At 40.5% G+C, this 60,948-nt stretch overlaps 1 protein-coding gene and 2 long non-coding RNA genes across 6 annotated transcripts in view; 1 reads left to right on the top strand and 2 right to left on the bottom strand.

Annotated features, from left to right (window-relative positions):
• Positions 1–207: 207 nt before the first annotated feature.
• LOC118495334 lies at positions 208–4,932 on the top strand. The gene is made up of 3 exons (XR_004897710.1): positions 208–218; positions 4,418–4,420; positions 4,829–4,932. It is a non-coding gene; the product is annotated as an uncharacterized LOC118495334 (long non-coding RNA).
• Positions 4,933–13,936: 9,004 nt separating this feature from the next.
• Positions 13,937–17,058, bottom strand: LOC116034199. Its single transcript, XR_004101030.1, has 3 exons — positions 16,958–17,058; positions 15,133–15,219; positions 13,937–14,533 (listed from the first exon to the last, which is right to left on the bottom strand). It is a non-coding gene; the product is annotated as an uncharacterized LOC116034199 (long non-coding RNA).
• Positions 17,059–45,203: 28,145 nt separating this feature from the next.
• The window catches only part of LOC116034163 (plexin-A1), a 218,965-nt gene continuing 203,220 nt past the window's right edge, over positions 45,204–60,948 (bottom strand). For 2 of the 4 annotated variants that reach the window (XM_031276718.2, XM_031276723.2), the window contains exons 23-32: positions 60,055–60,121; positions 56,734–56,880; positions 56,302–56,461; positions 55,697–55,800; positions 55,399–55,507; positions 53,202–53,392; positions 50,877–51,046; positions 50,340–50,552; positions 50,102–50,252; positions 45,204–49,551 (exon numbers count right to left, since the gene is read on the bottom strand). In XM_031276718.2, the coding sequence (XP_031132578.1) occupies positions 49,456–49,551; positions 50,102–50,252; positions 50,340–50,552; positions 50,877–51,046; positions 53,202–53,392; positions 55,399–55,507; positions 55,697–55,800; positions 56,302–56,461; positions 56,734–56,880; positions 60,055–60,121 (1,408 nt within the window). In that variant the 3' untranslated portion in view covers positions 45,204–49,455. The remainder of the gene's footprint in view (positions 49,552–50,101; positions 50,253–50,339; positions 50,553–50,876; positions 51,047–53,201; positions 53,393–55,398; positions 55,508–55,696; positions 55,801–56,301; positions 56,462–56,733; positions 56,881–60,054; positions 60,122–60,948) is intronic. The other 2 variants (XM_031276724.2, XM_031276733.2) reach the window with 1 other exon arrangement.

Genomic DNA, 60,948 nt, shown 5'->3' with positions numbered 1-60,948 from the left:
AGCTAATTTCAACTAGTGATTTAATTATTTTTTCGGCCATTAAAACTTAGGAAATGTTTGAGCTAGTAAAGTCTTTACTGTAGTAATATGTAACTTGTTTTCTTGGAAGCATCTGTTTAATCAGAATTTAAACGGGAAGCCACTGTAGCATCACAGGCTGAAGCATAACTAACAAAAATTATAATTTTCCCTTAAAAACAATATATTGAAAATGGATTGTACTTAACTGCACATCTTTAGTGAATGGATTTGCAGTATTGTATTACTTTGTCTTATGTATAAAAGCATATACAGAAATATGTGTGTTTTAAGAGTTAGAGTTTGAATTTATGCAGTTAAGCATGAGAGGGAACTATCCAATTAATTGAGCAAAGATTATTTGGTCATTTAGCAGAAACGTTAATGGCATAAGATTCTGCTATATTTGAGGTACGTTATGTTATTTTGTGAAATGTAATTTAAAATCTTCCCAATTTACAATGTTACTAAATAGCATTTTATGAAGTGTGGGGAAGTCTACGTACATCCACAACGTTCCACTTGTGTGTTGTCCAGGATTGCTTCGTTCCAGCCGGAAATTCCACCGGATTTTACTCTTTTCGGCTGCATGTCTGTTACCTTCAGCTTTCTTTGTGTTGGAATTTTATACTCCGGTGGATTTATGAGGAATTGAGCGTTGCGTCAGTTCTGGCAGGCCAGGTAGTCAAGACGCTGCTAAACCGCTATTGGCCAATAACATGGTCATCAGCTGAGCTGCACAGCTGATCTGCATCAGCGCATCAGCTGGTCAACTTGCCTCACTGCTAAATGGCTACATTCAAACAGGGCGCCCTACTTAAAGCTGCTTTAGTTTGCTTCTAACTGCTTGCTGCTCGCATCTATGCTACCCACCTCCTCCCCTGCTTCACCTTGTCGTGTATAACGTGGCATTTGCTTCTATGTCATCGTTGCTGCCTGTTCATATGGGGGAATAGTTTAGCTCTCCCAGTCTTAAACTGAGTGAGCAGCCTCTAATGCTGCTGCTGCTGTCCCCTGACTCTGCTCTTTCATGGTGCTCATGAAAGGTCAAGGGACTCTTCTGAACAGAGCCATACCGCCAAATTAATTCGCAATTTATTCAATAACATTTTCTAAATCATTTTTATTGTCTGTGTTGTTCTTGACTTAATGGACCTGACAGAACTATGGTTAACTGCTCCTCAGAACTCTGCAGGATAAATGGAGACAGCTAGCTAGACTATCTGTCCAGAACTTGGTGGGGAGGATGGCAATTGTAGTGGAAATTCCCAGGGTACATTCTGTAGATTAGTCCTGTCACATTTGTATAGTAATGCAATTAATTTCTGAAATAATCAGTATAAATACATATTTAATATTTTGCTTACTTGCCTTTAATCTCATCTGGAGCAATAATACTACTGATGTTACAATAATATGTAGATCACAAAGAAGAGAGCAATGGCACACAGTTGTAACATTTTTGGAAGTTGTGATTCAATACATTTTTCATCGTTCTAAAGGGGAGCATTTCCTCTTTTCTCTGGTTAGGGCGTAAGGTCAGCCAGGATGTTTGACACCCACAGAACTTAGCATATTTGTGGGAACAGGATAATGAACCTGGCTCCATCAAGTGACGGCCAACCTTTACAGACTACCAGAGGCTCTCCTGCTGCTCCTGGTAGGGTGCTGATATAGCTGATAACCTGCACATAATTCAGTTTCACAAGGTGCATCTCTTTTCCAACAGAGCCCACCTTGTTTTTATGGCTGCTGCCTTTGAGTATATTCATCCATGTATGAAATTGTGCATACTATCAAAGCCTCCTTTGTTATGCATGTTAACAATTTTATCAAAGCATTCTCATAATCAAAGCAAGACCATGATTACATTATTGTATGCATATAACATGGATTTATCATTTTAATCAACATCAGGTGGCTCAGCTATTAGCTTTCTAATAGAAGAAGATATTTTCTGGTTTAATTACCAGCACATGCCTTTCTGTGTGCAAGACCTCTGGCTGAAAAGAGAAGATCGAAAAACTACATGCTGTATATTTGATGAAGGCAAGAACAGACATCTTTCTTTTAAGTTATCCACTGTAGATAGTGAAAAGAAAAGATTTGGGGGCAAAAAACACCAAAGACCGCATGTATACACCTTAACCGCGCTATGATCGGTTTAAGCGTCTGCGCATGCTCCAACTGCCCCTCCCCACTCTGCTGGAGAGGTTTTTGAACCGTAAATAATCCATCAGCACTGTGAGTCGTTGCATACAACAAAACAGCAATGCCCGAATTAGCGGAACATCAGCAGAAAGAGCCTGCGGTCCATCTGTTTACTCCCCGCCAGGGGCGATTCTAGGATCAGACCTTTAGGGGGGCTCAGACCCTAATGAGAATGTGACACAGATACAGTGCTTTGCAAAAGTGTTAACGTCCCCCCGCCCCGCCCCCGCGCTAAATCAGTAATTTCATTAGCCGATAATCTCTGAGCTAGCTACTAAACAACAAGGTCAGCTAACATTTTTGGACACTATGATGGAACTAAACCTGACACTTTAGAAGTCATAGTAATAACGACCAATTTGACACAATGTTCTAATATTCAGCAATTTTAGTGGCGGGAGTCTGGCACAACCACCTCTGATTGGCCAAAACTACGTTTCTGTTAACCCTTTCCTTGACTGGGTTCCAGGTGCATAGCATCGGCGACAGCAACACAGGATATTAAACCTGTTTAAAGCCCTTTGAACCTGTAATTGTTTTTCCTGTCACTAACAGACAAATTCGCAAACAAATTTGAAGCACTAAGGGATCGTTCGGTATTTATGGAATGGACCACCGAAGTAAAATAGGGGAGGGTCATGTCTTTTTATTCTTTGTTGGGGAGGGTCACCCAACATTTTTTAATCTGGAGCGAGGGGGGGGGGGGGGTCTCTGACCTAGGGTCTGACCCAACAAAAATTGCAACATGACAGCAACACAAGTTTGGAGTTGCTTTCTTTGAGAATACAACCCTATAGCTAACTGCGCCACCTGTTGCCAAAGCATCATCACTGACATGAAGATGGAATATAATGAAGCTGACTAGCTCAAATGTAGCCAGTAGGCTACATTCATTTAAAATTAAACATTGCAGTTGTTGCTAAGTGGAACGTGTGAGCACTGATCGCGGTTACGTGTCAGTTAAACTTTTCATTTCCAATCCTATCTGTATTTGTGAGAAGTGGCGCTGTCCTGAGTTGAAAGATTATTATTTTTATTATTGTTATTATTGTTATTATTATTATTATTATCGAGTTAATAGGCGTGTGTGTTCGTGGCAGCCGCTGTCCATTTCCTAAGGTTCTGAAATGCAAACATTTTTTGACTACTTTTTTTTTTAAAGGGCGTGCGCCCGTGAGCACCCACAGAGGAAAACATAAATCGGCGCCTATGATAGAGGAAGACTGACAGATCTAAAATACATGTTATAATTTATTTACAAAACTGTCAAAGGGAGACAGGTATCTTTCTGCCCTGTCAGACGCTCTCCCTCTCCTCTGCCTGCTCCGTGGTCAGTCAGCGAGCTTAACGTTACACCCGCAATCTCTTGTGGAGCATTATAACTTTGAAAAACCACAGGTTCCAGTTAATCTTATAACGGATATGTGTGTTGAGTTATTTAAACAAACGATCGGGGAAATAAACTCCTCTTGTCCGCGAGTCTCCTGAGACAGCTCCAGCCAGTTCACATCGGGTCTGTGAAGGTGGACAGCCAGGCGGCAAGCCAGCGACCCCGGCAGCATACGGCAGCTGTCACGTCAGACTGTGGAGTTTCTGAACTCCAACACAGTTGGACCAAATTTGCAATTAGCCATACATTTTCGTAAAACAGCTCATATTTGAGCTCTATAGCTGATTTCTCGCATAAAAAAGTCTCAGAAGTGATGAAATAGCATACGAACAATGTATAAAGTTTCCAGTTGTTGGCCACAACCGGAATCCATGGTTGTTGTGATTGTTGCAGCGCTTTGCACACCAACACACTTTGAATTTCTGATTGGGCGGGCCAGCTGTCAATGCCTGGACGGGCCACGCCCACAGCTCCCGCCTGGGTCCCAGTGATTTGAAATTGTGCAAACGACAGCCTTTTCAAGGCATTTGAGAAGGAAGGGGTGGTAGCATGCAAGCTCCCAAATTGACGCTCGTCTGAGAAATGGAGTTTTGGATAATGTTCAGCTTTGGCAGCTTTACCTATATGCTAAAATATACAATGACTGAGGAAGCCTAGTGACGAGTCCATAGCAACCAGTTCATGTGTCAATTTGTTATTGCCCGGTGTGCTTTGTTGAACGGTCTCAATGTTTTATTGTTTTATTTCATGTGAATACTGGTTTACTAGATGAGTAGCTTAGTATTTGAAGTAATGCAGTAAGTGTGCATTTAGTTTCCATGCTTATTGTGTTTCCACAACAATGTTAGTAGACTACATCTACTGAAATCGCCATCATAATAGTGGAGTGTGATGTGTAAGATGAGAAAGCAGAGGTTAAGTTGTGTATGCCATGGTTGTAAAAAACAGTGGCTATCTGTACATCTTTGTGTAAACCAGTACAGAAGGCATCAATAAATTGTTGGGGAGTGTCATGCCTTTTTTCCCAATCATTTTGGAGGGTCATAGAAAAATGTATTGCTGGCGAAGTGAGGGTCAAGACCATTTTGACTAAAGATCCCAAAACTCCTCCGGTAGCCCCTTTAATAAAAAACGAACAGTCCCTAAAATAGATTTTTTTTAAAAGAGATGAGATTTAAGGGTCTAAAATTGCCAATGCTTGCCGCCGAGGTACACTGTAAAAACGAAAATGTTGTGAAAACTCAAAATTTCAAGGCAACTTACTGCACTAGATTTGAGTTTTGAGGCCAACTCAAACTCCTACGTTTTGAAAATAGTTCTGCCAACTAATGATGTTTTGTTTAAATAATTAACTTTCATATGTTGTGCCAACTAATGTTTTGTTTAAATAATTTAGCTTTCATACATATAAAAACTTAAAATCTTAAGTTTTACATACTAAATAATTCAAAATAAAGTCATGGCAACTAATTATCTTTTGTTCAGATAATTAACTTGTGTGTAAAAAGTTCTGAGTTCTAAAAAAGTCATGCCAACTAATTTTGAGATAATTTTTCATATTAATACAAACTTAAAATGTTGAGCTCCATACACTAAGAATTAAAAAAAAGAAATTAGTGCCAATTATTTGTAAAGATAAACAAAGACACTTCAATTAACATGTTTATTTTAAACAAACAGTTCTACAAACGTTACTTGTAAGATTATCAACAATTCACAAGAAACATTGGCAAGACAACAGTCTCTTCCAACACAACTGTACTTCTCTTTGAGGGATCACAAAACAGGCCATATCTTAAAACTGCAGACAATCACAGTGCAAATGTAATGTGGGAAATTTAAGATAGGCTTACTTACTCTGCCTCAACAGCAACATGTTACTCCACTTTTAAAACAAGTTATACAGTATATACACAAGAAACATTGGCAAGACAACAGTCTCTTCCAACAACTGTACTTCTCTGAGGGATCACAACTGCCGACAATCACGGTGCAAATGTAATTTGGGCAATTTAAAATTGGCTTACTTACTCTGACTCAACATGTTACTCAACTTCATAACTGTACTTCTCTTTGAGTGATCACAAAACAGGCCTACATCTCAAAAAACGCTGACAATAACAGTGCAAACGTGGGCAATTCTAAAACCAAGTTTCTGAAATGTCTATGGGTGATTAGGCCAGCCATAATGTAAAATCAAAAAGACCAGCTAACAACTTAGAGTAAGAGCTTGGTTTTCAAGCTCCTGACACGCTGTGAGCAACTGGCAGAAAGTTCCATGAAGATGTGCTGAATAGCTTCAAAAGTGTACTTGAGTTCTTTTGGAAACTCCATGTTCAAGGCATAGAGCAGGCCGAAAAGGTAGGCAAATGCAGTGGGGAGGTCTGGAAGATCTGTGAGGACAATGGCCTCCTCCAACACAATGTCGATACTGTTGACTGTGGGCTGCAAGGTAGGTGCATCATCTACGAAAACAGTCAGGATACCCATCTTGACACCTCTGGTCTGCCCATCAACTGCATCAGTGTCCTGTTAAAAGAAGACACGATCAAACAGTATGTGAATTATGTTGTCATCTTGCTTATTACTAATGCAATACAAGTTGGATTAAGGGCCATAAAGGTGTCGCCACAGGTTGCAGATGTATGCTACGTTATAATTTGCCATACCAGTGGTAATGACAAATGTTCACCTAACCCAAACAAATCCATAATTTTATGCAGTGCAACGGTGCATTTGGTCACATGTCAATTAGGGCTGCAACTAACGATTATTTTCATAGTCGATTAATCTGTTGATTATTTTCTCGATTAATCGATTAGTTGTTTGATCTATAAAAATGTCAAAACATGGTGAAAAATATGGATCAGTGTTTCCCAAAGCCTAAGAGGACGTCCTCAAATGTCTTGTTTTGTCCAAAACTCAAAGATATTCAGTTTACTGTCACAGAGGAGAGAAGAAACTAGAAGATATTCACATTTAACAAGCTGGAATCAGAAATCTTATTTTTTTTAATAAAAAAATGACTCAAATGATCAATCGATTATCAAAATAGTTGGCGATTAATTTAATAGTTGACAACTAATCGATTAATCGATTCATCGTTGCACCTCTAATGTCAATAGTTTTATATTTCCATTTAAGTAATCTTCAGTGTTGTGGTTGTATAACAGAAGTTGTTGGTTGGGTAGCATTTGGGTTTTTTCTGATACCGGTGCCTAAACGGTGCCTGAACCGAAATATCCATCCATCCATCCATCCATCCATGAACCGAAATATGTATAATATATTTACAATGTATGTAATATAAAATATAAAAAATGAGCACAAAATGACAGTTTGCGACATTAAAGAATGGCTTGTTTAATGCTAAGGCCATATGGTCAAAATTAAATGATTAATAATGTAATAACAATAACTTGTAACAATGACCTATTCCACCAGTAAATTTCTGGTAAACGACAAAAACAACCACCAGATGGGAAAAGGGTATTTTACAATAACTTAAAATACACCACAAGGCTGGCGAGTTTCAAGTGAACGCACCGTGTGTGTTTTTCCAACAACGGCAGCTGCAATCAGACTGTTACATCCCAGTGTTGGAATCCTCTACAGGGAAATACAGTCACACTTTACACCGCTTAACGTTAGCTGTCAGCATTTTAACCATTGTGTTTAATCTGTGCAGCGATGCTTCTGGAAAAAAAATTAAAAATAAAAATAAAAATAAAGTCAGGAACCGAAATTTTCGTTCTTATCAGTCTCGTTACTACCGTTTACGTCGGAACCAGTGCCCTATTGGCACCGCATTTCGGTACCCAACCCTAGTTTTAAATCACATTTTAATGACCCTTTGAGATCCTGATCATTTTTTAACTATATTATTTATCAAGATGAAGGATTTTAGTCACAAGTCTGGCTCTGGAGTGTAACTGCAAACATTGTAACTAGGGATGTTGTGATCCAATCTGAACTTATTTCTTCATTCAGTGTTTCCCATACATTAATTTATATTTAACAGCCCAGAACAATAAAACTACAAACTGATTATTTTTGGAGCTTGCAGTCTCTTAGACACATAAGGGTGACTTTATTCAGTTTTTTGGCTGGCCATGATGTACTCACCAGGCATTTCTGGAAGAGCTTCTCTGCTGTGTCACGGACAAATATGGGTAGACCTTCAAGGCAGGTTTTCCTTCGATGCAGTGCAATGTCAGATGTCTGAAAATCAGGGGGAAAAAAAGACCAACAGACTTTAGAGCAGTGAATATAGGGCCTATTTACAGAGTTAGACTGCAGTCGTGATTTCACCATGGTATTTGTTGACAAATACAAGAACTTTAGGTTATGTTACAATTTAAGAAACCTAGACAATGTATAACAGGGCTGCACGATATTGAAAAAAACTGACATTGCAATATTTTTTCTCCCTGCGATATACTGTATATTGCAATATGAAAAAATACTGTAATTTTTACGAGATGACAAATAGCTCGAATATTCCCAAATTATAGGGTAACTTTGTAGGGGAGTGCATCTGAATAGAAAACAATTAAAAAGAACAATTTTCTTATTTGACCCACTCTCTTAAACATTAATGCTTTACAAACATAAAAGCAAGAGAGCGCTGCGACTTCTCTTCTGGAGTGATTTTGGAGAGGGAAATGAGGTAGTTAAAAGGACAATTCCGGCGCAAAACGAACCTATGACTGGTTTCCAAGATGGCTCCCCGCAAGTAAACATGAACGCGACTGTCTTTATAATCTATCTTTTTAATAAACTATCTGAACACTTACAATGCTTCGTTTCACATTTAGGGACCCTAATTATGCTAACGTTAAAGTGTGGTGATATTTCGAGCCTTTTTAGTGGTATTAAATAGTGATTTAATTTGAGTGTCCCAATGCCCCAAATACTAGCATTTCAAGCTAACCAGCGGTCTGTGGTAGCCCCGTTAAAGCTCCAAACTCATTCGATTAGCATGAAAACATGTCCCAGAGAGCGACAGAGTGGGTACACATCAATTAATAACACCTAGGTACGTTTCGCGCCGGAATTGTCCTTTAAATACACTGGTTGACTCACATGTAACCATTGTATTCATCCTACTCTATTAATCCAGGCTAAACTCAACGATGGCATGCATGTTGCTTTTCCTAAAATAAGGGGGCTCCCTGATGTGGCTACCATCCTGTTCCTCGCTCATTTTCAGGTTGTGGTCGACAACTAGCGGGCCTGCTTTGTTTGTTTAATTGATCAACATTGATTGGACGTCTGGATGTCACACACACTAGTAACAAACTGTGTATACAAGAACACTTAAATCAGTGTAAATTACATTATTTCAGACTTTTCTTGTAAATTAGTATTACGTTTCCAGCTTCTCGGCTCGGAAACGTAACATTAGTTGGGACAGACCCCTTGTTTCTTAAGGCTAACTATAATTGCTATTGCTTGGCTGGTAGCACATTTCTGGCAACTTTGCGGTGCAAAATGGCCAGGAGACGTGATTACGTTGCTTAGGTGCTTATTTTGTCTTTGCTACAGACACACGGAAGAGTCTCACTTCCTGTAACAAACCCCGTCGAACTAACATTACGTCACATACACACGTTGCCCACATGGCCACCTGCCTTAAAGGGGAAGGGTCAGCTAGTAACAATCACGTTAAATAAGAACCGTGCAAGTTTTCTTTTTCTATCAAGCAGCAATAAAAGTTGTAGCGTTAATATCGCACATCCTGCGATGTGACTATTGCACATGTGCACATTGCGATGTCGACGATGAAACGAAATTCCTAGTAACTAATAATCAGCTGAATTACTGCTCTTGCCAACAGACCACACCAACGTTAAAATAAAAATGTAAAAATGTCCCCCCTTTAATGTTTAACTAGCAGCAAACACAAAATAAATACCCTGGGCCTTGCAGAATTTCTTCCAAAAATAAATTTCACAGATAAGTCTACCTGTTCATCAAGCCTATCCAAGAGATTTTCCATGTCTTGACCACAGGCTCCCCTCCTGGCACGGTACAGCTTAAGCAGTCTAGGACAGTACTCATCTAAGGCTGCTCTAAAGGTCCCCAACAGGTCTTTAGTAGTGACACGGAAGAACTCCTCACAAATCTGTAGAAGTCAAAAGAAGTCCAAAACAGTCACAAAAACATAACAATCGAGTTTGTAGTGATTTTGGATACACTTAAAATAATTGAACTCATAAAGAGTTCACAATCTAATTATGTTTAACAATCTAATCTATACTCTGAATAAGCCAAAGGATGACCCTGTGGCCATCTTTGCTTTGAAAAGCAATCAAACTAAAAATATTTTATTATTTTTAAATCTGTCTTGCCTGTTCTCTCAGAAAGAGAGCAGGCCATCTCTCCTGGATTTCCAAGACCATGGGCTCCACCTCCACGATCTCCTTTCTCCTAAGGGAGAATGTGAGGTCCATCTTCTGTCTGATGAGTTCCATGTCTTTCCCCTTCTTTTTCATCTCACCCACCAGGACACATCTCTGGTCTTCTAGTGTCTCATCATTGTAGTTTTCTGGATGATCAGGAACATGATTGACTTCACCTCGCTTTGGTTTTCAAGGAAAACCTACCCTCATCAACTTCGTCATCCCTCCCTCTTTTCCTGTTTACACTGACCTCATTACATCCAGCCTGGCGCAGTTTAGATCGGTAGTTTCCAAGTTTGTACTTGATGCTTGTTGTCCAACCATCGTATCCTGTGCCGCTACCAGGCTCCTTAAAGTGCCCATATTATGAAAAAAAAATCACTTTTTCTGGGATTTGGGGTGTTATGTTGTGTCTCTGGTGCTTCCACACACATACAAACTTTGAAAAAAAATCCATCCATGCTGTTTAGAGTGAGATACGGTTTCTGAATGTGTCCTGCCTTCAGTCTCTGGGTGAGCTGTTCAAAATCGGCACGGCTTGTGACGTCACAAACCGAAACGAGCAGGCTAACCGCAACCATTAGCTCGTAGCGTTAGCATGCTAACGCTAATGCTAACGCTAGCATACTAACGCTAGCATGCTACCTCGTTCTCAGTAGCAAAGCACTGCTACAACACACACAAGTTCACCATAATCTACAAAAGAACTACTTACATGTGCACCCTCATTTAGAAGTCTCCCAGCTAATCCTGCCTTGTAACTGACCAAAGTGGTAGAAACAGCCTTTCTTTTACTGTCTGTCTATGGAGCTAGCTAGCTGACATGATCTACATCTGAGCTACTGGGCATGTGCAGTGCAATCAAAGATAGTACAGAAGAAGAAGAAAAGAGGTCTCACTCTGTAGCTAAAACAGAGACCAGGTGAAAAGAGGATCTGCAGCAGTGAGAGAGAGCACTGCAGTACAACAAAAATATGGTTTTTTGAAAATTAAACCATGTAAACCTATTCTGGTACAACCTTAAAATACAATTATGAACCTGAAAATGAGCATAATATGGCTGCTTTAAGGCACGGATGTTTGTTGACAAGTTCAGAGGCAACCGATACTATTTGATATTTCTCAGGGTAGGCTTTCAGAGCAAATATTTCTTGTGCCAGCTTGTCCTGAATTTCCATTTTCATGTCTCTCATTACACTTATACCTTGCCCAGTTTTTTCATAAATGTCATTGCCCTTACGGAGCTTTAACTCCACATCATATGAGAAAGAGGGGACCACAAATGGAGAAGGCCACTCTGAAATGTTTCTCATGAAGGTGCGAATAATTGAAGATGAGCTGTGGGAGGAGGCTGGTGAACTGATGCTGGCTGTATCAAGGGAAGAGATGGAGGATGAATGGGATGGCGTCTGCGATTCATCAATATTCCAAATAATGTGCAAGACAGCCTTTTCTGGTGGCAACTCTGCAATGTCCATCAGGTTACACACTGCATTCCCAAAATCTGGGTCTTCATACTGTACAGCGAATTCACCGTCAAGTTCAAGTTTTTCTCATAGTACATTTTTTAGTTCGTCCAAAGATTCAGGGGTCTTCGTCAGCTTTCCGGATAAGTTTCGGATTTATGTGTACTCGCAGTAACAAAGCCTGTGAGGATAAACAGAAAAATAAATTGTGCAGGACCATTAACTGAACTGTAAGAACACATAACTTAAAATAATTTATAAAAGAAACAAGTTGAACTTACAATAAGCAACAGCTGCCAAGATTCCACTCTACAAACCCATAAACCTCTGTCTTTTGTTACAGTTTTGCTTTAGATACCCCTAACAGCATAAACTAGTACAGCACATACCATTTCATTCAATGCAGCAGGCACATCCTGGGGGTCACCATTAACTTTCCAGCAACTGGGTATGCAGCCAAAGGGTGGTAATCATTCAAAGCCTCTGGATCCAGGATTTCAATGTCTGTGCCGCTGTCAGTTACTTGGTAAGACCTGTAATGTTCGATAAACCAAGAGGAGAGCTTTCTACTGACAAAGGACAATTTCTCAAAGTTGACCACAATGTTCAGTATCTTGTAGAAATGTGGCAGTCCACTGCATTGCCCAGCAGAAACTATCATTCCCTTTACATACTGGGTCCCATAGAAATGAACATCTTTGGCAAGGGACACAGAATCTTGATGTGGATATTTCTTTTCAATTACAGTCCTCAGTTTTTCTTCCAATGATGATGTTTTAACCATGTTAACATTGCCAATGTACAGTTTTGGTTTGAACAAATTTTGGCCATCAAGGTAGTACGCCATCATTTGTTGATGTTTACAAGAGAGTGTGAGAAGCACATTCTTGAAATTGAGAACATCATGCACCACTTTTTTGAAAAAGTTATGCTTGGACTCAAATCTCATAATCCACAAGTCCACTAAAAGTCCAAAGCAGCATATGAGATGTACATAATGTTCAATAAAGTGATGTTTTGGCCGCAACTTAAAGTCAGGGAAGTTATCAATAAGCAGATTCCGATGGTCAAATATTTTACTCTGCAAGTAACACAGTATTTCCTCAGATAGCGTTGTAGAGACAATGATCTCAACAATCTCTTTAAGGTCCATCAATATTTCCCATGAGGGCTCCTGTTCCGGAATACTGCTCCCAATCATAAGAGGCAGCAAACGTAAAAGTGTCCAATTTTCATGCCCGTTGCCACTGATTCTTCCGTTTCCAAAGCTGGCCTTTGTAATTTGTTGTGGCTTGTTGACCTTATCAGAATATGTGTATGGGAAATGTTTTATGCGGCTATTCAGTCCATCAAATGTAATGAATCCTTTTCTAATCATTTCTTTCAGACACAAACATAACTCTACTGGAATAACCCCTTCAAAGAAGTCATGTAAAATATCCGGGGGAAATCCAGTAATTGGATGGAAGTAAGACAAATGCTTACTCAGTACACATGCCCTTTAAACACCGTAAACACTTTGTTTATCACTTGACTCAAGCTCCTCCACAAATATGTTGTGCTGTTGTACAGTTCTTAGTTGAAAATCCCTTGCCTCGACAGTTGCAATTTGGTCTCGACTAAGACAACAAAACCTGCAAAATTTTTCAACATTGAAAGATTCATGAAAGCCTGCAAGGCTGTGGGCCCCAAGGTTGTCTGCACAGACACAAAAAACTGTTCCCTTTACAAACGTATCTAGAACCTCAACAAACACACCATCCCTTTCCAGAGACTGTATATCCTTGATCAGTGGATAAAGAAATGCATCATACCCAAACAGTTTAATATCAACACTCTTTCCAAGAGCAGCCAGCTGAATTAATGGCAGGGAAGAGCGAAACTTTGTTGGTAAATTGAGCACAACCCAATAGACTGCAGTAATCTTATGAATTTTTCTGGATGTCCCCAATGGGTTACATACTTCGAAATCATCAATGTACAGTCCTATAGAAATACTTGTCTCTTGCACACCAAAAAGTTTGTTTTCTTTGAAGTACACACCGTCTTGAAAGGACCTGTACTGACCAGGTTTATCTACTTTAATAAACACTAACTTGTCTAAAAAATCTGACCGTCCCAGTAAATTCTCTAGAACCCGAATGATTGAAACATACACAAATGTATTTTTATGCGTTGTGCTATACGTATATTCAGTTGGTTCAATTACAGGAAAGTGCTGTTTAAAATAGAGATTTCTCCTGTGATTAGTGGACAGCGCACCTTTTGCCTCAGTAGTCAAAATAAGTGGATTGGTTTGGAACATAGAATCATTAATTTCTTTCACAACACAATCATCTATTTCAATACTATGTTTAGTAAACACTTTGATTTTTTGAAGGGAATGAACTTTAGAAAAGTGCAGAATATCATTAAATTCTTCAACGATTTTCTGTAAAGCACTTTTGGAGACATGCAATACTGATTGCATACGCAGAAAAAGAGATGCAATTTTATGTTCAAGAGTCTCAGCTTCTACATATTCTTCCCCACCGTTGTTACTTGAACCACTTTCTGATGCCTCTACCTCAACAAAGTCATCTATTGGCTGGTCAACGATAGGAGTGTCAATGGCACAGGTTTCATTTTCAGAATGCACTCTTAGACAAGTTCTAATGTCCTTTGCATTCTTGTGCTTTCTGCTTCTGTGTGAACTGAATGTTTTAAGATTGTTAGTTTTAAACTCACACCGCAGGAAGGGGCAATGCACAGTGTGTTGATTTTTTAAATGATGTCCCAGATGAGTGAAAAAAGTGCGCTCAGTACAAGTTTCTTTAAATTCACATAACTCACAGAAAAAAGACGATGTCACCTGCCTTCTTACAGTCCTGCAATGTGATCTGGTAAGGTGAGATTTTAACGCGCCAGGTGTTTTGAAGGTACACACACAGTCACTGTAGATACAGGGCCAGTGAGATCCTCTTCTGTGTCGTAGTCTATGGTGCCTCAATAGAGCTTCTTGACTTGAGCTCAGAAAACCGCAGAACCCACACTTCATAGGATAACTGCAATGAGAATTAAAAGGCAAATTAGTTTATTTACTTTTAATGGATCTGTAAAACAAGTAATCCAGAACAACAAAGTGTTATAAATAGTACGATTATATTGTTGGTTTATTAAATGTATGCAATAAAAATGTACAATGCTTAATGTGTTTGTACTGCTGCTTAGTTCAAATACCAACAGTCTTTTCCCAATATCACTTACCCGGCCTTTAATAAAGGTTGTAATGCTTGATTTTAGTTTATCTAGTTGAAAGAGCTATTTTTTTTATTTTAAATGGTCATTTTGGAGGCTGTAATTAGTTTGCTGAGAACTAAAGGTGTTCCTAATATTTTGTTCATCCCATTTAATTTTGGGCTGCTTGTAACACTTCAGTTACAGTCTATTAAATTCTTTGTATTGGGGTTAAAATATTTCATACGCCTCTGTACAACACATCACATATTATAGAGTCAAAAATGACCATTACAATAAATTAACACCTCTCTAAATCATATTCAACAAAAACTGAAGCCTGATATCTGCATGTACCTTATAAACAAATTAGTGAATGAGTATATTATAGACATAAATGCACAACTCTGCATGTGAACATACCTACCTCTAGCGAACAAGAGAGGGTTGTGGTTGGAAGAACCTTAGTAAACCTTTCCCGGTGGGACTGACCACAGAGCAGCATGCAGGACAACTGCAGTTAGAAAAAAAGCATTTAGATAAACAAATTAGTTGTTTACATTTTGTGAGGAATATGTTGTAGATGTAAAAATGCACAAATGTATTAAACACTGTGTGGGGACATGTGCAGGTATACAGTAGACTCAGTTGTCAGTTTATTATTAGGTACACCAAGATTAAACTAATTCAGTGTCATACAATAGCTCTGAAATAAATCCATCCTTCATGAGGCTTATGAGTTTCTGAACTGAATCTCTATTATTCTTATTTACTATACACTGAGAAGGGTTACAAATATTTAGTTTATCCTACACACATAAATATACGGTTAACAAAATATTAACACCTCTTAGTATGAGCCAGGCCCAGTACAGTTAACTAGCACCATAAACAGCCTTCAAATACACCAATAAAATAAAAAACCTCTTTCAAACAGATTAAATAAACTGACCACAATACCTATCAAGGAAAGGTTTTAATGCAGAGCCATTGTATTACGTTGCATTAGTTTTGTTTATGTGTACCTAAATGCCTAAATTCTAAAGTGATTGTAACATAACCAGCAAATGCCTTGGCAAAAATGACACGGTGGATGGGGCACACTTAGATACACACTTATACTGTATATAATATGCCAATGTACGTATATGCTTTAGCAATTGCTTTAGTGATTATTCATCCCGTTATGCTCTTTTGCTTGCGAAAGCAGCGGGGATACGGAGCCCGGTGATCGGCACATCTGGGTAACGTTAAAGTAGTTAAATGTGCTTTAGCATTTTGGATGTTTCCATTTGCATACCCTGCAACAGTGAAGCAATAAGGGTTCGCCAGTGTGACTGACTTGCACACGGATCCGCTTGTTGTGGTAACTGTTAACGTTACCTCACTTAACGTTACCTCCGACCAATTTCCCGCAGCCTCGTCCGCATCTCTAGCCAGACCTTCAGACACTTTCTAAGCCGACGAGCTAACGTCAGCTGTTACTAGCACGGTGCGAGACATTTCGTTTTCTAACAACTGACTGATTCGCGCCAGAGTTTGGATTACAGAGCTCGTGAACCGCGCACACTCCACGGTCAAGACCGTAAAGCAAAAGACTGACGTAAACAGTAGATAATGTTACCTGCACTCAGTCATAATGTTAACATCCAAGTACCACTGAAGTTAATTGTTAAGTCACACACACAAAATATTTATTTATGACGTTACGCATTTATTTGTCAATGCAAGAAAAAAATGTAAGACCTTTGAAAACGAAATGTAGCTAACGTTTAATTTGTAATTGAATTTTAATATCGTTTCGCGTGACTTGTCGCCAGGGCCCGGAAATTATCCAAGAGCATTAATAAAGCTCAAGAAATAATAGGGAAATCGTCCAAGCACAGATATAACATTACATTATCTAACGTTACCTCCAGACCCTGGGAGCGAGCGGTGTCTCCCCTCCCCCATGTGCCAAGTAACGTTAGCAACAGCCTCGTCTGTAATGGTAATGACCTGAATATGACCGCTTACCGGGTAACCAGCATGTTCAATATAGACACCGAATTTATCAAACCCACTAACGTTAGCTAAGTTTATGTTTAACATTACCATGCTAATATTAACGTTAGCTGACTTAACATTGACGCTAGTTAGCGGGCAAGGTGCAGTGTAGCATCAAGCACACGATTAAATAAAATTAAAAATACCTGTGATTAATGCAAAACCAATTTTGCAGTACTATATTCAAACACAATAACGTTACTCACCTTTTTGACTTAATGGTTCTTTTAATACATCCACGAATGGTAGAGGTTCTCGTCTCGATGTAATCCAACATGTCGGAAAATGTGGATGAAAACCCCTGCAGAACTGACCAGGAAACCCTGTTTTAGCGTTGAGCATGCGCAGAGTAATTCACCTGGCCTCAATTGGAGTCTAACTACAATTTCAAAGTGGCGCTACCATACATTTTGAATTGAGACCAACTTATCACAATAAACTTAATACAGTGAATTGAAGTAACTACTTTAACAAAGTTTACAATGCCATTATGTATTTTTTGTTCTGTTTAATTGAAAATCAAAGTAAGATGAGCAATTTCAAGTTCTCGTTTTTACAGCGAGCAGCGGACATCGGGAGATGGCTAACGTCAACAGATTGTCCATCTCTGGGGCTGTCAACACTGTGTCTATGGTTTTACCTCTCCCTTCCATCTCGGTTCTTATACAACCTTTCCTCTATCCCCCATTCAGTCTGTCATGACTTGGTGGTTTTTGTGTCTTAACTCACATCTATCTGTTAAAAATTAAACTCTTATATTATATTAACACTGACAAGTAATGGGAAGCTGCAGAACAGTGCACACTCTACTGTGGAGGGTGAATAATGACATCACTTACCTACTTTGAACAACCTCCTTTCTCTTTTGCTCTTTCACGCACGCACCCACACATTCAGTAAATGGAGCTTGCAAACTGCTGCAGATGATGTGTTTGACATTTTAAAGTAGAAGTATAGTACTTTTCAATTCTCCAATCATGTCTACTGTGTTTCTTTCAACAAATCACAGACAACTGCATTTACAAATGGCGTTCACATCTTAAAGGACAATTCTGGCGCAAAACAAACCTAGGGGTTATTAACAGATGTGTACCCACTCTGTCGCTCTCTGGGACATGTTTTCAGGCTAATCGAATGTGTTTGTAGCTTGAAAGAAGCTAGCGCGGACCGCTGATTAGCTTACAACGCTAGTATTTGGGGCACAGGGAAAGTAAAAACAAATCGCTATTTATACCACTAAAAAGGCTCAAAATATCACCAAACTTCTACGGTAGCATAATGAGGGTCCCTAAATGTTAACCGAAGCATTGAGAACTTTGTAAGTGTACAGACAGTTTATTGAACGAAGAGCTGCGGGAGCTCCGTGAAAGGGCGACGAGAGAGAGAGAGCTAACGGTAGTCAATCCCGTAACACAGCCTCGTACTTCGGGAAACTGGTGGTGTACCTGCAGACATTGTGAAGCTATGGCCACCGAACAGGAGTGTCTGTGTTGCACAGAGCGGGACCTGTTGTATCGCGACACCCAAGAGACGCAGTGTTTTGTACAGTCTGAAGATTTTCCCTCTCTGATAAACAGGGCTGTACTTGAAACGACCCAGACCAGAGGGACCAGATGGACAGTTATCCACTGAGTAAGTACACTAGACAAGTTATGCAGAATGCGATTATTTCAGATATATTGAGCAAATTGCTTTTGATTTTAGTTTGCATCGGCGGTCGGCGGTCCGCGCTAGTGTCTCTCAAGCTACAAACACATTCGATTAGCATGAAAACATGTCCCAGAGAGCAACGGAGTGGGTACACATCTGTTAATAACCCCTAGGTTTGTTTTGCGCCGGAATTGTCCTTTAACCAGGATAAAGATGCATTCATAACCATTTTACTTTACATTTCTGGCAGTAGCCTCTACTCTCAGTGGCCCCAAATAGCTGAATGCACACACTCTTGTACACTGTCAAGTATTTTTCCAGCTTTTGAGATAGATTTTTTTCGGTTTCCCACAAGTAATGGAATATCAAATCTCTAACTCAGAGTAGCAGAATGTTTCTTATCTCAGTGCAGCAACCTATCTGTTAAGGGAATTACAAAAACATGTAACTTTTGTACATTTAAAGACTCAACAAGCCTAATTTGCAATTCTGTAGTCCCAAGTGGCAGTGAGAGATAACAGTTTGAATTTCTCAAAAATGTGAATTGCTTCATTATTCAAGTATTATGTAATATGGTGTTATTAAACTCTCAGAACTAAATTCCTTCTTTTTTAGTGTCTGATAAGGATGGCTATGCAAGAAATACTCATGGCAGCATTCTTAGCCACAGACATGCCGGAAAACAGATGTTAACTTTTCCTGCTACAGCTTTCCGATACAGTGCACAAAACTGCAAACTGCTGTAAATTCACTTGAAATCTTGGCTAATAAACTAAAACTCTCCTCCGCTCAGACCAATCGCTCTGCATTGACCGTCACCGCCACACATTCCCCACACACTGCCACACACAAGCGCATATTCATGTTTAGACAAAACAACTGACAGTTGTAGTACTTTTTCTGTAAATATGAAATTCGTGGGAATAATATAGCAGGATAAACAGTATGATCGATATGATTGATATGTGACATACAGTGTTGGGAGTAACGCGCTACAAAGTAACGCGTTACTGTACTTTAAGCGGTAACGAGCATGTAACTAAATATTTTTTTAATCAAGGAACGCAATTGCAATTACAATTACTGAAATTTAAATGAGTTCATTACTCGCGTTACTCTCTTTTGTGAAAAATGAACACTTGCAGACAAGAAGACAGATAGGCCTACTTTAGCTGCTTCTGATCTAACGTCGCAGGACCTTATGGTGGCGCAATGATACACCAATCGAACAATGAGCATTAAACCACAGCATGGCCGATAGTGCGGATAGAATGAGCTTTCTTTCCTGGAAGTATGGACATTGTAAAATGATAACGAAGGAGGCAGTTTAACATTTAGTGTTCTTTACTCTGAACTCCCGATGCAAGTAACAAGTGAGCAGTGACACACGTTTTGGGTGCTACCGTATATATCACAGTTTATGCGCAGGCACATTTTAACTACCGTATATATCACAGTATATGCGCAGGTGCATTCTAACTACCGTATATGACAGACATTACTTTTCGCTCTTCGAAATTAAAGACAAAAATGTAGTGGTGAATTGTCAATTATATGCAGGTGTAAAGAACCTATCCACATCTAAGAGTAGCAATTAAAAAAAACACTGTTAAATGACTGAGACAGTTGTTATTTCATTTCAAGTATTAAAATTAAAAATATGTATTATACACGGATTTGTTTTCAATAAGGAGTCGGTGCGGTGGGTAGGGTGGGCGAGGCGGGATGAGGGAGCGCTCTAGCGAGTGTGAATGTACATGTGCTGTATTGTCTTTGTCTTATGTCTCGAGGACCCCCTCGAAAATGAGATGCTTCATCTCAAGGGGTTATCCTCTTAACAATAAATTTCAAATTTCAAAAGGGACTTTTGTCCTACTGCTTGATTTGAAGGCCTGTTGCCCTGTTGATTACAATAAATAGGTCTAACAATTATGTTTATTGTGTTTGACTGTTCAGTACTGTTCATATTTATATTTAAAAAGCAGACATAAAAGTAACTTAAAAGTTACTTTCCCTATAACGCATTACTTTTGATATACAGTAATTGGTAAAGTAATTCAATTACTTTTAAAAGAAGTAACTAGTAACTGTAACTAATTACTAATTTTCAGTAACTTGCCCAACACTGGTGACATATGATGCATTATGTTTCAGATACTGAAGATGCCCAACCCGTCTGTCCTCAGAATCAGCAGTTGACAATACTTTCTCTGCGGTGAGCACTTGTTTTAGCTTACTTCCACAAATCCATGGAGGGTTAGTTTCTGGTCTGTGCACATAGAGAGACCGTTTCAACAAAATAAGAAAACACTGGATTAACAGGGGAAAAACGGACCAAACCATTGTAAATTCTGCACAATAATGTGCCTGTGGATGTACAGATAACATCCAGCCTCATTCTCACTACTGGACACTGTGTGCCTTTTTCCATATAGACTATTTTTTGTTGGGCTATTTAAAGTGGAGAAATGTGCACCATGTGCCAATTATTTTTCAGAGATTATTTATAAAGGTAAAATTATATTTCCTCAATGTGTCTCAATGTGCCAAAAGGCGGGGCTGCAGCCCCCTCAGCACCCCCCTTCCCACGCTAATGCTTACAGAAATCCAGTACATCAGCTACAGTCCAAATTTATGAGTTAGATTAAAAAACGGGGTGCATTTTCAAATGCAGTGTCTTGCCTGGTGCGGCTTTAATGCACTTCGAGACAAGCTAAGTGCAGATTGGAGGGTTCTTTCAGGACACACTCATGGCAGATGAGTCCTAATGCATGGGGAGTGGATGAGCAGCTGTGTGCCATACAGGACAGAGGAGGCGGGAGGACAGCGGGAGGATAACGGGAGGAGAAGCAGGTGGGGCGGACGGGGTGGAGGAGGAGACGTCTGCCAGGAGGGCTGGCTTGGCTCTACATCGGAGGAAACAGAAGGAAGAAAGAGAGTCTCTCAGGCATTCCTCATTTCTGTCTACCAATTTATCAGTCTTTGCCTTTTCCCCGTTTTCACACCGCATCTGGACTCATTCTATCTTTTTTTTTCTTTTCACTGTTGGATTCCTCACACTGACTCTCTTTCTCCTTCCTGTCCAGGCGCTATATGTCCTCTCACCCTTTTTCTTTTATTCCTTTCATGGTTCTGTATCTCTCCTCAGCACCTTCTTTCCACTTTTTCCTCTTTGTGTGTGTTTTAACCATCTTCTTGTGCTTCTTTTCACAGGGAAAGAGCTTGGCGTGAGATCTGTGCCAGTGCAGTCTAGATTGTGCCACTCTAACGAGAGAGTGGGTGTCAAACACAGACATCAGCACAGCTTGCCAGGGACATGGCACCACATTGAAGCCAATGGCTGCAGAGAAACATGAATATATGTCTGCTGCAACCCACTCATCCAAAACCTGATCCCTTTGGTTCACTTAAATCTGAAGGAATAACTCTATATCATATAAAACCTTCTGATGTTCTGTCCTTATTTTTGCCACAATAATACAGCAGGAGATGGTCAAATCTGGTTGGTCAACTTGCCAGTATACTTCCCACAATATACTGTAGATTATATATAATTGCACCAAAGCTTGCTAGCTTGAAGTAGTATATGCAATTATATACTAATGTAGTGAGGCTTGTTTCGTACTGATACTGATACTATATATATATATATATATATATATATATATATATATATACACACACACACACATATGGATCAACAGGACAGGTTGGATCCCTTAGCTGCTTAATGTATTATGCTGCAGGAGTACTTTGGGAAGTGTGTAAAGGCTTTATTGTTACATTTTTTTATATTGGCTGATATATAATATATGGAGTGGAATGGAAATTTCTATGTGACACCAAACTTTTGACCGGTAGTGTATGTATATCATATATTTGATATCAAATATATGATATATATATATACACACTATATATGATATATATACACTACCGGTCAAAAGTTTGGGGTCACATAGAAGTTTCCATTTCACTCCATTATAAACAGAATACCAGCTGAGATCAGTTGTATTGTTTTTTTTAATCAGGGCAGCAGTTTTCAGATTACATTATGTGCTTACATAATTGCAAAAGGGTTCTCCAATGTTTTCTCAGTTAGCCTTTTAAAATGATATCAGATTAGTAAACAGAATGTGCCTTTGGAACATTGGATGAATGGTTGCTGATAATGGGCAATGTAGATATTGCATTAATGATCAGCCACTTCTTTCTACAACAGTCGACAACCCTTTTGCAATTATGTAAGCACATAATGTAATCTGAAAACTGCTGCCCTGATTAAAAAAACAATGCAACTGATCTCAGCTGGTATTCTGTCTGTAATGGAGTGGAATGGAAATTTCTAAGTGACCCCAAATATATATATATATATATATATATATATATATATATATATATACATGTATCATAGTATAGTTTGTTTTCCAGACCATCTACAAAGTAGCAAGCTGCAAACTTTTCATAGCCACCTTTTCAAGCCTACAGGCAGTGAGTATTTGATACTTAAAAAGATAGATTCAGTGGAATATTCCTTTAAGTCATCTCCACTAGCTCTGCCCAGCTTCTACCTGTGTGCAGAGCTGCTGTGCATAGAGACAGTGCTTTATTCATTGCTTGCTTTTTTGATTCTATATTGAGCCTTATTGTGGAAAGCAACCAAAGAGCTTGCTCCAAACACAAATACTGCTGAAAACACTTCACGGGACTCAAAGAAAGAATACATACATTAGTTCCCTTATTAGCAGGCAACATGTTTGAAACAGTCAGCACAGAGGCAACGTGCTAAATGTCAGTGTTGCGGTTCAGGAGTTTGTGTGACAACAAACAAGAAAATGAGGAGAAAAACTTAGAGAAAAGAGAGAGTGCATAGGAGGTGTTAAAGATGAAAGAGCAGGCAACGTGAATAACAAGTGAGAGGTGAGAAATTTAAGACATAAGATGTCTGAGAAAGAGTTGGGAAGAACTTGAGACATACGCCAACACATTAACACAGAAAAACACTGAGAAGAATGATGCAATAAGACAAAGGATTTTGAAGCAGCAGGCAATGTTGATGTGCATTTTGTTGAACTCTGTTCATTATGAAAAAGGCTTTTTAGTAACACCATCATCAACAAATTTCGAAACAGATCATGTCAGTTAAGTCTTGTAAATGATGTAATATCTTTTCAGTTCTGATAGAGGTCACCATACAGTCAATACCGCTTTGAAAAAGGCAAATGTCAGTGACAGAAAAGGAAGTGAAGGCAAACATTTTTTTAACCAGCATATTAACAATATCCATTTCAAGGACTCATACAGAAGTGAAAAAAGTAATTTATACTATATTCATAAAATAAAGCGATGTTATAATACATTTGGACATTGTATCTTACAACCACTTGCAGAAGCTTGGTTGCAACACACAGGGTCAGCCCTATGTTCCCACAGCCCAATGGTCCCACAGCCCCACATTTCTGAGATTTTTTTTTCACTGAAAATTAGGCCCTATGTTCCGACAGCCCTATGTTCCCACATTTCTATGATTTTTCTTAAAATTAGGATCTATGTTCCCACGGGGTTAGTAGGGTTAGGGTTAGGGGGAGGGGATAATATGTTGGGTGTAATTGGCTACCAAACTAGGAGAAAGGGGGATAAAATCTGATACAAATTTATGAAAAAGGAAATGTGGGAGCATAGGGCTTATTTTGGAGAAAAAAAAATTTGAAATGTGGGAACATAGGGCTGTGGGAACATAGGCATGCTCCCGCAACACACTTCAAAGATAAATGTACCATCACAACAATCATCAGCACAAGGACAAGGCAGCTACCATTAGTATTGTTATTACCACCCCGAGGTCTCTTCACTGACCCAGACTGAAAGCCTCGTCACATCCCAACGAAATCATGAATTCTAGGTGCCGACTCCAACACACACTCAATATGCACTCAAAAGAATACAGCTAACACACACCAACACACACACACACACACACACACCAGACGGCACCCCTCTTGACCCCTCAATCCCAGTGGAAGCACCCCAGGATCAGCAGCGCGACCGTGGGGTGGCGAGTGGCCCGGGCCGGTGTGACGACCCCGCTCTGACAGAGTGTCAATACAAAGCAATTTACAAGCGCATGAAAAATCGACCCTCGATAACAGGCAATTTCTCTGCTCTGCCGCCTCAAGAGGCATGACCCGCCTTGCGAAAGTGAGGGAGGAAGGCGAGGTGGGTGGAAAAATGACAAAGAGGAGGAAGAAGAGGAAGAGGAGGAGAGGGGTGATCATGGTCTAGTGGATGTGATTGCAGCCTACTGTGCTGTAAAGGGGGGACAGGGTGGAAGGGAGAGAGGCAAACACAATTTAACAGTAATAGGGCAGGGAAGGGAATTGGCGCGAGCGACTGTAATAGTGATGTGAGGAGCAGAGAAATCCCTATGATGAATGTGATGGTTGGATTCCACTTTTTGAAAAAAGGAGAAACGGAGACAGAGATGGATCAGGGAGGAGGGAGTTTAAAAGCTCAGAATTATGCAGGATTGACAGGGAGCATTTAAAAAAAGACAGAGGAAAGGACAGAGTCAAAAAAAGAGAAAGGAAAGAAGATAGGTGGATTGGGGAGAAGAAGGGAGGAGCAGAGTTGTTGCTGTTGTTGATGAAATGTGGATTGTGTGAGGTGCAGCGTGTGTGTGTGTGTGTGTGTGTGTGTGTGTGTGTGTGTGTGTGTGTGTGTGTGTGCGTGTGTGTGTGTGTGTGGACTGGAGGCCACAGGTGAGGACAAAGATAATGACCTCATTCCTCTTCTCTTTTGCCGAGACACTTTCTTCCACACCACTCTATTCATCAAGCCCTCTATACGTCGCTCCATCCCTTGCTCCCTCTCTTTTCTCTAATTCTCCCTCCTCTCTGTCGAAGGAGCCAGAGGTCACACCTTCATCCAAAAAGACAGGAATGCACACGAAGGAAGAAATGTGGAGGTATGTGTCGTGAAATATGTGTGTGTCTGCTTGTCACAGGAGGCAGATGTCATGGACTTAAATAGAAAAATAATTTCTATTTAAACAACACTTCATCATGAGTTCACCTGTCGGGATCAAAAGCTGCCTCTGCCATTCAGCGACAGGAGAGGTCATATTAACCACCGTCAGCCTAAATAAAGGTTTTGGACGAGGAAAGATTACTTTTTAAAGGGGTGATAGAATGATTATATAGGGTATTTCACGCTGTTCCTTAAGGTCTCCTAATAGGGTATGTAACATTGGTTGGGCTGAAAATGGCCCCGGTGCTGTTCTATCCTCCCTAATGCAACCCTGTGAAATATCCCTTGAATGAAACGAGAGGTTTTCTCCCTTATATGGTATGCTCATGAATATTTAGATGAGCTGTGCGCTGATTGGTTGGTTTACAACGAGCAAAGCTGCAGAGCACAGACACCTGGGGAATGAACAACACACAGCCCAGCAACACCATCCCTTTTCTTCCTTTTGAGTCTGACATTCTCAGTGCCACCTTTGCCTTTTCCTTTTTGGCTTTCCATCATTAGACTCACACACTGTCTGTTAACACTGTCTGTGTGAGTCTCATGATGCCCGCTGCTGCGGCCCACCGTACGGGTTGAGCAGAGGCTGCACAGTTTGACCGGCCCTCGCGGCCTCGAAACACTACCGGCCCACCGGAAACAGTCCCGACTCTCCCACTCGCCACTCCGCTACTGGTTAAGTGTATTACATAGCAATATCAATGGAAACATAACTTGACCTGACGGAGCTCCATGACCGGCAGCTCATGGTGCTCTGTATCCAGCGCACACTCATCTTTTCTGGGGTAACTGAACCACCAACTACCGCTTACCTGGAGCACCATGACCGGCAGCCTGCGATGAAATGTGAAAAGTGTCAGCATTCCCGGTACAGCCTGGAACACTGCATTTACGACCGTGGTTCGTTTTCAATATCCTTGAAAAACTTCCAAACTTTCTTCTTTGTAATTCCCGTGGAAATGCACAGCTCGCAGCTAAACTAGTGTGTCAGATCTGTGCGAGCTACATTCAGAACACCAGCTGGTCTCAGACCAGTGGTCTGTAGGCCTATGTAAATTTTGGGGCGTGACGAAAGTACAGACCAGAGCCAATTAAGCCACCAAGTTGACGTCAACTATGAGCTTCGTTGGGATTCGCCCGTTTTCAGCAGCAGTTTCAAATTGTGAGATTTGCATAGAAAAAAGGTGTCAATGGGACTTTGAGGTACTATGTATGCCTATTTTACCCACCGAACTGTCGTTATTCAATTATGACAAGGTAAACACGGTTTTGCATTCTATCACCCCTTTAAAGTTTCTTTTTCAACTAAAATAAATGAGATTTTTCAGTAGAGGAGCTGTCGTCATATTAATTCCAGGTTTCTTTCTTATGCTCTTCTTTACATTGAAAGACTTGACGATTGATTGTGAAGCTGCATTATAACACTATGTGTGTGTATATGAGATTGATTGTGTATTTTTATGCACATTCTACGAGTAGTATGTACTACCTATGTAGAAAATAAATATAATGTAAAAAAACCATAATGAAAATAAATACAATTTATTCTGTTTAAACTCAGCATGACTTTATTTCGGGACACATCTTTTCTTCCATCTGATTTGCTTTCTCCAGGTGTGTGTGTTAGAGCCCGACCGATAAAGAATTTTTAAGGCCGATATTGATGCAAATATTTGGTGATTTAAAAATCCGATATTCCGATATATCGGCCGATATATATAAAAAAGAAAATCCAGAAACGCGTAACAAAACATAAACAGATTTCTCTAGCATTAGTTATTTGTAGTTATTTATGAGTCCTCACTAAAATAATATGATAATGCAGTTTAAAAAAAACAAACAAACAGAACAAAGGAACATCAAAATATATTAAAGTTCTGATAAATAAAATGTATAAAAATACCAACAGGGACGTTGTAGAGCATCCTCTGGTGGACAAACTATGCAACGCCAAAGAAATTTAAATATTAATTTATCGGCCATTATAAATGCCGATACCGATAGTTTGGAAAATGCCTAATATTGGCCAATAATATCGGCCCACCGATATATCGGTCTGGCTCTAGTGTGTGTTATAGGGTTGGCTCTAGTGTGTGTTATAGGGCTGGCTCTAGTGTGTGTTATAGGGCTGGCTCTAGTGTGTGTTATAGGGTTGGCTCTAGTGTGTGTTATAGGGCTGGCTCTAGTGTGTGTTATAGGGTTGGCTCTAGTGTGTGTTATAGGGTTGGCTCTAGTGTGTGTTATAGGGCTGGCTCTAGTGTGTGTTATAGGGCTGGCTCTAGTGTGTGTTATAGGGTTGGCTCTAGTGTGTGTTATAGGGCTGGCTCTAGTGTGTGTTATAGGGCTGGCTCTAGTGTGTGTTATAGGGCTGGCTCTAGTGTGTGTTATAGGGTTGGCTCTAGTGTGTGTTATAGGGCTGGCTCTAGTGTGTGTTATAGGGCTGGCTCTAGTGTGTGTTATAGGGCTGGCTCTAGTGTGTGTTATAGGGCTGGCTCTAGTGTGTGTTATAGGGCTGGCTCTAGTGTGTGTTATAGGGCTGGCTCTAGTGTGTGTTATAGGGCTGGCTCTAGTGTGTGTTATAGGGTTGGCTCTAGTGTGTGTTATAGGGCTGGCTCTAGTGTGTGTTATAGGGCTGGAACTAGGATTTTAGAAATGCTAAAGTCACAAGTCTGACATGCAGTTTTTATGAAAAATAAATTACTTTTGTCTGGTTTGGTTACAATACTGATTAAGCTTATAGTAAGTGGGGTTTTTTTTGTAAATGAAAAGGAAACAATGTAAAGTAACTGAATAAAGCTGGAGTGTCAGCTAAGTGCAGAGTGTCACCTCTCTGGAGCTCTGCACGACCGCAGACACAGCTGATTGATCACCTTTCTTCTGTTCCTTTCTCAAACAGTTTATCAGGACTTTTTCATGTGACTTGTTTTTACTCTGGATGGCATTTGAAATGTAGCAAATTACCATTCTTGTGATAAAAGTAGTCTACAAAAGTAAAATTACCGATTTAAAAAAGACAGTAGCCTACACAAAAAAAATACTTTGTCATAGTAACGAGAACTAAATGTAATTCTTTGCTACTTCCACCCCTGCAAAACAGTTACACAAACAAGGACAAAATAAATCTACTGTTAGGCACTGAAAATTAGACAACAGACCACCAGGGTTCATACGTTTTGGAAAAACCTGGAAAAGTTATGGAATTTGAAAAATGCAAATTCCAGGCCTGGAAAGGTTTTGGAAACATAAAAAGACCCAGAAAGTTTTGGACACAGCATAATAATATATGATTAATAAATGTATTTCACGTCGTCTTAACCTCAACGTTCTATTCGGGGTGCGATATTACGAATCCCACTATGAACCACATTAATTGTCATTCATTTTATTGTTAAACCTCTGAGGGTAAACTTTAACACAGATTTTTATTCTTATTGTATAATGTCGACTGACATTTTCAGGAATACATAGTCATGGAAATTTGCCAAAAAGTCATGGAAAAGTCATGAAAAAGTCATGGAAAAGTATTTGTTAAAATGCGTATGAACCCTGGACCACAATAAAACAGCTGGGACAAACCATGAAAATAAACAGGCCAGCATATTTAGAAAAAGGTAATTTAACATTATTTATTAAGGCTGTGGATGTAATGTTAGTTTCATTTGGCTAAAGTTTGTTGAGGCCAAATGTTTACAGAGGTTCCTGAAGGAAACAGTTGTTGGTGTTAGCTGGGTCTGTGCATAAAGTATAATTCATCTGCAGTTGTTCACGTTGTAGCCTATAATGAAAAATCTCGTCTGAGGAAAATGAAATTAGGAAATATCCCGAAAAATGAGATTTTCCATTATACAACGTGAACAACTGCAGATGAATTATACTTCATGCACGGACCTAGCTGCTTGTCACAAGCTAATGCACCTACACCATAGACTGTATATATTAATAATAACTAATATATACAGTCTATGACCTACACCGAACAAAGACCCCCTGTGTGGCCCACCTGTGGTATCCTCATAAAAGCTCTCTGACTTAAATATTCAGTGAGTGGGAGTGCAATAAAGACAGAGACTCACTCAGATCTCAGAAGACAAAAGAGAAGAGGGAAGGAAGGCACTTGAGCTAATAGCGTGCAGCCTTGTCTGTGCACAAACCTTTTAAAGAATACTACAGATCAAAACTCAAGTAAAGCTACAGTGCATTTTTTAGGTTCATTTTACAGGGGTTGTCACATCATTATTGTAATATAAAAACAGAAATGTCTAAAACAGAAGCAAAAAACTGAACTTGACTTGGGTGTGGCTGCTTTTCTAAATGTGCCACTCCACAGTTACAGAATTATATGCAAGCAGAGTACAGTCCCTTGTTATTACACAGGCTATTTTGTTCAATGATTCAAGGTAGTAGTGTACATTGAATGTCAGCCTGTATGACAGCTTGCTCTTATTCCTTCTTCTCTGCATCACCTTCCAAAGCTTTTTTCCCCTACATTGCTCATTCAATAGTAATTCTCTCTTTCTCTCTGACTCTTCTCCTCCTCCCTACATACTCATCTTTTCGCTTGTCACTTTACCTTCATGTCAATTACCATCTCCCTCCATTTCTCCTTTCTCTGGTACCGCTTGCCGTCTCTAACACCTTCTCCATTTGTATCCCACTATTTTCTCACCCCTCCTTCTTATGCTCCCCTTCCTCCTAATTTCTTTTTTAACTTGTTTTTTTTCTTCTCCTTTTCTTTTAATTCCACAATCTTCCGGCCTGCATGCAAAGCGTCCATGTTCATCTTTTGCCACTTTATTGACACTTCATTTCTGTCATTTACTTCTTCATCCATCATGCCGCTTCCCTTCTCCTTCCTCTGTTTTGTCTGTTTCGTCATTCTCTCTCTTCTCCTAAAACCATACCATATTCATTTCATTTTCCTGCAGGGCGTTCCTGTCTTTTACCTCCTCGGTTTCTCCCCCTTCTTGTCGTCCTTGGCCTCATCCCACACATTCTTCTTTCTCTCAAACATGCAGCATATTCTCTTCTTCTTCTTTGTTCATCCCAGCAATAAGTGAGTGACCTGAATCTGTCTCCTTGCATTACAGCCCCTCCCTTCTGCAGCTCAAGAACACCTCCAAAAACCAATAGTGTGGCTGCCACCTTGCCTCACATGCCCTCATTTGTGTGTATGAGTGTAAGTGTGTATGTAATTGAACCTGGAGTGATAAGGAAGCCAGCCTTTGTGTGCTAGTGCTACAAGTGCACTGGACTTGGCTATGCCTCATCTCTGTTTTCATGTGGAAGCTAGTTTGTTGGGTGCGATGGGTATGTGTGTGTGTGTGTGTGTGTGTGTGTGTGTGTGCACTTTCTGTACAGTATGTTTATCAGTATGCCAAGCTGGGAGACTTAAATGGATTTTAGCTGAAATGTTTTGCCTTTTCCAGAAAGAAAGAAACTCAAGATTATCTCACATTGCCAGAGTCTTGAACATATATTGTCGAGTGAGTGTTTGTGTGATATCTTCTATATGCACAGTGTCTGACATGTTGTCTGTAATTGCCTGTGCCTTACCATCCATCACAGGGTTGTTTTTCCTCACACTCTCTTCAGTCCCAAACTTGTTCTCTCTTCTGCAGAAAAAGCAAAAAAAACTTTTTCAAAATCATTCTGACAAGTGGTTTTTATTCTTTTTAAAGCATACATAACAAACTTTCTAGAAAGAGATTGCGTGGGGGGCAGGATAGGGAGGAAGAGACATTATATCTGCCAAGCAGGAAAACAATCAAGGCAGATAGCACTGAGTTGTCAAAGAGTGTCACACCGCCAAAACACTGAGGTCCCACCCTGGGAAAATGAAAAACATTGCACTGACACAAAAGCCTGCATTCTCTACAAACTTTGTTTTTACGCTCATCTTTTCTTACTCTACTTGAACCTAACTTGCAATTTTGCAACTAATGTTTCCAAGATGCAGCAACACTAACTTTTCTGATACATTTACTTGATGCTGGCAGGCTAATGGATACACTTACTTGAAGTTTGGTCATGACATTGTTGTCAGAATACTAAGCATGGAGGAGACTTGGATTCAAACTTGGTGAATGACACTTCAAATGGTGTCAAGTCAAGAAGTGGAGAAGTCAAGAATGTCAGAAATGTTTTACATGACAGTTAGTCAGACAAAAGTTACATTCATATTCAAGTTTTTGTTTATCGTTTTGCCTCACACTCAGACTCACACTACATTGGCAAGCTGTTTTTGCCACAATATTTTACTCTTGACTGTTTAGATTGTAATATAACTGACTGCCTCTCTAAACTCCAAAGCCATCATCATCAGGACTTGTAAACATGACTGTGCAACTGCATGGCCCACTTTTCACCTAAGATGAATTAAAAAATGACTTTAATGGAAGTGGACCAGAGAAGTGTAACCCACAGAGGAGTACTCTACTTAGCCAAGAGAAAAACCTTTCACTGCAAATGATGACCATATGAGAAATAGAGAGGAACTAGGAATGCATAAAATGTTCTTCATAGATATACGACTAATGACAATTTGACAGGGAAATAAAATTACACCAGTGGGCGTTTAATGTGTAAATACTGTCACTTGCTTTGTTGTCTTGTGCTGTAAACTGTTTCTCCATATTTCCTTTTTCAAAATGTATTAACTACCCTACTTTGACCTTTTAAAACAGTGAACAGCTTGCAAGTCAGATGGCGTGGCTTGTTTACTTCACATTAGCAAAGCTATAGATCTCACGTTTACTGTAGCCAAAACTGTTTAATGTGTTTAAAAGTGCATTAAGTATGAGCAATTATAAACTGTGTATCTGTGTGATCACATCCAACAGTAAAAGTCATTACGTTGTTTTGTATTAGAGTTGCATATTTGAGGCTCTGTGTAAGGAGTTATAATTTTGTGTCTTGTCAAAATGCTATGCTGCATTGTTTTATTATCTTTGTGTTTTGTTTTGTAATGTGATCGATTTGTGATTGATTGTCAGAGTTGAGTGTCAAGTATAGATAAGTATTGTTTCTTCTCTGTTTTGTGTAGTTCATTAAACCATGCTTTTAGGGACAAAGCTCTAAAAATAAACCAATTTTTATAGCATTTTAGAAACCACAGTTGATTGACATAAATCTTGTCAGTGTCGAAATGTCTTAATGTGTGCAGTCACACAGTGTCTTTGTGTGTGTGTGTGTGTGTGTGTGTGTGTGTGTGTGTGTGTGTGTGTGTGTGTGTGTGTGTGTGTACGTGTGTGTGTGTGTGTGTGTGTGTGTGTGTGTGTGTGTGTGTGTGTGTGTGTGTGTGTGTGTGTGTGTGTGTGTGTGTGTGTGTGTGTGTGTGTGTGTGTGTGTGTGTGTGTTTGGGTCCACAGAGGCAGTGACCTGAACACGACTGTGGAGGTGGTGCAGTTAAATGGACCGTAGCTGAGGCAGTGGACCCAAACAGTAAATGCTTTGCTTTAGGTGGCGGCACAGGGGCCTCAACCACTCAGACACGCTGTGAAGTCACACAGTCACAACTCCATGCCACATCAGGCACACCGCATGAAAAGTTGATATTATCCATAACAATTAATTGAGAGCATAGAATGCTATTGTTAGCAATATATAACACTGCAGTAGATGCATTCATTGATGGAAATCCTCCTTTGCATCTGTCTAGAGCTGCGTGAGGTAAGAATTGGGCATCAAAACGTACCTGTCTTATTAGCCTGATTCACAAAGTGAGACTGCAGCATGCCCCATCCCCAATTTGAGACCCCACAGATCCACTCAAAACTCATGTCAGTTTTAAGACCAAATTTATTTTAGCTGTCAAGTCTCATTACTAGCAGACAACTTTGACACATCGGAAACATTTCTGGGCGATGAAGTCTTTTGGGTCTACCTCAGTGTAAAGTTGCATCCTACTGCTTCAAATATGTGTTTCTATTTTGAGAAATACACACATGTTTGAGTTTCAATTCAAAGAAGCAATAGCAAACTTTTAAAAAGGTTTTAGTTACATGTTGCGGGGCAAAATGTTCTCAAAGTTTATTAGTTGTGTAAATAAGAGATGACAGTGTATATAATGGCGTGCTCACCTGAAGAAGACCACCTGCTGACATTGAAACGTTGTCAGTCATGTCTATATAGAATAAAAAGTAGAGCTATAGGAATAAACAAGCAGTGTGGGTCTCTTTTTAATTGAATTACCCAGCACTTGCAAACAATTTAAATGCCCTCAAAACTTAATTTCTCAATTAGTTTTCTTATTATGAGTGAGGGGGTTCGACATGAGCTTTTCTGTTCTTCTCGGTGCTCTTTTCATTGGTTGGAATTTGGTTGGAAAAATCTGATTTCCATGCACCAATCAGGAGACATTTGAATCCGAAATCTGATGACAGTTGGTGGGTTGTCTGGTCACTGTCAATCAAATCTGATCACACACACCACACTGACACAGTCACGATGAAGCAGGTAAACTGAGTTTTTGACTGTTAAACCCTTAATGAATAATACCTAAAGAGTGTTGCTTTCATGGGCTGTAAGGATGTGCGTTTGCTTTTTGGAGATTTTTACACGAAGTACCATTAAATGATGCATTTACTTTAATAATGTCATGAATTTCCTGTTGAAAGAGGACGAGTGATCAATGTTAACTGTAAAACAATAGGCTTGTATTTTGTAGAGAATGACTGAATGAATGATTTTTATAGGACCATTTTAATGCATTATCTTAATTATCTGCACTTTATATTTATTTATTATGTTCAGGGCTTTTTATAGCCTTTATGATAGCTTGAGAACAACAGGAAAGGGGTGATAGAGAGGGGATTCGAACCCTGGTCACTGCCAAGGACTCAGGCGCACGCTATACCAGGTGAGCTAGCGTTCGCCACATCAACACTTTTTAGCCACATCCACTCGAGCAGTGTGAGGACATAACAGAATATGTTTTCCAGAAACTTCAAGTGCTCATTTCATTGGATCTTTAAGGAATCATGGAATATAGACCTTTCTAACAGTGGGCATGCTGACTAACCAAACACAGGTGTAACTAAGAACATTAATGATGGCTGCCTTCCATTCGGGTGTTCTAGTTACAGAGCCTTCATATTGTGCATGCTGTCTCACTGGCATGGCTTGTTGACACATTTAAATGGAACAGTGCCATCGTTAATGTTATTAGCTACACCTGTGCTTTCCTGCTGTGACACGTCAAAAACATCTGCAGTAAGGTGGGTGTAAATAAGGAGCATAACAAGGGCCTGAGGAGCACAGATATGCAGAATATGTAATAAACTGTAACATTCATGCATCATATCAAGCAAGTAAATTATCACTAACCTTTATAGCGAAAATGGCTCACTGTGGCATCATGTTGCAGGTTGGTCCTCATCTTTGTACGCCGACAGTCCAGTCATCGATCTGGCTGAGGAATCTGGCTTTGACAAGAGCTCAGGTGGAGGAAACTATGGAGAGGGGCGACAGAAATTGAGGAAAAGGCTGACAGGATCTTGACAACACCTCCCTGGACTCTCGGCTTCCTTCACCTCCTTCCACCGCTCCTTCCTTTTTTCTCCCTCTGCCTTCCACTTCTTTGGCTCACAGGACTCAGTGGAGCGATGGACGGAAACAGAGCCCAGCCACCTCCACCTGGTTATTATCAGCCACACACCTGCTGCCTCTTCTGTGCTCTCGTACTCTAACTCTTGCCTGTTTTAGGTACCTTGTCCTCACTCAACCCTGGGTAATAGGGATATCTTAACTTTTTTTGGCAGTGTATGCATATGGATGTGCAATGAGGCAAATTAAAAAAAATATCTTTTTCTTCATCAGTTGCCTATGTGGTAGTGAATATGCTGTGTATGTGTTTATTATGTATTTTTGCATGGTTTGTTTCTACATGATAACAATGACTAAAATCCTCCTCAGCTGGAAGACAAAACACTTTGCAAGGTGAAATGTGTCTTTCCCCTCACTCTCAACTCTCTCCCAACAACATGACAGGTTACCATGACTACCTGACATTAAAGGACAAATCCAGCGCAAAATTAACCTAGGGATTAATAACACATGTGTACCGAGTCGACCATTCTCTGGGACATTTTCATGCTAATCGAATGTGACCAATTTTATCGCAAACTGCTAATTAGCTTATAAAGCTAGTCAACGGGGTATGCTAAAGTAAAAAAGAAATCGCTATTTCTATACTACTAACAAGGCTCAAAATAGCACCACACTTCCACAGTAGCATAATGACGGTCCCTACATGTAATCTGAAGCATTGAGAACGAACGAACGAAAGCCGTGCAACCAGTAACCAGTAACATAGCTCAAGCACGGCGTTCGTTGTTCGACTGGTCATGACTGTTTTCCCAAGATGGCGCTGTATACGTGAACGGTACTGTCTTTATAATCTATCTTTTTAATAAACTGTCTGTAGACTTACAAAGTTCTCAATGCCTCAGTTTACATGTAGGGACCCTCATTATGCTACTGTGGAAGTGTGGTGCTATTTTGAGCCTTGTTAGTGGTATAGAAATAGCGATTTGTTTTTACTTTACCCGTGCCCCGACGACTAGCTTTATAAGCTAATTAGCGGTTTGCGATAAAACTGGTCACATTCGATTAGCATGAAAACATTTCCCAGAGAACGGTCTACTCGGTACACATGTGTTATTAACCCCTAGGTTCATTTTGCGTCAGATTTGTCCTTTAAGGGCACCTCTCCATCTCTCTGTGCTGCAACAATTGCTCCCACCTCTCTCGCTCAAACCTTCCTTCTCTTCCTCTACCTCACTGCCATCACTTCTTCCCCCTGCAATACAAATTGCATTCATTCAGAGAAGAGAGGAGAAGGTCGAGACTGCTGGCTTTTTGAAACCTCCAGAAGAACTTAACTCAGCTGACAAAGGCGGGAGAGAAGGAGCGACAAGCAACAGGGGCTATAAAACATTCATAGCCAATAGAAAGGCACTGGGAGTCCTACAGTATGTGAACTGTGCACTGTAAACTTCTTTTCTCTTTGTTGCCTGGCTCTCCCTCTCTCTGTTGCAGTCTTCTTCCTATTGATGTTCTCTACTGGATTCTAAGCCTTCTGAACTTTATTGCATATTCTTTGTTGTAAAAACTACTGCTAGAAAATGTGAAGACTGTCGCACTGTTGTGAAAGTGGATTTAGGTCAATGTGCCTATGCAACACAGGACTAGAGGACACGATCAGATGGACATTATCTATCAAAATCTACACTATTATTATTCTCAACCAAGCACTTTATGTGTTTCAGTAAGGCCAACATGTGCATTCATTCTCAATAACTGTACTGAAGGCGAATGACACAGCAAGATGTCTTTTGGTCTTTGGTAGAGAATTCATTTTTATGTAGCCTACTCTCTGCACATGAGCTACTAGGGAATACACACTGTAATGTCGCCAGTACATAAAAGCACATCCGAACATTCGGCAGCTTGGCTGGTTGGTAGACAGCAAAAGCAGCAGAATTTTCATATCATGCAGTAATTCAAGCAGCAGTTTGCCGAGTAGAGTAAGCAGCAGCCTGGATGAGAACCAGCTAAACAGGCCTCCCCATTCACTAAGAGTGCAGCTACTGTAATAAATGTACCTAGTTTATAATTAAAATGCTGCTAAAGAAAACTTGGTAATAACTTTGCATTTTTCTATTTAATTGCGTCATGTGAAGTTGCAGGAATATACAGAAGTCCTCCCCACTTTGGTAAGTTGTTCATTATCTGAAATTTACAATTGTAAAGTGACCTCCAGTTGGTGATCATTTTAACCAATTAATTTAGAAAAGAAACAAAGAATATTCACAGTAGAATACCCTCATACACCAAAGACCAGCTTCACATACTAACAGTAAAATGATGAATTTCTGTCATAAAGAGTTTAGTTGTCAAGGTCTACTTCCTTAGCCTGACAAGCCAGACCCACATCAAGATGTTGGTTCTGGGAACTTACCATTGGCAGGGCTCAATCCGAGGGGCGGGATAAACAGTTGTCTTTCAAATTCCCTCTGCACGACATAGGATAGCACTACAACCAACCAGAGCAACGCTAGTTGATAGATTAAACTTTTGCCGTATCCGGTCGGCAAAACTCCGAACACATCTTCCTTTTTTAAGACTGACTTCAGTGCCATTCTTTGTTCTTTTTTCAAAGAAAAGCTTAACTCCAAGTCTTCCAGAGTCGCGACCAAAGCCAATTCGTAAGACCGCTGTTTGCCAGCAGCAGCAGCCATCTTCTTTGTTTTCAAGTAGCAGGGAATTCACGTGGAACCGTCGCAACTCTGCCATCATTATAAGCCTGCCCACGACTCTATACACAATGTGATTGGCCTGACTAGAGTTTGATTTTTCCAGCTAGTAAGCCAACGGAGAGTTGCTAGACTGACCCTGGCTGCAAATTACATTTGCTAGGGTGCGTCTAGATTTCTAGGCTACTACTTCCTGGTTATCACAAAATAACTGTCCACTCTAGAGTTAAAGGAGACATTTTGGGAAATATGCTTATTTGTTTTTTACTGAGAAGATTGATAACACTTTCTTGTTTGTCCGTTTCATATAAAGCTAAAGTTAGGAGGCTACTAGCTAAGCGTAGCTTAGAAAAAAAGACAACTGAGGAGCACAGGTAAGCAAAGCAAAGCAAACTTCAAAATATCTGCCTATCAACATCTTACTAACTAACATGTTGTGTCATGTTTGTTTAATTCGTACACAAACAAAAATGTAACAATAGGCAAGTTGTGGTTTACGGGGAACTTTGGACAGAGCCATGGTAGCTGAGCTAATTGCCTCCCTGGCTCTAGCTTAATACTGAAGACTGTAAATATAATGGACAAAGCTTCCTGGTCTGAAAAGTGAAGCCAATTGCGGAAGTGCATTTAACCTGCATTCTATCTAATTTCCAGCAGGGGGCGACTCTACTGGTTGCAAAAAGAAGTTGGCTTGTATAGAAGTCCATTAGAACATTACCCTACTTCTCACTTGATTTATTACCTCAACAAACATTTTCATAATGGGATTATGGTCTCAATTGCTAGTTTTTGGGTGTTGTCTGTGCAGATTTTTTTGTACTGCAGTACATGCAGATAAATTGTGCCAGTACCTGGAGGTCCATGTTTAAGTGTATTTCCCAAAATGTTGAACTATTTGTATACTGTAATGCCGCAGGTATTAGTGCACTAGCAACTAGTCAAATGTTTATATGATTCGTAACCACACAGGAGACAACAGGGAATGATTACATACAGATCAGATTACAGACACCAAGCTGTGGTTTATGAGTTGTTTGGTGTTTTAAGCCCCCAAAGTCGTCTTCCAGGCAGTGCTGCATGGAAGGCACTAGGGTTAGGCAAGGGTTACAGTTAGGGTTAAGGTTAGGGTTAGGTGCCTTGAAGTCGACGGTGGGGGCTTAAAACACCATCGAGCGGTTTATGAGTGAGAGGTAAAAAACAATTCACACACATGGGGGTTGAGGTTTATAATGAAGATGACATTGTCTCATGTGGCATCTTCAGTTATTAAACCTAAAGGTCAATTAGAAATATCCTTTGCTGTGGGTAATACAACATGAAGTGATGCCATGAGATACTTGCAGCAGCCGGAGTAACACAGCCACAATGAGCAGCACTGTTCTCACCAACATACATTCATTAACTCTTTCTCTTATCTTCCTGCAACAACCTAGGGAAGTACTGTACCAGCAGTTAAACCTCAATCTCCAGGTATGCCGTCAACTCTGTTATGCATACACTTACGCACAAATACCCCACCACACACACACACACACACACACACACACACACACAAACACACACCTCCACCATGGCCTTATCCCTGTGGTAAATTAATTGAGCTAATTAAAGGTCCTTGTGTCGGTCTCATTGCCAGGCAACGTCCGTGTGCCTTATCTCAATCCCACAATGCACTTGATCACAAGCTGCTGTGTTTGAGATGTTCCCAAGAAGTGATTAATTAATTCATGAGCGCCGGGTCGTTAAGACAGACCGCGTCCCTCTGACATCAAAGTGATGGAAGCAAATGCACGGGGGGATGGCGGTTGTATGGAGGCGGAGTGAAAAGAAACATGTTCAGAACTGCTGTTGATCACTCGTGAAAGGCTGACAGACAAGCTGAATGTGAGGGTTAAAAGGCAAAGCTCACATGAAATGTTTGAAGGATTTAGGAAGCATCTGGCATCGTCTGATACGTCTAATCAGCATTAATAATTTGTCATAAAATGTATTATAAGTAAATGTTTTAAGTTTTCCGTTGTGTTATCTTTAAAGAACATAGAATGCAATTTTAGCTTTTTTGACTGCTACACATCGTAGCTAATTACCGAGCAGAGAAATAACGGAGAGAATTATATGACTTATTGTCTAAGGAACTGCTCTTTCAAGAGCCTTTCAAATAATTGGAGGAAAATAAGAAACTAAAAAATGTGTACATATCTATTTGATTTCTTTGTTGTGCCCACTCAAAGCTTAATACCACAATAGACCTAAAGAGATTCATTCTTCTCTCCGAGGAATAGCAGCGGCTTTCAACTTCAGTTCACTGAAGCTGCAAGACACAGGAAAAATTGCAGCCAAAGACAGACATTTGAAGATCAAAGGGGGCTGTATTGTGTGTTTGTGGGTGTGTTTTGCATGTGTGTGTAAATGCAGACAGAAAGAGGTAGTAGGAGCCACTGTGTACTGCAGCCATTACCATCAGCTGGTTGAGCCGTGATTAAAGTGACTGACAGTGTCTTGTGTCGGAAGTCTGAACTTCACCCTGACCCCTCTGACCTTCTGACTGCACACAAACCATATGTGTACACACAAAGCTGATAATAAAAAGCATTTCTGCATACACACAATCGCCCACACGCACAGACTCAGTTGATCTCTCCATCCTTGAGTGGAGGCGTGAGGGGTGGATGGGCTAATCGGACAGACTTCTCCGGATCCTGGGGGATGTGACCCATCACCTGGCAAGGAAGACAGGCGAATCAGGAAGACCACCTTTTCCCATTCACAGCAGGGGGTCTCCGTGGGGAACGATGCATGTTTGTGTGTGTGCATCTCGGGAGGAAGGGAAGCTCAAAGGTGGCACTTGGAAGTCAAGTTCATCCCATCATCGATTTGAAGCATTTTGGCTCAAGGGGAAAATGGGGGAAATATATCAAATAAGAACACAGACCATCAGCCTCAGAAACCATCATTCATGAGTGGCTGGGTTGTGTCCAGCAGATTAGGTCCAGAAGATACTATAGACAACCTCTTCAAAAGCTCTGCAACGCTCCATATAGATTGTCAACCCATGTGTGTTAATCAGATATCAGGAAGCTTTAGGTCAGTGGAGCAGGGAATGGATTTCCTCTGGCCCTGACAGGGAGACGCCGTCTGTAATGGTTTCTACCTGTGGAGAAATTAACAAGCCAGTCAGAGCAGAGGAACATCAACCGGCGAACACTCATTCTGCCTCAGATGCAGAGACGGGGTGAAAGCTGTCCTTAAAATGCACTTACTGGTTTGGAGAAGTTGCCTTTTGTAAAGGACATTTCAAATATGGAGGCCTGTAGAAGACTAGTGGCCGTGGCCGTGAACTAATGTGACTTTGGCTGCAAACTGAGACATTATTTGAGAGGGGTAAGTGTGATTGTGAGCCATAGATGTGCTGTCTTCTTGTCGAAGGCATGAATCTGCTGGTTTCTGCTCTTCATAATAGATTTCTAACAGGTTTAAGGATTTATGAAACATGTGATACATAAATGGTATAAAATATTAACAGTTTGGTACATGCAAGTCTTTTTGTTTTAACTGACTGACTGAAACACCACAGTTTAGTAGTAAAGTCTGCCAACTAGTCTAATAACAGGTTATATTCAAAATGAGTGACCTCAGATACTCCACAAAACAACTGAATTATATAGAATAGACGTAGAATAGAATACAAGTACTAATCAGACAAGAAATTAATTCATTATAATTACTTGCAGCTTTATAGAAATATCCAATGAATAACTATGTGTAATGTTTGGCTTCTAATTTGGTGGTGTCCAATTTGATGAGAAAAACCAAAACGTTAGAGCAAAAACTTTTTGCCCATCTTAATACAGCACTTACTTGCCACGTGTCTGTTGAATGATTAATGGTTGCTGTAATGATGCCTCCTGCCGTGTAGTGATCCCTTTGTAGCATGACTAGTCTGTGAGAAATGGGGGACAAAATCCACAGTACTCTTTCTGTACAAAAATGCATTCTAAAGTTCAGTTGAAGTTGAGACTTCAGCAGTCTGAGCTTCTTATGTGCAATTTATAGTTTCCCTGTCTGCATGGCCACGAGGGTCCACAAGGGTCCGCAAGAGGTACAGTAACTTTGGGATAAATGCTCTTTAACACCAATGATCTTCCAGGCAGTATGAATCAATCCTAACAGTTTAGTTTTCAACTGCACAGGGAGGTTGCCAAATCAAGCTGGAACGTTCATGTGCAACCCTTAAAATTATGAATTTATGCTCGAACTGTACTTTTACAGTGTAGTTGTGTTTGGAAGGTACTTACGACCATTACAGACCAATAACTCTCAATGTACATATGGAATGTGAAAATTGTACTAAGACAGATTTAAGATGAAACAATCTTAACCTTTCCTTTAAACCGGCATTAATTGATGTTTTGCCCACTTGGGGACATCACAACAAGCTGTAAACATAACACTGAAATATTATCACCTTACAAAGTGGATATGGCCAATGTGTTAGCAAACAGTTGTCGTGTTACTATCCATCAGGCAAAATGAAGTTCAGTATTCATATCTTGCTCATTGACAGCTAAAAGCTCCACTATGTTCACCAGCTGGTTGCTAACTTTATCTGTCGGCTATTTGGTGGTGAGCAGGTAGTGCACAGTGGGTTTATCAAATAAAGTAACATTAGACCTAAAGTTTGGGGAATCAAAACCAAAACAATAAGCTACAGATGCTAAAAAGCTCTGTAAAGTTTAGGGAAACTGCAGAGTTAGGTGATAATTCTCTGCTGATTCTTGCTGTAAAAGACACCTTTTACATTACACATAGTCATTTGATCCATTGTTAATATAAAAATATTGAGCAGCTTTAACTGAATCTGTAAGAGTTACAAGTTGTCAGGTGGCTTCTGGATTCATAGCAAGGTGGAGGCTTTAACAGCTAACCTAACACATACATCTTTACTAAATACTCACTATGCTGCAGACTTGCACTTGCCTTGAGGAGCTTTGTATGGAGTGACTGTTTATGTCTATAGTGGGCTGAAGGTTGGCAGCACCTGTACTTAACACCCACTCCTCTCCTTTAAACTCACACAGCTTTTTCTGTGCACCATAAGTTAAGAACGGTGACAGTAATCCATCTCGTAGCATCAGTCACGGGTATCACCTTTGCCTCGCCAGGAGGAACTGAACAGCACACCAGATTTAGGGGTCCTATAGATACCACTGCCACTTATGGTGCCCCGGTTCTGCCATGCTCTTGATGCAACACACATTGACAGATACTAAAAGACTCCTCAGCTAAAATAGAATTCCAATTTCACTGGGTTCAGCATGTGATAAAACACAGAGCCCTCTTCAATTGTAACTAAACGAGATTAAAGAGGAAAGGGGAGGAAAGGGGAGGAGAGGGGGGTGGCAAATACAGATCATGGCTTTATTAACTATGGCAACAGAATTTTGCATGCAAGGAGAGGTGGTGGAGGGGGTGGGGAGGTGGAGAAATGAGCATCTTGTGCTTTGCAAGGAATTCATCATAATGTTCGCGCTGCAAGATCATTTGCCTCCTGACAGGATCATTACGAGATTCACTGCTCCCACGACCATTACGCAATTTCAGCGTTCTTCCTTGGATGGAATTTTAATTGAATTAGCCCGGCTGGTTACACATGGTGCGAACGATAACATTTTCTGTCTATCTGGCCTCATTGAATCCACTGGAGGAGGGGGGTGGCGGTGGGGGGGGGTGCTGACAGTTTAAGGCAAGCCTTGAAAAAAGGACAAGGTGGTTTTGGTTCATTTCAATATGCTTTCTTCTGGGTTTCTCTCTCTGTTGCTGCTTGCTTTCTTGTTCAGCAACAATACCTGCCATGAAAATCACTGGCCTAGCCTGAGCCAGATGACGCTCATCTGTAGTATACACTCAGAGCCACTCTTCCATCTAGGTGCCCATGTAAGCTGATGGCAGTGCAAGCATGATGTATGGTTAGGGGGTAAACGTGTTAGTATTAACACCTCCAGAGAACAAACCTCCACCAGCCACTTTAGTACATTCCCTTAAGAATGATTAATGATGCTGCTCATGTTATGAAAGGCAGGGAGAGGGAGGAGGGAAACTATCGTGCTGCAGGCTGACAAGGTCTCTCTTGACTGTGAACATTTTGAATCTAAATTCTTTGATACTAAATGAAAAATCCCATTAAGAGGCTAATGTGGGCTGAGAATCAATGGAAACATTTCAGTACTAGTGCAGGTACTATTTGTGCTATCAATGATACTTAATGATAACTTACATTTAGGGTTACAAACCCTAACCAATTTCAAATGTTTAATGCTGATACACAGGCAGCCATACAAAAGCTTAATATGCAGACTAAAAAAATTGGAGAAAAAAATGTATTTAAAGCAGAAACTGTCTGATTAAAGAATAAGTAGTGTAGCAATCTGAACAAGCATTCAATTCTAGCTTTCGGTACTTGATAATGTCCGATACTACTTTCGATACCCAGCCATATCTAAACCCTGCTTTAACTAGAACACTAGAACAATGCAATTTTCCCCGTTAGGTGCTTCACTACACAGTAACATGCTTCACAGTCCTGCAAGGTTACGGTCCGGTCACAACAGCGTTTCAACATGCTACGGACCAATAGCAAACTGCCTTGACAGTGGAGACCTTTAAGGAAACGGAGAGCCAGAAGGTCCAAAATGAAGGAAGCTATTGTTGCTTATTAGCTGTGTTGCACCATCCACTTTAATTGTAACCTCCTCTGTCAAGGTATAAATTGCTCCACACAAGAGAGGCATAGTTTCAAAGCAGTTATGAGACAGAAGTCAATGGTAAAAATACAAATTTTGAATAACTGAACTTATTGTCCTGAGGGCGACTGAACAGTTAGCAAGCTTGCTAGCTCAGAAAGCATTGTTTCCCCTCTTCAATTACTCTTTATTGAATGTGTTATGTAAAATTGCAAGAACAAAACGCCAGGGGGGTAGTTAACGGTAAAGTTCATTACAAAGTAAATAGAAAGAATCTCAGAGAGCTTTTATTGTGACTAGCTCTAGCATGTTCCGGGCTAGCAAAGTAGTTTCAGAGTAACCCTTACGTCAAAAGCTTTTAGAATCACATATTTTGTGAAGGCTTTAGGGCACATTTTGGCTGTGCTACTTTTGAGCGTGACCGGGTCTTTGTGTTGTTGGTCAATTTTGAATGTTAAGCAGGTATAAGTGAAAAACACACAACACCGCTTAGATAGCTAGGCCTACCCTTTCCTTGGTCACTGAGGATGAGCATCTCTTCAAGGTTGCACAGATGACTGGACAATCTATGAAAATGAGTGGGAAGGAGAGTTGTAGGTAGAGAAAATAACAAATATACACATATTAGGAATCACAGTAGACTGGGCTATAGCAGGGTGTGAGGTGTGGAATCATAAACCCCATGCTACAGTAGAACATATTAATGTACATTAAATGCTATTATGGGAACATATACATGTACATAAAAACTGTATGTCATTAAACAGAAATCCCAAGCCACATTTTATTTAGCAAAAAATGTTTAATCTCTCCTTGATGCGTGTTTATTTACAAGTAGTAAATCTGCAAAATAGGAAATAACTGAATATTTACACAATGAATGTTAACCTGCAAACTTGTGACAGTCGCTTCAAGTCTGAAACTCTAAAATGTAATCAGAGTTATTGTAGTAATAAAATTCCTTTGCCAGCTCTGTCTGAAATCCATTTGCTTTGCATTTCCTTGGATTCTATGTAACTTCCATTAACAAAAAAAGGACTACACTACTGATATTTCCAGAATCGGAAGAAAGCTGGAAAAAAGCTGGAAAAAAAAACTGAAAACAGAATGTTGCCAGGACTTGCATCTGATTCAACTGTTGTTGTTTTTTTTTGGAGAGGCAAAAGTATGAATATGCATGTCTTAAGAGCTGAGAGTTAAACATGAGCTACATGACTATGTGCTGACTCAGCTCACACTGATGCCAGCGCAGTAAACTTCACTTGTTCATTTGTTCTGATTTGACAGAGAAACTGCATAAAACCCAGCAACTCTCCGTCAACCGGCATGTGGTTCTTGTGACAAGTTCTACTGTAAGTCAGCTGATGCTTGCTTCCTCCTGATGACACCAAACATGCTGTATATCACCTCCACAACAATTATTACTAGTCAATTATCACACTAAACGGTGCAAAATAAAGGATAGAGAATGGTAAATGGGAAGTTTCTCTAAAGATGCATCCAAGCAGGTCAATCTAAAAGGCAAGTAGCCATGCAAACGATAAACTAGCCATCTTCCTCAGCACTCATTTAATCAACCAAATTACAAAGAGAATACGGACACAAATGCAGCATGAACCTGACAATGAATTGAGAATGTTTATGTGTCTTTAAAAAGCCTGACAGATCACCAACTGGGCACTGTAGCCTCAGCTGGTTTTCATCTGTGTGCTTTTACAGGGAGCGAGTGGATTTGTCCCTACTGTACATTGTGCTCATACTGACCATTAAAGGAACTGCTGTTAACAGCACCGCTGAGCTCTGGCCTCAGCAGTCATCTATTTCCTTGCCCTATGATCTACAGTAAGAGCACCAAAATGTACAAATACAGCAAAAACTCGGCTGTACACTGAAGAAAAAAAACATGTTTATAATGATTGTATGTGGACTAAGCATATTTTAGTGGAGGTTTTGCAGTATTCTCTTTAATATAGATGATTCTAACAGAGATCATTTAATGTGTGTAGCCAACATGGTCAGCTAAAATTTTAATTTCTATCCTAACTTCAGCAGAGTGGTCCCTCAAGATTGTGTTTTGCAGATTACAGAGTGAACTATCAAGTCCCTACAGGTATCCAGTTGAACTAGGCTGATATGTATGCAGCTGTAGAAAGCAATGTCACATCTCAGACATGTAAACAAAATTGTGGGTTGACATTAATTTGGGAGGTGTGCTCACTATTATTGGATGAGAGAAACGTTTTTTTTGTTTTTTTAAGGAACCTGGCGTAAAAATGGACAGCGACAGCATTTATGATCAGCATAAAATGACAGCCCTAATGTTTGATAGAAAAACAAGGTAGAAGAGTTAAAGCAGCAAGTCACATTTCCATCACAAAGACACAGATGCTCATCTGATGCAACAATTTCATTTTGATCCTTGAGATCAGGAAAATAAACCTTGAGTTCCGTCAAGTATTTCAACTTCAGGCAAACCGAAGATAATTTTGTCTTCTGTGTACCGTACAATGTACAATTTACACATTGAAAATAAAAAGACAAAAAACACAAACCTACCTGATAACAAAAAATGGCAAACAGCTTTTGTTCATCGTGAAAAAGTATACAATTTACAAATGAAAACACCAACAAAAACGATATACAGACCACAGTTTGGTTTTTCGGCAAGCAGAAAAAAAGAAAATCAGAAAACATTTCTCACAACAGAGTCAAAAACCCTGACTTCAAGACTTCAAAAAAAGAGAAATAAAGAAATCCTCTTAAGAGAGCAGTCTTCATAATAATAAAAAAGCTTAAGCCACACATGGCAATAGGCTAGTTTTGAAACAAGAGCTGCAGGCTAAGGGGAGGATTACTCAGCCTTGTGTAGCTAATGAACAGAGATGTCTCACCTTTGTATATTTCTATACCCCCCCAACCTGCCCATGGATAAAAAGCTAAAACCCCTCTCTCAAATACATAGGTTAGAGGTGGAGAGAAACACTCAGTATATATTTTCTGTGGCCCTCTATTAGGGTATTAACATTGGGAAAACGGAAAAAAATGGCTTTAGGCTGAAAACAGCTTTCCCCACTTTGTTCCGCCACTGAGGGGCTCAGCTAAGCTCTACCTGACCTCATTGTCGGTCCTGTAAAGACGTAAACGGCGTCTGAGAGCAACAAGACATAGGCTTTGCTCTAATAGGACTGTGTTGGAAAATAAATGACACGTCGAGGTGTGAATAACACAAGCTGTGGAATCCTTAAGGTGTGTTCAGACCAAATACAAAGCAAACTTCCGTCTTGCGTTACTCGCGCAAATACGGCCGCTGGAGTGTTATTTGGAGTGCTAACTAACCGGGGAAGGCGGCTAATGCTAACATTAGTGCTAATTTGATTCGTATTATAGTACAACTGATAGCTGGAATCAAGTAACAAATACATATCTCAGATGTTATCATGTAATCCAATGGCTTCTCTCACTTTTCCCCAAGCCATCTCCTTTTTTTGTTCCATCTCTGTACAGTACTGACGTTGAGTCGTAGTGCTCCATATGCCTGCAGACGGCGCCCTCCATTTTTGATTCTCTGTGACGTCAGGAAAATCTCAACGCTGACACAGCGTTACGCAAATGTTCAAACACTTCGACACGCGCGGACGCATATTTGTGTCACTTGGCGTGAATAGACGTGAATAATCGATTGCCTGGACTTTATATGTAATCGCACTGTGCAAAAAATGTACTTCATGTTTGGTGTGAACACACCTTAACGGTTAGATATGGTGGCTTTGTGGTATCGGGGCAAACGGAAATATTTCAAGTAGTGCAATGTAGCTACTTCTTGTTCAGTTACTATAACATGATCCACCTAACTGTCACTTCTTGACCCTTGGAGAACAGAACCAGCCGTGGCGTGGGATACTTGGCCATGATAAAGCAAATATCCTGTGAGTATATATTTGGTTTTATGAAACCAAAAGATTGCACTGATTGAATTAGAAACAATAGCAACTTCATGTTATCACCATGACACCATGAACTGTACTAACTTGAGAAGACAGAAAACTGTGTCCACTCACTTCCTGTCATTTTCAACAAGGATTTTCAACAATTCATTTCAGTCACTAGGCATGTTCATATTTAAAATCATACGGTAGCACATTCCATCTAACAAAATGTCTTTGCACTAAACAACATTCAAAAAAACATGGCACAGTACGACTTTTTTGTTTCTTTTTCAATGTTTTTTTTTGTCTACGTTGTTTTTTTCTTTTGTACTTGAAATATCAAATCATGTTTTATTGTTATTTTTTGTGTTTGTTGGTTTAAATGAAAAACACCCAACATGTTTTCTTCCTAATGTTTCTTTAAAAACTTAGCTGTATTTATATATAATATCTATATCGTCTTTCCTAACGTTTCTGTAAATTGTGCAAATTCAGCAGTAATACAAGTGGCGAGAGATCAGAGAGTGGGCAGTTGATTACATCTATACAAAAACAAAACAAAATCTAACATCCTTTAAAACTGTGACACCCGTTGGAGTCACATGACCTACAGAGCCTTTCTTCATTGGCTCATCACAGATTCGTCCATCCTGTGAATGATGCCATATATTGAGTTCCTTTCCAGGCTTCCATTGTTTCTTTCCTGGCCATCGCTTCATCACGGCAAAACTCTTGAAATCAAAGTCAAGCAAACAACAAACACCAACATCCACAATAATCAAATGCTCAAATGTCATTGACATGTTTCTCCATGTATGCATGTGTGAAAATGTCTGGTGTCCCAGTCTCTCACACAGACATGAGCCCACACACTGTATGGGGCTGCAGACAAACACACACATACACATGTAAGCGTACACAGGCCCGCCCATCTCTGCCGAACCCCCCCCATTTTGCAGTATACTGCTATAGTCCTTTTGCAGTTTGTCTGTCGTACTGTTGGGGGTTGGAGTTTTGTTTGTTGTCTGGGTGAGAGGAGCGAGGGAGAGAGACAGATGGAGAGGAGGAGGAGTGAAGAGAAGGAGGAAATGGAGTTGCTGGATGGTCCTCAGCTGCTCAGGGCCATTGTGTCGATGACCTGCTCCAGCTTGCTCCTCAGTCTCTGTCTCCTCGCCTGCTCGTCCCGCTCCAACGCTGACAAGATCTGAAGATAGATAGGGGAGGCGGTCAGTCCATGTCACAGTGTCATTGCTATTGCTTCTAAAACATGGATTCATTCTATCCAAACGGAGCTGTCAGAAGACACCAACATGCCACGTGGCTGGTATTCAAATAATGACCAGCAGGGACAAATAAAGGCTTGGTAAAAAAAAAACATTGAATTACCTACAAAAACAGGCTCTCACATGGTCAATTCAGCATAATGTAGCTTTCCTCAGCACTAATTCCATCAGTCCAACAACAATCAAGCCACTCCACTGCTCTGAATTTCTATTTTAACAGAACTTTTCCACTTTCTGTTACTTTTCGAACAGAACATTTTTGTGTTGTTTTCTCCCGACCGATGTTAAAGTTGCCGTCAATGAAACTCAACACTTCCTATAGAATTTTCACATTAGAATCCTACAAATAACGGACAGGTTAGAAGACTATTAATGTGAAAAATCAGCTCAGACTTTTTTTACACTAAGCACAGCTTTTCTTAACATGTTTGAAAATATCTTGAGTGTCCTCAGAGATGGCTGACATCTTACCTCATCCTTGTACTTGACAATGTAGGAGTAGATCTCGTTTAGGGCCGACATGCTGTTGAACTGGTTGGCGTGCAGGCGTGACTGCTCCGCCAGGTAGGCACTCATGTCCTGGTCACTGATGGCTGGCATCCTGGAGATGTCAGAGTAGTACCTGGAGAAAAAAAAAACTGTTTAGATCTTGACAGAATTTTATTTAAAACCGCTTTAAGGCAAAACAATTTAACATATGTTTGCGTACCTCTCTACCCAGTTCTTATAGTTGGGGATGTCTTTAGCGTAGAGCAGCTTGTTTGAAGGCGAGTCCTTCCCTAGTTTATGCTCCGATGTTGAACAGGAGTCCATGAAGGTCTGAGCCACCACGGACAAGCAGGCGTCTGTAATGCTGTTCTTATGGATGTCAAAGACAAACTGGGGGTTCTTGATCACATTCACCCAGAACCGCAGAGGAAGACTAGAAGGGAGAGAATAGAAGGGTTGGGGTGGAAGAAGATAGAGGAAGAGTTGCACGATTAGAAGGACTATTAAGGTGCAAAGTCAACTACATTCTTTATTCTAAGCGACTTTGAGTTCGTGAAAAGCGCTATATAAATTCAATTTATTGTTATTATTATTATTATTATTCTGCCGCACCACCACTCTAAAGTGTTGCTTACAGTATTTGCTGGCTTACAGTAAAAAAAACATTTTGTATTTAGTTTTTCACAACACTAATCGAGACACAAACCAGCTACCAAATTCTCCCAATGATGCCCTTTCACTGCACACACAAACTCACCAGTTGCTCTTCCAAGTGTGCCGTACATCAGAGTCTGATATGGAGTGTTTGTCTGCCTGCTCGTCCAAGAAGTCAAACATGTACTTGATGGCGAGAGGCAGGGCGCTTCCTCGGTGCGCTGTGCTGAAGATGGTCTCGAACAGGTCATCCACAAACTTCTGGAGGGTACCCTGAGCAGGAGAACCAACACTGACTTAGTTAGTTTCTTGTGTGTGCTTACAGAATATGTATTAATTTAATGTCTCTTTTATGTTCCTATTGTAATACATACTGAACCATCTTAAAACAAACTAGTCCACATTCTGTGTATTTTAAAAGTTGGAGAAATGTAAACACCAGTATGGCATATGTGAGCCTATCAGAGTACACAAACTTTTACAGAGAAGGACAGAATATGCCCTATGTACATTTACATGTACAGAAAGGTAAAGTTACAGAACACAGTTGAACACAGTTAGAACACCACTAAACAACAGCCTCTGCTTGCATATTCCTCTCTGATTGTGATGGTTTGGCTGGTGCTGATGGCTGTCAGTAGCAGGTGTTTGAGTGTGACAGTGCTTCGCTTTTAGTACTCCAACTTTCTGAGAGTTTGTGGTGGTGCAGAGCGCTCAGTGTTCTTTACAGTATTTAGGATGGGGGCCCAATGTGAGTTCCGCCTAAGGCTGTTCTGCAATGTTTTCACCACATCACAAAACTCAGGAGGTTCTAAATCCTCACAAGTTGAAACGATTTGATATTTCCCACAAGCATTTAGCGCGTTTTTTTCCATCTTCAATCACCCAGGCCACTTTTTACAAAACCTTATTTAAACCAGCTGGAAGTTGGATCTGCATATTCACACATTAACAAATCAGCTTCCTAAACAGACAAAGCTGTGGGTGCTGTAATAAATAAGAATAAATTGCAGCGCTCCAAGTTCCCCCCATTGTCTTTCCCCCCTGGCTTGCATGTTAATCATTTCCCAATCGAGCCAGCATTGATGCAGCTAACCTTGCATGTTCCTACCTGGAGCTTGAACAATGGAAATCTAGAGCTAATGACTGAAGAATCAGGGGATAGGAGAGGAAGTACCAGGGTGAGCTTTATCACCAAGATATTTAGTACTTGCAAATGAGAGGCTGGCACAATTAGTAGACTCTGTAGGCAGTTGCTGTGTTACTATTTGTTAATGTATATGATTGTGTGCATGAGTTACCACTGAGGAGTGTGCAAGCAGATTTGGGACAAAACAGCTGGAGTCCATGTGTATTCTGTGTATAAGGTATGGCAGAATTAACATAAAGGAAGAGTTGTCAATTTACTATGGACTCAAACGCACTCAAGAACCTCTCCTGTTGCTGCATTTTTCATAGTTTTTGTTCAGTTTTGTATGCTTTCTTGAGTTGGTGCTGAAGTATAGTTTAAGTTAATAAGGCAAAAATCAAACAACAAAAAGTTTCTGTGCAAATTTTAGATTATGAAGGATTAAAAAACACATAGGCCTATTAATTCTAATATGATTTTTCATGCCATGTTAATCCTCCTTCTTAATAATTGAATTAAGATATTAATGTAGGCACATATGAGATACGTACAACTAAATCCTGCTTTGTAGGACATTTTTGCATTAGACCATACACGAGAATAACCTAACCAACCCTCCAGTTGCAAAACATTCACAAACCTCTCTCAATTGCTCTTGAAACAGCTCTGGTAAAGACGCCAACACTGTAACAGCTTTTAACAGTCCCAGAATGTAAAATAGTCCCAGGGATGCAAATGTTATTTCACAAAACATTCAAACAGTGACAGGAACTTAATCTCACTCCGCTAAATGGTGGTTAACAACATACTCCGGGACATTTCTCCGGGACATCAACACAAACAGCTTGACTCCAAATAACCTTTCAGATCATCATCGGAAGACACACGCTGCATAACCTGCACACAGCTTCCACAGTGTAGTCTGGAGGACATGGAGGAATTTGGTGTATAATGATCTCAGGGTAATGGCCTGGGCCTGAAAGCCCCAAGGCCACCAACAGAGGGCCCAGTAACACCAACCAAACAGCTTAATAATCAAAGGTCAACCTCCTAATTAAGACACAAACAGTAATTCCTGTGCATATATCTGTATTTGTGCAAAAGGTTAGGAAAAATGTTAATGAGCTTTGAGACCACCACTAAACAAAGGTCAGGGGTAGAGGCTGCTAGTGGAAGTAGGCTACATGACAGGGATGTGCTGGAGTGGGATTTTTGGATTAAAGTGTGTATGTGTGTGTGTGTGTGTGTGTGTGTGTGTGTGTGTGTGTGTGTGTGTGTAAATATACAGCTTCTTGGTACCTTGGTGGCCAGCAGTCTGGTCAGGTAGATCTCAGAGACCATCTTGCTCCCTCGGTCCCCTTCCCTCTGGTCTGAGTGGTCGTGGTTCTTGACTAGGTGCCACAGTTTGGTGCCGCTCTCGAGGTCAGGGGTGATCATGGGTGTTCTGGAGCGCAAGCTGTCCGGACTGCTGGCTGTCCTCAGCATGCTCTCTGGAAGGAGGTGGAAGGACATGTAGGAGAGTTGAGTGAATGGGACAAAAATAACATTCTGAAAGAACAGACACAAATGTTCAACGTGTGTTTTGTAATATTAGTTTGGATTTTTTTTTATTTATTTAAAGGGTAACTACCGTTTTTTTCAACCTGGATGCTATTTTCCTATGTTTTTGTGTCTAAGTGACTGATGGGAACAACAATCTTTGACATTGGTCCAGTATTCAGCAAGATCAAGAGTTGTGACTGTTGGAAAAGTGGAAAGACGATCTTACTCTTTAACAGAAAGGTCGACCTCCTTAGAAATCCTTTCCATAACGTTGTCAGACACTTAGAATATTGATCTGAGCCTGTCAGTGGCAAAACAACCACTTTTGTGAAGGTAAATACAAGCTGGACAATTGCCCTACATTGTAGCTTGTTTCGCTGCTGCCGACTGCAGCGATCTTGCTTAATACTGGACCGGTTTCAAAGATTGTTGTTCCCATCAGTCACTTAGACACAAAAACATAGAAAAATAGGGTCCATAACAACAAAATGCAATCTCATCTAACCTACAGAAATCTCAGTTAGACTATGTTTTGCATAATGCTTATTGTGAGTTTCAACCAGGGGCCTTTGGTTGAGAAGGCAAGGTGTTATTAGATAAATATAACATGATTACATACATCAAGCAACCCATAGCTTGGTGCCAGTCTGTAGTTTATAAAAGTATAATTCATTTTGTCTTAATCACCATTTCAAGGGGAAGTGCCTATAAATTAAGCTACATACAGTAGGTATAAAAAACATGAATAAGAAATCTGAGGCAGCTACAGAGAGCAAAATCTCTGTGTGAAATTAAAAGCATTTCTGAAAGGTGACAGCTCCTTCCACTTGCATGTCACTCTTTCATCCGAGAATATATTTGTCTGCCACTCTCTCTCCTGCTCCCTCCCTCCCTTTGTTGGACAGTGATTCCCTATTTTGTGACACTGAGCATTACGCTTTCAGTTTGATTGCTTGTCATTTCCGTGACAACGCAGGAAAGGATTGAGAGGTTCAAAATGTCGGAGGGGAATGTGAACCAGGGAAGTACAGAGTAAAGGTGATAGGGTGTTAGTGAGTATTTATGTGTATGACACGGTGGCAGAGCTCAGGAACAGAGTTACTGTACACCAGAGAAGGATTTAGAAAAAAAGAGGTGGAAAAGGAGATACTTCACACCTATCATTAACATATGCCTTATGGTATCTGGATTGTGTCTATTTGGTGTAAAAATGCATCTCCATCAGACATATTCCAGAATTATTTTTTTGTTGTTCTTTCCCAAAATGAACACCATTAATTGCTTTCATTTAAAATATTTTTCTTGGCAGTTTGTCTATCCTGACAATCCATGTGTGACGACTGCATTGGACCTCACAGCTACACTCTTCTCTGCTGTGAGCAACCATGACCTCAGCTGTATATACAGTATGGTCTCAAATGTGCTTGGCCTGGCATTGGAAGAGGCATTGCATAAATCACATGTTGGAGTTTAAAGGATCACTGAACATGCAACAGGCTCCTGCACTTCACACATACATTTTTCTCAGTGGCAGAGCCAATCATTTATCTGTGGTTCCATTACAGTTTGGCCCTGCTGTCATACTGGGCTTAACAATGCGGGGTTCCGCGTTAATCTCCTGCTATAAAGCATGGGGAAAGTATATTAGCAACTTGAAATCCATTCATCTCAATTACTTTACATGTTGGTTTCACGTATTTTTGTATTAAACTATATCATCACCAAAAAGGCATGCAAGGTATAAAGGGGATCAGAGAGAAGAGCCTGTCAGTAAAGGAGGTGGACAGCCAGCAAGCAACAAGGCACTGACAATTCTCTTTGGGATGCATGATGAAAATTGACAGGGAATTCCTCTTAATGCAAAAAAATGCATTTTGCTTAAATTGAGTGCACACATAGATACTACACTTGTACACACAGACGAACACACACACACACACACACACACACACACCTTCTCTCGTACCATATCTGCTGAGGGACTTGGTGAATGTGGAGGAGTTGGAGATGTTGTAGGCTGAGTTCTGTTTAGGCACCAGGGCAATCACTGAGCCATCTGTCACCTGAAACAGGATTGTCAAGATCAGTTAGCAGTGCACAACATGTCCAACAGCAAGATCATAGTCCAACCACACAAACAGTAAAATAACTGAATTTATTTTCAAAATTGCTACTTTACTTGAACACTTAATGTGTAAGCAGTATTTTTTTAAATGATGTATCATCACAACATTTATGTTGTGCTTAAGCACCTGGTAGTGAGCCAGGGTGTTGAGTCTCTTCCAGTCGTTGTCTATCTTGGTGGTGACATCCTCGTCCTGAAGGATGATGCGAGCCATCCTACCCTGCCGCCATTCTGTGTCACACACACACACACACACACACACACACACACACACACACACACACACACACACACACACACACATATACAAAGGAAATACAGGTAAGGTTGGGTATGTTTGTTTAATATAATGATATAAAGAGAGAAACAGGACATGGATTGCATAGATACACTAATTAAAGTTGCTGTGACTAAGGATGCAGAGAGAAAAGTTCATTGACTGACTAAATTAAAATGACTGAATTAAAATGGGTACAATACATATATCATTTTAGTGACTTTTGGCTCCTCACTTGAATGTATTTTTGTACAAAATCACATCTCTCTAAAGCCCCCACCTGCTGCTTCAGAGAGCCCTTGAAACGATTCCCTTTGTACCCCCTGTAGTAGTGCATCTGTGCTCGGAGTGTGTGTGTGTGTGTGTGTGTGTGTGTGTGTGTGTGTGTGTGTGTGTGTGTGTGTGTGTGTGTGTGTGTGTGTGTGTGTGTGTGCAGCAGTTATCCCTCTCCTTACCCAGGTCCATATCAGAGGCCTTTGGTCTCTGGGAATATGGTGTGCCCTTGTACACAGCGTCCAGCAGCTTCTCCTTCACCTGCGTCACTGTGTCACAGTTCAGGCTCTTCACCGTCACCTCCGGAGCGTTCTCATTCTCTGGGTTCACACAGTGCAGCGTCTACAGAGGCGGAGGTCAGAGGTCAGAGGGCAAAGGGCACAGGTCACATTTAGACCAGGAAGTCAGCACAGACTGGGAGCATTAACTATGGCTATGTGGACCCTGCGACGATTCTTTACCTGTAAAAGCTAACACTTCATACAGCAGTTTAGAATCAAGAATACTGGACACATATTAAATCCACGTCAATGTCCTGTATGAGCTGTATGTGTGCATCTGTTTCATCCTCAGACACCATGTGTCTTTCAACTGTTTTGGTTATGTGTACTGACCAAAGTCTTGTAGTCAATCTGCTGCCTGATGAGTTTGTCCTCGCTGAGGGAGTAGCGGGCCTCTCCTGTGATCGAGTCTATTGGGCCCTTTTCCATTTGCTGCTTCATGGCGCAGTACAGCATAAAGAGAGGCTCACCAGCACACTCCTGGAAACAGGGAAAGAAAGTGGTAGAAAGAAGTAGGAAGAGGGAGACAGAGAGGAGTATAACGCGAGAAGGAGATAGATGAAAAAAAAAAGTAAAAGGAGAGAAAGACAGATTGTTAAAATGCGAACTACGAATGCAACCGTGCAAAACCTTTACCTACAAACAAGTACTCAACAGCAAAAAGTGCAAAGCTTTGCTGAGCAACTCTTCCAATTATATTTCTAATCTTCTTTAAGCCAACCACAGCCAGAGCAGTAAAGGATGAGGCCATGGCCTGTGTTGGCTAACAGTGCGCTGAAAACTGACAGAGAACAACACACACACCATTTTTCTCTCTCTCACACACTCCAGCTTCTCCCCAGTGTCTCTTCTTTGGGAAAAACACCCTTTGTAAATCTATTTGTGTGTGTGTGTGTGTGTGTGTGAGAGAGTAAGTGAGTGAGCAAGAAGGAGAGGAATCAGAGAGAGTGTGAATGAGTGGCAATTGATGGAGGAGTTAATAGAAGGTTAACGACTGAGGGGTGAAAAACGCTTGGAGAAGCACTTTGGTGTGTAAGACGTGTCAACCAGGCAACGAGCTCTGGGATGTTGGGCCCCTGTCTCTCTTTCACTCACTCTCTCGCTCTCTTTTTCGCCCACTAGTTATGCTGGCCTGCCAACTAAGCACCGCCTGCTTGTACAAGTTCATCTGTAAAGGATTACTCCAGTTATTACGACTTGGGTCTTATTTTTTGTACTTTGCACTAATAGCATTGCACTCACTGAGGAATGCAGCAACATCGCTACGGAGCGAGAAACAGGAGCAGTCAGACAGGTTTTTAATCCCCAGGTTAGAATCTTTATTAAATGGCAAATAGGCAAACAATAGAAGTCAATAGAAGTATCACCCAAACTGTCCGTTGTAAACATCACGTTTTATAGACCCAAATCTGGTTCAACTTTGACCTGCCTTACTAACTGTGGTTATGAGCCCCCAAGTTTCCTGTGCAATGAGGCATTATCAACTGACATTTTGGTTAGGCTCACTTTTGGTTTCACCTTCAACTAAGTAGTTTAATCAACCTAAAGGGTTGCTGGATAAATCTGAGGGACTGTGAGATAATTAATAAGATTGGGAAAAATAGTAGAAAAACTGCAACTGCTCAGCAAATTATTTTGAATTTGACTAAAAAACACAAAAGAAAAAAACACAAAGTCTACTTGCTAGCTATTTCGGGAGCTTTCAATATCATCTTATGGTCTTCCTCAGTGGAAACTATAGATATTTTTTTCTCTCACTTTTCTCTAATCCCTGCTTTTTTATTGTAAAATACTGAATAATTTCACATCTTCAGGCATCTATTAGAATGGAAAAAGAACACTTTTTGGTTAAACTGCTCGCAACTCAAAGAGATGTAACATGTAACCTGTGACGAGGGGTCACAAGAAGATATTTCTTAATTTTAAAGGGCCATGAGTCAAAAAGGTTGAACACATCTGTGTTGTTTTGTTTACAACAACTCGTTGGAGCGATTTTGTTGTGTTCTCGGTTACTTTGGAGAGTACGTCATGGATATAACAGCCAAGTTAATATACTGGAATTACCATTTAAAGACTTTTCCAAATGTTCTCATAATCTTACCCAAGTTATTGCTGTTGAACCAATGATTCACATTTTCTAACTGTCCATCAAAGCTTTAAAATGCCACTTTGTGCCTTGAGACAGAGGAAGTGTTTTGGAAGCCCTGCCCTCCGCCCTTCAGCTGGGTATGTTCATGCACATGTCAGTCATCTTGGTGAGCTGTCAGATGAACTCTGTTGGATAATCTGCACTGCCTGCTTCCTATGGAGAACACACAACACTGGCCGATGTCCTCTCTATCTAATAAGTGCTGCATATTAGCCCTTTAATAGGATAAAAACATCTTTTTTAATCTTACTCCTGTTCCCTTTTGTAGGTAAAAGCCTAATCTATTTCCTCCACTACTTGACTTTTACCATCTCTATTTACACCTGGCTGAATCTTGAAATTGTTCCAGGCATTTCTCTTATGTGACCCCTCAAAAGTGGCGCTGAATTGCAGAGGTTACAGCTGCGTCTTTGCTTCAGTACTCAATTTTTTCCAGTCCCTCCATTTCCCCCTCTCACTTTCTCTTGCACTCTTTGTTTGTGTTTTTCATTATAAAACCTTTTTCACATCCCCAATACTTCCTCTCACCCATTCATAACCATTTCTGACCATTTTCACTCTGCATCCTTCCACCTTTTCCTGTCCTCTCCCTGTTGTTTTTGTCTAGTCTAAAGTTCATAAAAACAGCTGTTAGAAAAGATCCCTAACAGCTTCCCTAGTAACCCACTCCCCTGTCTGTGAACCCAACTCTGGCTGTCAAGTCCTGAGCCAAAACACACACACACACACACACACACACACACACACACACACACACACACACACACACACACACACACACACACACACACACACACACACACACAAAGCTAACTGGGACCCCTGCGGGCTTGGCTGGTCTGCTGTCCACCAGAATGCCTGTCCTGGCGGGGGTTTAAGGCCCCACTGCTAACTGATTAGCTGCAGCAATGTTTGAATGTAGAGAATGTGTGTGTGGAAACAAGAATTGAGCACAGTTTAAGCCTCAATAAGTCTCTCTGGTTCCATATCAGAGGGAGAGGAATTCAAAAAGAGAAAGAAAACATACACACAGAAAGACAGCGAAATGAGAGTATGCATTTGTGTAAGATCTCTGCCTTCCTCTTTTGCTAAGCCCCAAAGCTCTGAAGTGGGACGGACACACACACACACACACACACACACACACACACACACACACACACACACACACACACTTTCCTGGCTGTAAAATAATCCAGTGAGGGACACAAAGAGAGGACAGGTTATTGCGACAGACAATGGTGATCACATCAACATGACCAGCTGTGTCTGAACAGCGCTTCAGACCGCAGTTTCCTAAATTATGAGAGAGGAGAATTAACCACATGAAAGGCAGAGGTAAGGGACAGGTAGCCTGCTGCCTCTGCCTTATCTAATGCTGCAGCTGTGAATGTGGAAGTGTGTGTGTGTGTGTGTGTGTGTGTGTGTTAGTGTGGCATTTTTCTATTCTCAAACAGCATCTGTGTGTATCTGTGTGTGTGTCTTTGTGTGACAGACAATTTTACCTTGAGGAACTTGTAAAGCAGGAACGTGAACCAGTTGGTGAGCATCTTCTCGGCGACTGACTCCGTCCTGGCAGAGAGATGAAAGGAAGGGGAAGAGAAAAGGTGAGGGTGAGAGGGAAATAATAGAAAAAGAAAATTAGAAAGTGACAGTCAAAGAATGGAAATGAAGAGGAAAACAGAAGGGGAGAGAAAACAAAAACGAGAATTTTTAAGCAGCACATAAACCTCTGCACAAGCCACTGGTAGGTTTTGGAGTGTTCCCAAACTGCTCCTCCCTGTTTTAACAAGCACACCCAAACAAGCCCTCCTCCCCCCAGCTACAATCTCTGGGCATAAACCAACACTTTCATCATAGGTGGAAAAGGCATTTAAGACACGCTCGCACATCAAAGAGAACACGTCGCTTTATCAGTCGTCGTGTGGTTAGCCTTCAAACAACCGAGCCCTTTTCCTTGCTCTCCTTCTCCCCCCCCCCGACCCCCGCCATCACATTCAAACAAATTAACTTGGCAAAACAACCCCCTCCATTTCTTTCATTGTTCCTTACATTTCCCCCAACTCCAAGCAAACCCACTCGTCTTCATTAAAAATATACAGCAATTAGTATAATTCGCTAACTTCTCGCGTTAATCACAAACCTGCCGTGTAATGAGGGGAACCTCTGCACGTGCACGCTCTTGAGCAGACACACGTGAACAACCGGCGAATGAAAACAGAGCAATTAAAAGGCATTGTAATTAACGGACTTATTGCACCTAACATGTTAAACTGCTGAAAGGGAGACCGGCACCAAGGGTATGTGGGGAAAAAAAGAGAGTATTTCTCCCTCTATGTCATCGTCGTCAGATTTACCTCCTCGCTTTCCACCATCCTTCCTTTTCACATTAGGGAGAT

This window comes from Sander lucioperca, chromosome 6 (assembly GCF_008315115.2).
Source record: "Sander lucioperca isolate FBNREF2018 chromosome 6, SLUC_FBN_1.2, whole genome shotgun sequence".
In the NCBI taxonomy this organism is placed as follows: domain Eukaryota; kingdom Metazoa; phylum Chordata; class Actinopteri; order Perciformes; family Percidae; genus Sander; species Sander lucioperca.
This window is presented reverse-complemented; position numbering and strand designations above follow the sequence as displayed.